The sequence below is a fragment of the Beta vulgaris genome, chromosome 8 (assembly GCF_026745355.1).
Source record: "Beta vulgaris subsp. vulgaris cultivar EL10 chromosome 8, EL10.2, whole genome shotgun sequence".
Classification (NCBI taxonomy): Eukaryota; Viridiplantae; Streptophyta; class Magnoliopsida; order Caryophyllales; family Amaranthaceae; genus Beta; species Beta vulgaris.
The window spans coordinates 6,283,104-6,348,308 of NC_079209.1; the positions used below are offsets into that span (position 1 = coordinate 6,283,104).

The following is a 65,205-nucleotide window of genomic DNA, read 5'->3' on the forward strand; positions in this document are numbered from 1 at the left end:
GTTTATTCAACCCAAGGGTTGCATTTAATGCTCTTTCACCAATTATTCTTCATTCTCTCTCCTAAGATCACCTTTTTCCACACAATATTTATTTTAATAATAAAAGTTTTTACTTTTCTCTTAGATTCTATTTACCTTAATTCCCGTGAAAAAATGGAATCAAGCACTATATTATGGGACGGAGGGAGTATTACACTAGAATATATATTTATGTATTCATAAAAATTTTCCAAACAAGTTAATAGTACATTTATCGTGCAATTAATATTGCAACTAAAAATTTGCTGAAAGATTTGTTACTAATGAATTAGTTTCGTAATAGTTTTATATGCACAAGCTAATACTCCTATATTGTTAGTAATGTTGGCTAATAAATTAATGGGTGGTTAGTAGTCCCATGCTTCTGAAGTGTTATTGGTTACTAATTAATCATAAATCATGAGTTGGTAAGTAAGCGTGTATGTTAGTAGCTCACTCACGAAGGGTAATTGGTTAGGACTTAGGAGTGTGTATGTTTCTAATTAATCACTAGTGCGTTAGTTTGCCTAATTTAGTAATCCCCTCTTTTTATTTGTTGTCCTTATTTTGACTGTTTTTCTCTTTTAAAAAAAAATTAAATAGGAAGAACAAATAGGAATGAATGTAGTAATAGACATGTTAGTTTTTTTATACTTAATTACTTGTGTATTTTTTTGGGCTCCCTTCCGAAATTCATGGTAAGAAAAAATTTCTCTGGACTGTCCTCGCATAAAGTCACTCACCCAGAGACCCAACAAGTCTCAACCCCCATCTTATTATTCATGTCTGTTATCTCTCTAGTTTATATTGCTTTTCTTTTAAAAAAAAGTTGGCGTTGTATTATTTTACCACATTTCAGGTTTTTAACTTTTGTGTTATATTATACACCATAATATTATATTATATACTTTCCTACTAAAAAATTAGATGAAACTTATAATTTGACTTTTATACTTGTCAACGCACAGCTTTAATTATTTATAATGGATAACTTATGTCCAAGGTTGTGAAAATAAAGATTATTAGCTAAGATATTTTGCAATTGATATAATTATATGAGCTAAATGGATATCAAGGAGTGTAGAATCCTAATATTGAGAAATTTACAGCAATAGTTATATATCTTGAAGAATTCCTTAACGAGGAGATAACAAATATCATGCATATGGACCCACTAGCTTCACATGAATAGACTTATTATTGACCAAGTACATTTTATGTGTGTTATCTTTAATTCGTTGTTACAATCAATATTTAATACTTCAAATTACCTTCTTAAAATGGTGATTTTCACACGTAAAAGGTTAACTTGTAATTCAAAAAAGATTTGGCTCGATATTTGTGAATTCCAAGGAACGGAATACATTACCTATATCTTTATATCTGGTTCACAAATCCATTACCATATCATTACTTGGTGGACGGGTGGTAATGAATTCCCTTAGTTTGTTACCTTCCCTTCCATTAAATAAAAAAATATATGTTTTGGTGGTAATAGTTGATTACATTTTCCTTTTCATTCTATGACTTAAACCAAATATCCAATAAAAATAATAATCATTGTTATCATTCCTCTCCTTTTTTTTATATTATTTCCCTTTGCATCTCATGGCTTAAACAAAAGAAGTTTATACCTAGTGGTATTGGTATACCCACCTTCCCCTCGGGTTTCTAAACCCCATACCTTATGGGTTTGAAATATGAGTTTTAAATCTATTATTTTATTAAACAAATATTAGGTATAGTTTTGCTCATTCTATACTCTTACCTCATACTAGATCATATGAACCAAACGCTACCTAAAAAGGTATGAGAGAATTGCCTTAAAGGTTTCCACAAATGTGGTAAGAGATCAAAATCTTGATATGTATATACACACGATGAATATGGGAGTATATCAGTACATGTCTTGAAATTAGTGAATACTACTCCTATATTAGTTGTTGTATAGCGTTGTGAATTGGTATCTAAATTTCAAGCTAATTAAGATAATATAGTCACCATGAATGCATGTGATAGGTTTTGCATGTTGTACTTGGTTTTGAGCATCTTCTCTCTACTTTCTACCACTGGTATTATACTATATATGATCTTTTCTCTATCCCTCTGTTTTTGCCATTTTAGATTCTAGGTTGTATATACCAATCTTGATCTTGCTGTTTCATGTCATGCAAAGTCCTCTAATCTCTATATACTTTGATTTCTTATTTTCTTTGCAGGGCATAGTACTAGTAGGAGGGTGGCAACCTTTCAAAGTGAAGTGTTATTCAAGGAAAGTAACATTACTAATGTCACTGCTAATTTCATGAATCCATATTCGACTGGTAAGTTCTTAAAAATTCTTATTTCCAAGATTAAGATCTTTAAAATGAGGTTATTCTAGCCATTTAAAATGGGTTTTTTTATTATAAAGTTTAATGTTCAACGAAATTGTAACAAAGGGATTTTAAAGGAGGGCCTTCTAAGTATTAAGAGTAATCCTAAATTTGTCCTAAAGTTATAAAGAAGGGTGAATTTCTTTAACATATATATATATATATATGAGTTTTGTAAGCTATTTAAGGTATTGTCAATTGTTTTTTTATCGAGTCGTGACCCATTTAACTTGTATGTAGTCAGACTTTTTTCAACTAAAACTTATTTATCGTATATGAGAGCAATCTCTTAATGTAGATGCAGATGCACTTCGAGCAAAAAGGATTTTTGTGCTTGAAGTCCGAAATATCTAAAGAATTTCGATTTTTGGAAAGTATCATGATCATTCATAAGAAGACTTTCCATTTTTTTCAAATGAACGATTTGAAGCAATTCAATAGTCCAAGGGCCTTCACCGCTATTTTCCAGCAGAATTTCGATGTACATTGTTCTGTTTTCTCCCTTTTTAAAAAAACTTTAATAAGCTCATTTCACTTTGGGAGAAGACCAAAGTACAAAAGTGATGGAGAGATACTTAAATTCTTAAAAGGTGGGGAGCGAGAGTATTAGAAATGATATTTCCCTTAACTGATTCAAGGATTACAAGGAAGTATAAATATGTGCAGCCTAACGTAATGCTAGAAACTAGGAAAGTATAAACAGAATATTCCTAAAGGATTACAAAAGATTACAAAATATTATCATATTCTATCACACCCCCGCAGTTGAAGCGGGATTAGGAAGGACGCTGAGACTGGATCGAAATTCCTCAAAGAGGGGCCGGGGGAGGCCCTTGGTGAAGATATCTGCAAATTGGTACCGGGAGGGAACATGAAGAACACGAACAAGGCCCTTGGCTACCTTTTCGCGAACAAAGTGTATATCCATCTCAATGTGTTTAGTGCGTTGGTGCTGAACAGGGTTACCTGAGAGGTAGACTGCACTAACATTATCACAATATACAAGAGTGGCCTGACGAACTGGGCAGTGGAGCTCGAGAAGGAGATTCCGAAGCCAGGATGTTTCGGAGACGACGTTGGCCACGCCACGATACTCAGATTCGGCACTGGAGCGGGAGAGAGTGGCTTGTCGTTTGGACGACTAGGAAATGAGATTATCACCCAAGAACACACAGTAGCCAGAGGTGGAGCGTCGAGTGTCAGGGCATCCCCCCCAATCAGCGTCGGTGTAGGAGACAAGACGAGCTGACCGAGAGGAATAGAGATGCATCCCGAGATGAAGTGTGCCCTGAACGTAGCGAAGGATACGTTTGAGAGCATGTAGATGAGGTTCTCGAGGATCATGCATGAATAAACAAATCTGCTGAACGGCATAGGTGAGATCCGGTCTGGTAAATGTGAGGTATTGAAGAGCACCTGCCAGACTACGATAAAGAGATGGGTCAGCAACGAGGGACCAGAGGAGCGGTGAGCTTGGCCTTAGTGTCGACGGGAGTGGCCGAGGGTTTACAGGAGGACATGTTGGCACGGGCAAGAATTTCCTCAGCATACTTCTTCTGTGAGAGATATAGACCACCTGCAGTTTTGGTGACAGAAATACCAAGAAAATAGCTCAATGGGCCCAAATCAGTCATAGCAAATTCTGCATTAAGGTGAGACATAATGGTGGTGCGAAGATGATCCGAAGATGCAGTGAGAATAATATCGTCCACATAGAGAAGCAAATAAGCAACATCAGAGCCATGATGATAAATAAACAAGGAGTGATCAGACTGGCTATGATGAAACCCGAAAGTAGAAAGATAAGTGGCAAACCGCTGATACCAAGCTCGGGGGGCCTGTTTGAGGCCATATAATGATTTCCGCAGGCGGCATACATAATCAGGGTGAGTGCGGTCACGGAAACCGGGGGGCTGGTGCATATAAACTGTTTCCTATAAGTGACCATGGAGAAAAGCATTCTTAACGTCCAGCTGATGAATGGACCAAGACTTACTGAGAGCCAGAGAGAGAACCGTGCGAATGGTGGCCGGTTTGACCACGGGACTGAAAGTTTCCTCACAGTCGATGCCAACCTGCTGAGACCTGCCATTAGCAACAAGACGGGCTTTATGCCGCTCAAGAGAACCGTCAGAACAATATTTATGTTTAAAGAGCCACATGCACCGAACAATATTAACCTGAGGGGAACGGGGAACAAGCTCCCACGTTTCATTTTTAATTAAAGCATTAAACTCATCGGTCATGGCGACTTTCCAGTTCGGGTCATGGAGCGCGAGAAGTGGAGAAGTAGGAATAGGGGAGGTGGAGGAGGCAGACAAGTTGAAAATGTGTTTTGGTTTGTGGACCCCAAGGCGAGCACAAGTGGTCATCGGGTGAGGGGGTGGAGGCCCGGACTGGGCTGGGGAGGAGATAGTGGGCTGGGCAGGGGGCAGGTTAGTGGATTCGGGCCGGGAACTGGGCGGGGAACTGGGCGGGGAACTGGGCGGTGGACTGGGCTGGGTATCGGGCTGGGTAAGGGAGGGGGAACTGGGCTGGGTACTGGGCTGAGAAGAGGGAGAGGCAGGAGAGGCAGAGTGGGGCGAAGAGAGAGTAGGCGGGGGAGTAGGTTGTGGGCCGGGCGCTGGAGAGTCCAGTGGATTAGTGGGATTAGTGGGCTGCATTATAGTGGTAGAGGGGCGAGAAGGAGAGCTGGAAGGGCGTGGGGGAGAAGGAGGGGGTTGGGCCGTTTCTGTGGGCTGAGAGATGGTAATGGGCAGGAGGGTGGGGGGTTCATCTAAGAAAGAATAGGTGTGAGACTGAGGTTGGTGAAGAGTGGCAAAAGGGTAGATGGCTTCATTGAATGTAACATGTCGTGAGATGTAAATTTTGTGAGTGCTGAGATCTAAACACTTGTAGCCACGATGATTAGAGGGGAAACCAAGAAAGACACAAGGGGTGGAGCGAGCTTGAAGTTTGTTTATGGAGGAGGAGGGAAGATGGGGATAGCATAGACACCCGAAAGTGCGAAGGTGGGAATAAGAAGGATGGCGATTGTAGAGAATTTGAGTGGGGGAAGCATATGAGAGGATTTTGCTAGGTAGGATATTGTGGAGATATGTGGCCATGGTAAGGGCGTGAGGCCAATATGAGGGGGGGATGGAGGCATGAAGAAGGAGAGTGCGAACAGTGTTATTAATAGTGCGGATTTTGCGTTCCGCTTTACCGTTTTGAGAAGAGGTGTAAGGACAAGAAAAACGGAAATACATACCATGTTGAGCACATTGTTTATGAAAAGGGGAATTATCAAACTCACGACCGTTATCACATTGGAAGCTTTTAATATCACGGTTAAATTGAGTTCTGACATATTGACGGAAAGTGAGAAAAGTGGCAAGAACATGGGATTTATTAGATAGGGGAAAAGTCCATAAAAAAATTGTGAAATCATCCAAAAACAATATATAATAACGGTGACCAGAGGAACTCAAAGTAGGGGAGGTCCAAAGATCACTATGGACTATATCAAAAGGCGCAACAGTAGTATTATTAGAAGCAGAAAAAGGCAATTTAATGTGTTTTCCAATTTGACAACCATGACAAAAAGAGAGTCCACAGGGGCAATTACATGAAATAAAATTATTTGACTTTAAAGAATTAAAGACAGGGGCGCCAGGGTGGCCTAGGCGGTTATGCCAAGTAGTGGTGGTGAGGCCTGCAAAAGCTTGAGAGGAATGTGGAGTGATGGATGATAGAGGATAGAGATCACCGGTGCTATCACATCTCATAATAATAGTCCCCGTCTGAAGGTCCTTCACATGAAAACCAAAGGGGTCAAACTCAACAGAAACATGATTGTCAGTAATGAATTTTCGCACAGAAATAAGATTCTTGATAATTTGAGGGGCATGTAACACTTGATTAAGAGCAAGATGGGTGGTGGAGTTAGTCGGACAGGGGATAAAAGTGCGACCAAGACCATGAACAGGAATAGTATGACCATTACCAACAAGTATAGATTTATTTATGCTTGAATTAAAATAAGACGAGAGAGTACCTGAATCACCCGTCATGTGAGAGGAGGCTCCTGTGTCCATGTACCAACTGTCATCTGGGGGGTTGAGAGTCAAAGTATTGAATGTAGTGTCAACATCAGTAGGAGTGAGCTCGGTCATAGGGGCAGTGGACTCAAGGGTGGCCGCATAGGCTTGGGCAGGGCGTGGCCCAAGTAGACCGGGTCTAGCAGGAGGGCGAGGAGTGGGCCGAACAGGTGTAGTGGGGTAGGGACAAGGAGCTGAGGCCCATAATATGGAGGAGGGGGATAATAATACCCATAATTAGAAGGAAAGGGCCCAGCATGAGGGTACCTGTATGGCGGGGAGGAAGTAGAGGCTGCAGGCCTGCCTCGCCCACGACCCCGAGAGCCGTGGTGGCGTCCGCCGCGACCATCGCAACTGCGACCGCGCGAGCTAGTGTGGCTGGGCGAGCGATGGAGGGTCTCTGCCGGAGAATCATCTGATCGGTCCGATAGAGGAGGCTCGGTAGAGGCTAGAAGAGCATTAGAGGAAGAAATTCCGAGTTGTTGAGATTTACGGGATTCTTCAAGAGTCAGCATGGACCGGGCCTTGTAGAATGGGTAGAGAGGGTCACTTTGCTGGATGAGAGAGGCCGCGTTGTCGTATGCATCAGTGAGACCGGCAACTAACTGTAACACAAGCCGTTGGTTGGAGACCGGTGACCCAACCCCTGCAAGCTGATCCGATAGCATTTTTAGATGTTGACAGTATGCCGAGACATTTTTAAAGTTTTCAAGATGAGTATTTGAGAACTGATTCTCGAGGTAGACGGCACGAGAGTGCTTATTATCCTGAAAAATGTCTCGAAGGCGTTCCCATGCTTTTTGAGCGGTGGAGTCCGGCTCGAGAATGGTTAGCATGAGATCTTCAGAGATAGTGTCGTATATCCACTGGAGGACAACCGCATCAAGTCGATCCCAAAGGTCCTTGTCCTTGATCTTGAGGTTCTTTCGGTGGGATTATGTGGTCTAGAACTTGGTTGGCGCGAGCGGTAATTTTGAAGAGCTCGGCCCAGGAGGAATAATGGACATTCTCCATATTGAGGACAAGGGGAATGTGGTGCTTGATGTTAAGGGCAATGGTCGTGTGTTTGTCAGCCATGGCAGACCACAAGTAGGAAGGGACAGCTAGGAGAAGAGGAAGAAAAGAGAAAAAGAAAACCTAGGCTCTGATTACCATATTAGAAATGATATTTCCCTTAACTGATTCAAGGATTACAAGGAAGTATAAATATGTGCAGCCTAACGTAATGCTAGAAACTAGGAAAGTATAAACAGAATATTCCTAAAGGATTACAAAAGATTACAAAATATTATCATATTCTATCAGAGAGCAATATTAAAGTTGGGTTATTAAATAAAAAAGTGGATCATAGGGGCGGAAAAATAGGAGAAAGTAGAATTAGATTTGTTATCAAAAATAGAAAAAGCAATAGTTGTAGATTAAAAATAAATAGAACCATAAAAAAGCGTGTAGATTGAAAGGTAACAGAGATAGTACTATGCAATGCATGTGTTTGTGGTTGTAGCAATGTAGCATCATCTATGTCCAACTCAAATGTCGGTGGTTCAGCTTTGGGATCCCACTTTACAATGGGCGATAATCGAACCCCTATCACAATTAGAGCTGGCAAAATAGACCCATATCCGACTCGAATACTCGACCCGGGACTCATTTCCACACGAAATTACAACCCGAAATAGACTTAAAAAGAAAAAGTTTTGGAGAAGTCAATAAATGAAATAAGTTGATTAGTTTTTTTCACTTTGAATTATAGAGATATGGAAACTTTTCTTGGATTTCCTAGTGCCAATTCTTGGGTGCTTTCAGAATTACCTAAAACTATGTGCATTCGAGCATATTTATTTGCATATATGTCACATATTTTGTTCAAATGAGTTCAAATACAAAACTTGCAAATAAATGTGAGAGGCAACATCTATGTCTAGGTGCTCTTGCAAACACTATGGAGACTTTGACCTACCAGGCATGGGCCTTCGACACACCTCTAATTCATGACCTTGTCTAAGTGTGTCTATCTTAGGATATTTTGCAGTAAATATATATATGCGTAGATATATGCTCTTTGTATTTAGGTATCTTGCTAACTATGAATATCTCCTTGTAGATTCTTTCCTTATTTTGTATTTGTTCCTTTATTTTGCTCTAGCTAAGGCTGTATATAACAAAGTCTTTGGTCATTGTCATAAATCATAATTCAAGGAAAGCTCTTCCAAAGCACAAAACTCTTCATACTGAGGTCTAAGGATTATATAGTCACCATGGATGCACGTAAATCTGTTCGCATGTTGTGCTTGGTTTGGAGCATCTTGTCTCTACTTTCAATTTATGCTAATGCTCTTGATTTTGGTTCGCCCTGATTTTCAGTCAGGCAATTATATATTTTAAATTTTTGATTGAATATCTTTATGATTTCATATAACTTGTTTACACAACTTTTATAAAGGCTAGCTTTTGTTCGTTTAATTAATTGATACATGGTCTGACTACCACAATAGCTGATATAAAAATTTGCCTTTGGGTTTATGTCATGCAATTTCCTCTTATTTCTATATATTTATCGCTGTAATTTATTTATTTTGTATTTGCAGGACATAGTACTAGTAGGAGGATGGCAACCTCAGGGTTTTTTAAGGACACTGAAATTCATAATGTCACCACTAAATCTGGTGTGTTTACAAACCATCTCTTTTGTCAAATCAAGCTTTAAAAATAAATTGGTTTTTAGGTATGGTTTATCCTCCGGATAATTATATAATTTTCCGATATTAATATTTTATTTTAAAATTATACATCAAAAACTTTACTTGGTTTAGTGGTTAAAACTTTCAGTATATAAAGCTTGAAGTCTATTTGCTCCCTCTAGGGAATTTTTCTTAGTTTTGCGGAACTTTATTGATTGGTGAATGGGTTAACTAATAACTTGATTATACTTATTATAAAATTTGTGAAAAAGTCCGACCTTGATTATTATGTTTAACACAATTTGAGATCTCTTGCACCATACTAAATGTTGGAATTTAGAGTATATGTTTTAGATTACTTCATGATGTATATTTGAATTGCTTGGTCAAGGTGTTGCAACTCAAATAATACATGTAACTAGCAGTGGTACTGTCAAGTGCAAGTGCCTCGCAGGCCTCGCAAGCCACTCCTCGCAACTCTCTCTTTCGCACAAGCATAGGAGAGGAAGAAGAGCACTGGTCGCGACCTACGTCGCACCTCGCGACAGTGCTGGAACAGACGAAGCGAGACAGAAGCATGCTCGCGACTCGCGAGACTGGTCGCACCTCGCGACGGAGCTCAGTCGCGACTCGCGACGGTTTGTCTCGACTCGCGATGGTCGTCTGTTTTCGCGATGCTTTGTGTACTTTCACGGTTATTTGACGGTTGCTATGTAGCGTTTCAGTTTTTCTAAAACAAGATATATATGAGACATTTCATATGATGAAGTAGGATGAGAAATATAATTCTCTCTATAGCATACAAACTTGAAAGGAAATTTAAGGAGTTCTTCATTTTCACAAATACTCACAAATTCATTTTCAATTTGATAGTGTTCATAGTAAGCGTGACCACTATTGTTTTTCTTCTTTGTATCTCGAAGGTGAATTCCGTGATACCCGTGCTTTACGAATAGGGTCGGAATATTACTTTTGGGAAAGTGATCCACGACTAGAAGAATTGTTCATCTTGTGACTCTTGTTCATTTCGTAATTTATTCTAACAATCCAAAAGTAATATCTTATTCAAGATGACTACAATTCGTGAAATGTCTGCAAATTTTCACAAACTTGACAAGTTCGAAGGTGTTGGATTTAGAAGATGGCAAAAGAAGATGCATTTTCTTCTTACTTCGTTAAATGTGGCGTATGTTTTGAGCACTCCCAAACCCGAGGAAGTAGATGATGAAACTGTTGAAGAAATTCGAAGGAGAAACAAATGGGAGAATGATGACTATATATGTCGTGGCCACATTCTTAACCGTATGTCCGATGCTTTGTTTGATATTTATCAATTTGTTGAATCCGCTAAAAGTCTTTGGAATGAACTAGAAAGTAAATACATGGCCGAAGATGCTTCTAGTAAGAAGTTTCTTGTTAGTAATTTCAATGCCTTTAAAATGGTAGACACTAGGCCGGTGATGGAGCAATTCCATGAAATTCAAGGAATTTTAGGAAGTTTTAAGCAACACAACATTGATATGGATGAGACATTTGTTGTTTCCTCAATAATTGACAAATTACCACCCGGTTGGAAAGATGTTAGAAATTCTCTAAAGCATAAGAAAGATGATATGAATGTTGAACAATTGGGTGCTCATCTTCGGATTGAAGAGGGCATTCGGGTCCAAGATGGACAAAAGGATGTCAATCCTAATCCTTCTACCGTTAACATGGTGGAGGATGGTAAGTCAAAGGAGTCTTCTAATCCTAAGAAGAGGGCTAACAATTTCACCAAAGGCAACAATTGGAAGAAGCCTAAGTTTGGTGGAGGTGCTCAACGAGGTTGTTGGGAATGTGGCAAGCCCGGTCATTTTAAGAAGGATTGCACCATTTGGAAAAAGAAGATGAACAAAAAGAATGGTGGGAATGGCGAGTCAAGCCAAACCCATGCCAAGCAAGGTATGAGTACACAAGTTTCACTTAATTCAAATCTGAATTTTGTGTGTATGATTTCTGAAATCTTTTGTGTACAGGATGATTGTTCATGGTGGATCGATTCGGGAGCATCAAGACATGTATGCAAGGAGCGATCTCTATTTAAGACTTTCAAAGAGGTTGAAAATGGAGAAGTTCTTTACATGGGAAATGATTCTACGGCTAAAGTTCTAGGTGTAGGACAAGTAGAATTAGTGTTTAGTTCCGGAAAGCCTCTTATTTTAAGAGATGTATTGTATGCTCCGGAACTTAGGAAAAATTTAGTCTCCGGTGCTACCTTGAATCGATTAGGATTTAAAATGGTGTTTGAAGCTGATAAATTCATATTATCTAAGGGTGGAACATTTGTAGGACTTGGTTATCTTTGTAATAGTATGTTTAAACTTAGTATTTCAAATGCTTTGAAAGATACTTTGTTTGTTGTTAATGACAATTCTTCTCTATGGCATAATCGACTTGGTCATGTTAATTACAAGAAGTTATGTTCAATGTCTAAACATGATTTGATTCCTTCTTTTGATCCAAGTATAGAGAAGTGTAGAACATGCATGTTAACAAAGATAACTAGAAAATCTTTTCCAAACAATGTGGAAAAGGATACTTCTTTAGTTGATTTGGTGCATAGTAATTTATGTGATTTCCATAGACTCCTTCCTTAGGGAACAAGAAATACATGATAACTTTTATAGATGATTACTCTCGATTTTGTTATGTATACTTGTTGTTTACTAAGGATGAAGCCCTTGATAAGTTTAAGATCTATAAAAATGAAGTTGAATTGCAACTAAGTGACAAACTTAAAAGATTTAGAACCGATAGGGGTGGTGAATTCTATGACCCAAGTTATTTTCAATCAACTGGCATTATACATGAAACCACAGCGGCTATACACCACAACAAAATGGTATAGCCGAAAGAAAGAATCGAACTTTGCAAGAAATGGTAAATTCGATGTTTCCTATTCAGGTTTAAGTGATGGTTTTTGGGGTGAAGCTATGTTAACAGCTTGTCATATTTTAAACCGAGTTCCAATGAAAAAGAACGAGGTTACCCCATATGAACTTTGGTATAAAAGAAACCAAACTTGAGTTATCTCAAAGTTTGGGGATGTCGGGCCATTGTAAAGGTGCCGGAACCCAAACGTAAAAAGTTGGGTGAAAGGGAGTTGAGTGCATCTTTATAGGGTATGCTCTTCATAGCAAAGCCTATAGGTTCTATGTTATAGAACAAAATGACTTTTGGTCAATTCACATATTGTGGAGTCAAGAGATGCAATATTTGATGAAAATAGATATTCATCAATTCCTAGACCAAAGGACATTACTCCTAATACCAATGTTCATGAAGTTGATCAATCAAACATGGATCAAGGAGTTGAACTTGATCAAACTAACATTGATCAAGAAGTTGATGAACAAGCTCTTGATGAGAATGTTGCATCAACATCATCACAACCTAGGAGAAGCAAAAGAGCAAGAAAAGAGAAATCTTTTGGCCCAGACTTTCATGTATACTTGGTTGAAGGATCAAGATGCTCCATAGTGACTAAGTTTCCATATATATTTAATGTGGAAGAGGATCCTTTAACGTTTAATGAGGCTATGAGGTCTCAAGATGCCGCTTTTTGGAAAGAGGCAATTGATGATGAGATGGATTCCATCATGGGAAATAACACTTGGGTTCTAGCTGATTTACCTCCTAAGTGTAAACCAATTGGGTGTAAATGGATTTTCAAAAAGAAAATGAAAGTAGATGGGACTATTGATAAGTTCAAAGCCCGTCTTGTAGCTCAAGGTTTTTCACAAAACCGGGCATTGATTATTTTGATACATATGCACCAGTTGCTAGAATCTCCACTATAAGGTTATTAATAGCTCTTGCGGCTATTCATAACTTGTGATCCATCAAATGGATGTTAAGACGGCTTTCTTAAATGGAGAACTAGAAGAAGAGGTTTACATGCGACAACCGGAAGGGTTTGTTGTGAAAGGTCAAGAGCACAAAGTGTGCAAGTTAATTAGATCTTTGTATGGGCTAAAACAAGCACCAAAGCAATGGCATCAAAAGTTTGATGAGGTTGTGTTGTCTAATGGATTCAAGTTGAATAATTCAGACAAGTGTGTGTATAGCAAATTTGATGACAACGGTAATGGTGTCATGATTTGCTTATATGTAGATGACATGTTGATTTTTGGAACGGATTTGTCACAAGTTGAATGGACAAAATCTTTTCTATCTTCACAATTCTCCATGAAAGATTTGGAGAGGCTGATGTCATCTTAGGTTAGAATTAAGAGAGACAATGGAAAATTGATCTTGTCACAATCTCATTACATTGAGAAAGTGCTCAAGAAATTTAATGTAGTGATTGCTCTCTTGTTTCAACTCCTATGGACCCAAGTGAAAAATTGTTGCCTAATGATGGTAATGTCGTGTCTCAACTTGAGTATGCGAGGGTTATAGGATGTTTGATGTATGCTATGACGAGTACTAGGCCGGATATCGCATTTGCGGTAGGGAAACTAATAAGTAGATATACAAGTAACCCTAGTATGGAACATTGGCAAGCTATTCGTCGAGTGTTAAAATATTTGAGGAAAACCATGGATTATGGTTTGTCCTACAGTGGATATCCTTCAGTTTTAGAAGGGTATTCGGATGCGAGTTGGATCTCTAATAGAGAAGATCATTCCTCCACAAGTGGATGGGTATTCCTCCTTGGGGAGGTGCAATATCTTGGGCATCCAAGAAACAAACTTGTATTGCAGATTCATCAATGACTTCTGAGTTTATAGCTCTGTCATCGGCAAGCAAAGAAGCCGAGTGGTTAAGGAATCTCATGTTTGAGATACCTTTGTTGCAAAAGCCAATATCACCTATTGCTATACATTGTGACAGTGATGCAGCGTTGGCAAGAGCTTATAGTCAAGTGTATAATGGCAAGTCAAGACACATTGGTGTGAGACATAGCTATGTCCAAGGACTTATCAAAGATAGTGCCATTACTGTTGACTATGTTAGAACTACGTATAATCTAGCAGATTGTTTCACAAAGGCGCTAGCTAGAGATACGGTAAAGAGGATGGCAATCGGTTTAGGATTGGTGCCTTTTGGAAATCACAAGTGAGGGAATCTTAACTTAACGCCCAATAAGACGTTGGGTCTTGAGTTCAATAAGATTAATTTCCTTATTTGATGATTGAAAGAACTTATATAATCATCCCAGGTAAAGTTCTTTGAATCTGTGATGTTTAAGAGGTTGTTTAATCTTAATAGGTCTCTTGACATTGTGCTTTATCACAGGAGCATGTTTTCTAAGAGATCTACCTATGTAAGTGCGAAGTTTGGCCGCTTCAAGGAGCTAGTGAGGCATAGCTTTGATGCACTTATGAATTGATATGGACACATGGCGAGTTAGTGTCAAGTATATATTGAAAATGAGTAGTTAATCTTGTGTGTATAATATCTTCAAGTTTTCATTATGTGTTGCTAATGGTTCAATCGTTTATCGACACCATTTGGATACGAATGCTTGGAATGTGTATTATACTAAGTGGAAGTTCAAGTCTTTGTACACTTTCATTTATGCATAAGATTGTTTTGTGATGATGATGTTTGTTGCATTTATTTTATATACTCTAAATGGGGGAGGATTGTTGGAATTTAGAGTATATGTTTTAGATTACTTCATGATGTATATTTGAATTGCTTGGTCAAGGTGTTGCAACTCAAATAATACATGTAACTAGCAGTGGTACTGTCAAGTGCAAGTGCCTCGCAGGCCTCGCAAGCCACTCCTCACAACTCTCTCTTTCGCACAAGCACAGGAGAGGAAGAAGAGCACTGGTCGCGACTCGCGACCTACGTCGCACCTCGCGACAGTGCTGGAACAGACGAAGCGAGACAGAAGCATGCTCGCGACTCGCGAGACTGGTCGCACCTCGCGACGGTTTGTCTCGACTCGCGATGGTCGTCTGTTTTCGCGATGCTTTGTGTACTTTCACGGTTATTTGACGGTTGCTATGTAGCGTTTCAGTTTTTCTAAAACAAGATATATATGAGACATTTCATATGATTAAGTAGGATGAGAAATATAATTCTCTCTATAGCATACAAACTTGAAAGGAAATTTAAGGAGTTCTTCATTTTCACAAATACTCACAAATTCATTTTCAATTTGATAGTGTTCATAGTAAGCGTGACCACTATTGTTTTTCTTCTTTGTATCTCGAAGGTGAATTCCGTGATACACGTGCTTTACGAATAGGGTCGGAATATTACTTTTGGGAAAGTGATCCACGCCTAGAAGAATTGTTCATCTTGTGACTCTTGTTCATTTCGTAATTTATTCTAACACTAAAGTTTGCTAATAAGGTAGAAATAGATTTACAATATTGATAATTATTTTTTGCTCTCCATCGTATGGAATAGTATTATAGGTTGATATTAGTTTAACGCACAATTAAGTATTTTTTTTTTCTTTGGTGCAAAAGAGTGAACAAAATTCACGGATCAAAATCCAAGTACAATAAAAAATACTGAAGATGGCACAGCCACACAACTAACACTGTCTAACATCATCGGAACCAAAACTGAGTATGGCTTACTTATTACCTAGCTAAATACTTTCTCCGTTTAGAAATAGTTGCACCATTTCTATTTTGTACACTATTCACATTTTACACTTAGATTGTCTTTGATGATTTATATTTTTTAAAAACATAGTTATATGGGATCTTGTTAGATTTGTTTCGATGTAAATTTTTTTAAAATAAACCTTTTATAATTTTAGTGGTTGAATTAGATTTGGTGCAACTATTTCTAAACGGAAGAAGTATATGTAAATCATGCAGGTACACGTCGAATAGGAGAAGGACATAGGTGCTCGGAGTCTGACATAATTTTAGACCAAGGACCTTCTGCACCATTGCCTAGCGGAATTCCAACCTACACAGTTGTACTATGCAATGCTTGTGTATCTGGCTGTAGCATCACCAACATCCATCTCAGATGCGGGTGGTTCAGCTCCGCTAGGCTTATCGATCCTTTCGTGTTTCGAAGACTTCGTTTTGATGACTGCCTTATCAATGATGGCAAGCCCCTTGATGCTGGCCAAAGCCTCACTTTCCAATATGCCAACACTCGTAGTTACCCTCTCTCTATTTCCTCTGTTGTTTGCGTATGAAATATTCCTATGCCATAAATGTGTGTAATCACGTAAGTGTAAAAATGATTACATATATAGTTATATTGATCATCAACTATTTAGCTGGTAAGTTAGTGTAGTTAAGGGGAAGTATAAATTATGTACTTCCTGTCAATCTATCATCATTCATTTATCAAGAGGTTGATAACTTGATAAGTATAGTAGAAGTTAAGGGGGAGGTTTTTCTACTTAATAAAGCTTTGACAATTTTATTACTTGATTTGATGCTTGTCCAAGCGAGTATTACAATTTATATTATACACTTGTGCGTACACTGACCAGTGAACATGTACAACCAAAGCTATTATTTCGCATATTATCTTAATTGTTCGTTTGGAGCTCTTCAAATGAGCAATGAGCGGCAAATATGCTCAGGTATACCATATATGGTCCACCTGGGTGTGCCATGTACAACATAGGTTTTAGTGGCTATTGCCATTTGCATCTTAAGTCTTTTCGACATTACACGGCACACCCATTTTTTAGTGGCTATTGCCATTTGCATATTAGGTCCTTTCGGCATTATGGTTAGTTTCAAGTTTTTGGCCTTATAATCTAGAGATCACATGCTATAAATTGTATACCAAACTCAAAATTAGTGGAATTGTACTCAATTAGTCATTTTGTTTACTTATGCTTCTTGTTTAGGGAATTGATCATAACCAATTTGGCCACATTTGACTTTCTAATAATCCTTTTGATCTGACATTTAAATATGTAAAAAAATCATTGACTAAATAGATATTAAGAGCAAAAACTTAAGCTAGTTAATTAATTGGATGAGTTACAAAGAATAAAGCTTGTTTATGAGCTCAATGTAATAAACGAGCTGAGGTTAGTAAAGTCAACACACTAATTTCTGAATGAACTTGAGATTGAATATTAAGCTTTGATTACTTGACTCAATTCATTTACAGTAGTTGACATGCTCACTAAACAGAACCTACCTAGCTGTGTAGTACTATTATAAATGCCATAAATGGGCATAGCAATATAGCATAACAAGAGCAAAAATGGTAAGAGTCGTAATTTATGAAGCACGAAAACCTCTAGACCTAATGTTTTCCCATCTTTAAATGGTTTCCGTTTTTGCTAATGGAGCCCGTGCCACCCAGGACCCCACATAGGTCCGGCCCTGGACCAAAGACTTCTCCAATTCGTAAACGTTTCCACTTTCGAAACCTCAGGTTGTGATAGAATGAGGAGTCATCTAGCTAGTAACTAGTAAGCATACTCATAAGAGAAGTCAGAGACGCCAACCATAGAGTAAAGAACTTGAGAAATGATGAAAATGGAGCCTCCAATAATAATCAATGTGAGAACAGCAGAAATGGGGTTCTTAAGGAGCTCATATATAGGCTGGAAAACAGCATATAAAACTCCTGTACTCACAGTAAGTGCATACAATGCATATCTTCTGACATTCTCCCAGAACTCCTCCATCAATGGGCCTTCTGGACCTAAAGCCCACGCCTTATCTTGGCCCATTATCAGCAGTAAAAGCCCAATTGAAACAGCTCCTGTAATCACCTGAAAACTCTTCCTCCTATGAAATTCATCATCATCATTTTCATCTACTGCTGCTGCTGATAAAGTTGTATCTTTTTCTTTGTTATGTGATTTTATCAACCAATATTTAAACTTTGTGGGAAATTTAGGAGGAACTGGGATTCCCTTTCCTAGAAATGCAGGGGAATAAGAAGGAAAGCCGAAAGACGAGAACTTAAGGTTTGGATTTAAGGTGGTTTTGGTGTGTAATGGAAGAGAATGGTACAACAATTGAGACTTCATCAAAGTAGTCTTTGTTTATTTTTGGGTTTGGTTTGAAGAAATGAAGGTAGTTTACTTTTGTTGATCTGAAATTATTTGATGTTTTCAAAGAAGTGGATGAAAAGGTTGTATAGATTGTGTTATCAACTACTCACTCTTTTGAGAAAGTGGTCTTATCTTCTTCTTCATGTGTTTGTGTTGTATGGTTAAATGTTAATTGGTTGGTCTTCCAACGATTTTCATGCCTTATCTAAATATCTTCTGGTAAGTGGCCCTCTCTTGTTCATTCATAAATTCATATTCGGTATGGGTAACTTTTGTGCAATACCCTCTAGTAAAACAGTTAATTCAGGACTTTTCGTTTTTTTTTTAGGTTCAGGCCTTAGGGTCTGTTTTGTCCAATTTATTTTTAGTTAAGTTGCAATCAGTTCAGTTCATTTGCAATTATTTCAGTTCATTTGCAATTAGTTCAGTTCAACTCCAATTAACATTTATGTTAGTATGATTTAATTCATTTCAATTCAATTGCAATCAGTTCAGTTCAGTTATTTTACGTCAAAGAAAACATGCACTAAAAAGACAAATAAGGAAATTAGCAAATGTAGTTTATGGAATTGTGTTGTTAGTTTTTAGAATAAGCTCTGGTAGTATTAGTATGACTGACTTTAAGTACATTTTATAACCTATATCATATTATTTAACAATTTCAAAATGAAAATTGGAAATTGATGACAGTGGTGTCAAACGCGTGCTAATTCAAGCTAGGGTGTGTTATATTCACCTTAAAAATAAGTTTTAGGTCCAATAAGTTCAAATCAAGCTTGATTAGGTTAAACACGACACTCAAAATTAAGTTCCAACAAGGTTCAATCAGGTCTAATAAGTTTAGTTCATATAAGTTCATATTTTTCAGGTGAAGAGAACACACCCTTGGGAGATGTTTGGTTCAGATCGAGGAATGGAAAGGGAATGGAATCAAATAAAGGGGAGAAATGTTAACAATATTTGTTACTTTTATTAGGTGTTTCCTTCAATAATGAAAAGGAATCACTTGTAAGGTAATGGAAATGAATTTGTTACTCTTCTAATTTGGAGGGAAACATTTTAGGGGTTTGCATTACCCTCAAGTAAGGATAATGGTTAACCGACTATCCAAACCAAACAAGGAGCAATGGATTCAGATTATTGAATCCGTTTCCATATCCTAAAAGAGCTCAACCAAACAAGGCCTTAGAAGGTATTGAACATGCTCTATCTTTTTGGTAATTTATGAAACTAATGACTATTAAAGAAGAATAAGCTTATAAAAGGAAATGTGTTGGATACAAAAATAAAATCACGATCTTTGTCATAATAATTAAAATAATGTCAATTTATTTCTCTTAGTGTAATAATTTTTTATTTAATTTTATGATAAATTGTTGCACTAAATGACACCTCTTGCAAGCTATTTGTCATACTTGCATATCAAACTCAATGAGAGAGGGGATAGTTAAGGAGATCTTGCCCCAAAAAGCCTTTAGTAGAGCTTGATCCTATGACCTTAAAGGAATGAGAATAAATCTTTACCATTAAGTCAAGTCTTATTTGATTTATTAGTAACTCATATGATTTGTGGGCTATGTAATTAGGTCTTATATAGACTAAATGATAGTTGTGATTATAAGAAGTCGGAATACAGGAGGTTGACAAAAGTGATCAATTAGTAGATGTTGGTATGAAATGTAGGATGAGCATCCTACACCAGTTTCAAAACGCAAGGCAAGAAGAATGAAACGCACCATTCAACATGCAAAAAGTAATTGATTTGACAGCCAATGTACATTCCCATTACATCCAATGTACATGTCGAAAATTCAAAAAGTAACTGATTTGACAGTTATTGTTCATCATTTAATAACTGATTTGATGTCAACCGACATCATTTCCCCCCCCCCATATACTGTTCACCACTTCTCTCTTTTCCACACTCAATCTCCTTGTACATTCTTGGCTTCGTGGTTGTTCATTAACAAAATCAAAATGTACAATGACAGCCCCCCAGCTGAAAGTAACCCAAATCCTGAAGTTGATGTCAAGTGAGTAATTTGCAATCTTTGTACACTGGTGTGTTGATGTTTGTTCACTAATGAAATTCAATATGCACAATTACAGTCCCATACCTCATAGTGCTCCAGGTGCCTAATCATAAAAAAAGGTACCGCAACCAACATAAATAAGGATAAATCACAATGTATATTGTTGGTCATTACTTTGATCACTGAAAATCCTCAAATGTACACTCGTATATTATTGTACACCAAACCATATACATTTGTACATTTAAAAAATTGTTTTAGCAAATAAATGAGAGAGAAAGAGAGTGAATGAGTGAGTGATGAGAGAGAAAGAGTTGACCAACTTTCAAAAATACTGCCAAAAGCCAGTCAAATTTTGACTCCCCTAAAACCATCAAACGACATCATTTTGGGCAAGGTGTAGGATGCTCATCCTACACCTCGGTGCAGGATCTAATTTGCGAAAAGTGATAGCTACCAATTATTTTATGCACTTGCCGATTTGATCTGTGCTTTTTTCTTTTGCAAATAGACTAAAAATCATAGTTTGAATTGTTTTTAAATTTAGTAAATTGTCATTTGATATCGTTAAGTTGTTGGTGAGAGGTCTCAAATTTTAAAAACTCACAAAAAACCACATCTTAGTAAATAAAAGAGATATTATTTCAAATAATCCTGGCATATAAGTCTTTTTCCCAAATAACTCCAACGTTTTCACCTCTGTCTCGAATAACCTTAAACTTCTAATTTATTATTTCAACGGAATGACTAGCGGCGTTAACATGATTTTATAACTATTTGACATTTACAATTAAAAACCTATTTTTTAAAGAAAACAAATCCAATTATTGTCCATCCTCTCTCCATAGCTTGTTCTTCACACTCTACCATATCTTCATCTCTTTCCACCACTCCCTGGTTTTGTCTCTCCTCCTCCACCACCCCCTGGTTGTGTCTCTCTTTCTCCACCTCCATTGTTAGTCCATCTGCTTCGCTACTCATTCCCTCCTACACCACCCCCTGATATGGTATTGCAGATATAGCAATTCCATATGAAAACATTTGAGCACTTTCCAGGTGACTAGTTACTGGATGACAATTCGACAAGGGTGAAACCCAGACCAGGCCACCACCACTTCACTGATGCATCGACTACCTTTCGCCAGCCCACAACCAGTGGCGGATCTTGAACAACAATTTAATAAGGGCCGAGTTGATAAATTAAAAGTTTTAGTGTAAAATTTTAAATGATGGATAAAAACACTGATACACACCAAAATATAAATATACTATTATTAATGGTTACAAAGAGCTTGTAGCTAACGTAATAAATCAAAATCTCAAAGGTGCAATTTTTAAGAAATTGTTTCCATTTAATTATTTGACCATTATGAAATCTTCAAGAAATTGAGTATTTTTTTAAGAAATTGAAGTTATAGTTCATTAGCAACTAAATAAACTACTCCAGTAAAAAAAATAAAAAAAAGAGATAAATTAATATTTTATGATTGTGAGGAATGAGTTTGAGAAAATAAAAAGTACTATTATAGTTAAATAAAAAATAAAGTTTTTTAGAGAAGAAGAATAGAAGATAATACAATCAATGAAAAAAAAATTTCTAAACTAGGCAAATTGATATAAGACAAAGATAAAGGTGAGGAAGAAAGAAAGAAGTAAAAAAGGAAAGAAGGAAAAGAAAAAAACAAGAAAAATCAGAAGCATTTAAAATGAAGAAAAGCAAATAAGTCCAAATGTATTGACGCAAGGTTCGAACTTGTAACCTTAAGCGCGCGCTTAAACTTCCTTTTACACCTTGCTTCAAGGCCACTGTGCCACAGTTTCTTTTGTGACATGCACTGCAGTTTGCTTAATTTATCTTATACATTTATGGGGGGGCCAAGCCCCACACGCCCCTTCTATGATCTGTCACTGCCCACAACCACTACCACGACCCAACCACCAATGCGTCAACTTCGCCAACTTATTTGCATACGACGTCGCGACTCCTTTCCTCCGTCCTTACGTCAGCGCCGGTGGAGCAGCCACAAGTGCCGGAATTTGAGTTTCCAATGAAGCTACAGACTCCGGTTTCGATGGTTAGGCAACCCTAACTTTAGACTTATCAATTACTCCCTCAGATTTAGCCAAGATTTCAATCGGAACACAAATAGGTATAGTCTCACCTTCAGGGACATCAACGTCAACGAGAATTCCATCGATCTTAGACCATCACCCTCGATTATTTGGACCATGAAACGATCTTTCCCTCGGTCATTATAGACTTGAGTGCAGGCATGAAGATCTCGCTGATTTGCAGATACTTAATAAATTAGCGGGATTTTGGTAGGGTTTGGTGGGAGTGTGGTGGAAGGACGTCATTGGAGGAGGAGGAGAGAGAAGATGAGAAAGGGATTGTGGGGGAATTGGAATTGGGTGGAACACAGGTTGAGAGGTTGGAAGAACATAGTGAAAAATGGAGGAGGGAGAATGAAGACATCATAGAGGGGATGAAGAACAAGAGAGGGGGATGAAACAAATGAATTAGTTTCTTTTTCTTTTTTAAAAAATAGATTTTTAATTGTAAATGTCAAATAGTTAACACTGTTAGGTATTCCGTCAAGTTTAATGACAAAAAACAAGTTTAGGGTTATCCGCAATAGGGGTAAAAATGTCAGAGTTATTTGGAAAAATGACATATATGTTAGGATCATCTGAGATAATATCCCTAAATAAAAACCCTCGTGTTATTTGCCGTCCGTATTTACTATATATCGTCCATATTTATACGATGTCTTTTTCTTTTTCTCCCTCCTTTACTTATCCTCCTTCGATAACCACCATCCTTCATCCACCGTTGCCGCCACCCCCACCCCCACACCCCGTCCCACCCCACCATACCCTTTATCTCCCTTCTCTCTGTCGTAGCCACACGACCCACCCCACCCTTCACCTCCCTCCTCTCTGTCGCAGCCACACAACAGTCACGCATCCCCCACCACACCCTTCGTCTCCCTCCTTTGCCTTCGTCCTAGTATCCATCCCCACCCTCGCATCCCCCAGCGCCCAGCACCTCCTCCCCTCGCAGACATCCCCCGGTGCGTTTCCTCCTCTCCGCCATCCCCCCACGACGTACCCCCCTTCTTCCACTTTCTCCTTTCCTCCTCCCATGTTTTCTGAGATTTCAAACTTTTTATATTTTTTCACTATTACTTGTGGAATCGAAACAAAATTCCGTTTCCATTGTGGTGGAAACAAAACAAAATTTTGTTTCCACCATGGTGTAAATGAAGTTTTGTTTTTGTTCCACCATGGTAGAATCCAAACAAATTTTCGACAACAAAAAAAATATTTACGTTTCCACTATGATATAATCGAAAAATTGATTTAATTCATACTCCCTTAGCACCTATTCCCGAAGTTTCACTCCCGAAGATAAAAGCAAGTGACAATAGAGCAAACACTCTTTGCCAAGAAGAGCAGTTGGTATCAAATATTCTCTAATAAATTAGCACTACACTAATGCTAAATTAATATAGCCCTTGTAGTTAATAACTCTGGGAAGAAGAAAGTTTTGTACAAACAAATCCCTGAAATCCCCTTCTCTTCAAATAGAATTTAATTTATTGAAAATTGATTACTGAATTAGCTTGATTAATAAAAATCCGTAACTTCATCATAAAAAAGTTCTTATACAATCAGTAACTTCATCATAAACAGACAAAAGTCAATAATTTTCAATGTGAATTAAATAAAATTTCAATACAAGAAAAAATATTATCAAAAACCACATTTTTATTTTATTCTTATAATTTCCTTCATTTTATTTACCAAAAAAATTCACATAAAATACTTCTCCTGTCTTAAAATAAGCATTTATAATTTATTATTAAAAAAAATTGTGTTGCTAAATCTCAAATATGGCCTCTTGAAAAGGTGAGCACACCCACACCACACCACACCACCAGTCCACCACTACACAACCAGCAACAGCAACAGCAACAGCAACAAGGTTCAACTTCAATCCCTGCAACTGGCGGCGCAATTCTCTTCTATCTCTCTCTCATCTCTCGCCGTAAAGTTTCTCTCTTTTTTATTAAATGGCACATCACTTCATTTTCTCTCTTTCAAATCTCCTCTTAATTCCTCCTTTTTTCTGATTTTCTCTCTCCTCCACTTTCTCTCTTTCACACTTCTGTCTTCTTCACCCGCTTCTCTTCTTCAGGTACTTACTTCTCCATCTTTCTTTTTTTCTGGGTTTTTCTTCAGTTATTAATTATAGATGAATATATTATATCTGGGTTTTACTCGCATTGCAGTTTACATTACTATTACTATCCTGGGTATAAATTTCATACTGTTTGTTGTTTATTTTAAAGAAAAATTTGAACGTTTCATAGTTTTCCCATGATAAATTCACCTGTATAGTAGCTGATGTCCTGCAAAATTTTCTAGGTATGAAATTTTATTCAATGTTTGAAAGTTTGTGGGTGTGATTTTAATCAGGATGTTGACTGAAGATGAGGGTTTTGTGTCATGGGAAGAACGGATTATTTCACAGGAACGAGGCAATCGTGTAGTTCACTATTTTATAACTGACTCTTTTGGGAACTCGGTGCTCGCTGTTGAAGGCACTGAGAGGAGTGTAAGACACATGACTTATGTTGTTTCTGAGGGTTTTGTAATGGACTATGGATCTTTTAGTAATGTTAATTTTGCCACCAAGTGGCGGTCTCGAAGAGAGGTCATAGACTGGCTTACTAAGCTAGTCGCCAAGCATCAGTCGCGGTTGGGTGAGTCTTCATGCTAATGTACTGCAACTGTATGGATTTTTTTTGTTTTCGGATTATTAGGGTTTATTTGCATCAAATTATAGACTTCCCCGCTCCCAAACGAATGGGTCGATCGATTTAATGGGAATGAAAGATATGGGCTTGTTTTGATCATGCTTTATCTATTGTGTTTGATGAGTTGGACGATTAGAGATGTACACTTATGTCATGTCTCCTTCCGGGGGGAGGGGGGGGGGGTTGAAGCTTTCAATGGTGTAGGTTCCCTTTTATATGTTTTACTTCTTACCCTACCTAGGCAGGCTTTATTGCTGGTTTGACACAAGACTCTGAAGAAATTGTTAATGATTTTGCATCTAATTTTCCACTAGCACATTCAATATTTTTTCTTTTAATACTATACTACCTTCTCAATTTTTTATCCTAGAAGTGTATGAGTGGTAAAGACGTTGATTTTTCTTGATGCTGGAAATGCATTATGGACATCTAAGGAATGTTCTATACAAGTGTATGCACAGACTGATCACTGCTCCTTTGATTTATGACTTCTTACCAAACAAGCTGTTGGCTTTTACTGGACTTTGACGTACCATTCCTTTTTTTTTTTTCCTGTTGGCATGATAGAGAAGAACTAATTATATGCATACAGTATCTGCATTTGAATTTCCATTTCCTTGACGGGCATATAACCTATGGGAACTGTAAGCTGTTAGAAGGACCAGAGAAGATAAGGTGAGTGGATGGAGAGGGAAATTGTGCACGCGTATCAACCTAAGATCAAATATTCACTAGAAAGTTGAAGGAAAAATATATAAGCTAAGAGTTTCCAAACAAATCAACCCTAAAAGTTAATTGTATAAGTTAGGATCTGGAATTTGTTTCCAATTATGCTGTTCAGTGATCAGTGTATGACTCAGAAAGCTCAGTATTCTCGTAAAATACACTGACGTTATCTAGTATATTACTGTAATGGTTGGCATTGCAAAGCTAAAGCTTGGCGAACTTTTTTAAAAATTTCCTCTTTTGTCTTTTATCTATAATTACCCTCTCACGCAAGCTATTTTATACTCCTTATGATAAGATGTAGCTTTGCCAGGTTTGGGATTCACTAAAGTTGATGGAAATTCTGTCAACTTGCGTGGATAATCAGAAATTCAAATTTTTATCAGAAACTCAGCTCTAAAAAAATGTGTGCACAATATGTCAAATGTGTAGGGGCATGGTGTCACAATTTTAGAATGAAATCGAAGTATAGAATTCCTCATGTAACTTAGAAACTGAAAACGTAATCTCACTGGGAACAGAAAATCACATTTTTTCCACTCTAAAACCTACTTAATGGGCTAGTAAACATTGTGGTTATTATGATAAATTAATAAGGAAACAAAATAAATGATATGAGACATCCTAACAGATTTAGAATATATCTTCTAACCTGGTTTTAGCAAACACTTTCATCTCACACGCCCAAAATGCACACTACATGTGACACATTTAAGCTCTGCACATGCCTATGGCTGTTGCTGTTGCTGCTGCTGCGTTGCTTTGTCAATGTTGCTTCTTGTCCATTGCATGCTGGTGCTGTTGGTGGGTGCATCCAGATCATGGTATAGTCAATAGTGTCACATGCTTAGTCTGTCTGTCTGATGTACTCTTATGCAGACAATGTGATAACCTCTAGTATTCAAAGCCTGTCAGCTTATTATGGTTTTTATTATTATTTTAATAATCACATTATCTTGTTTTGGTGATACATTATGTCATTATATGAAAATGAAGAAGGGAAAGGCAAAGATGCTTCCATCTAATGTCTCCTTCAACCACCCCTCCCGCAGACAATAAAGATATGAAAAAGAAATGAAGAAGGGAAGGCAAAGATTAATTTGGAGTATGCCATAGTAATCTTTGGCATATTCACATTCATAATTACATGTTTTTAGTTGCAAGTTTGCTCTCTCTAAAGCTGTATATTTAACTCTAAGATTCATTGTGTCCATTTTTTTTCTTTCTGAAATATTGTATGGGATGCACCAGTTCATCTTTATTAATGTTATTAATTGGACTTTGCACTTATCTCTTAAGGACAATTCATTACTCAAAGATAGGAATGTGTTACTACTTTGGTTATTAACCATGTTGAACAATATTCTTTTTGTGCTTCATGGGTACATTGTTTATAACTGCACATCATGCCCTCTGTGTTGTCTTCTTATCAAAGCACTTATGATTAACTTGGCAATGCAGTCCAATGCACTATGTATAATTGTTCCAATACTGTGATAGGTATCTAGTCTTCTGGAATTTCATGACTCATCGACTAAAATCAATTCCTCCCCTCTTTGTCAAGATGCATCAGTACCCCCTTTCTTATTGTAGCAATTGCTACTTTTGAATTATTTATTACTGCATATCATCTGCCCTCTATGTTCGCTTCTCATCTAAGCACTTATATTTGTTTCATGCTGTAATAGGCTTCTAAATCCTCTAGATTCTCACATCTCGATGACTTGTTACCACTTCCTCTGTGTCACGATGTTATCGGTACCCCTTTCTTATTGTGAACAATGTTTCTCTATTTATAGATCATTACGTTAACTTCCAGTGTTTCACTCACATGTACATTTTGAACTTGTTTTTCCTCTCTCTCTCTCTTTCTCTCTCTCTCTCTCTATCTCTCTCTCTCTCTCTCTCTATCTATCTATCTATCTATCTACATATATATATAAACTATTGGATGGCACTAATTAGGCAACTACCTTGATGTTTTCTGTCTTATTCAATGGATTGGGAGTTATTTTTGGTGTTTTCAGAGTGATTTGGCTGTATGACTTGTTCTGTTACGTCTTATGTTATACTATTTGCAAGAGATGCTCACTAAGAAATCTTGATATTTTTGTCAGAATCGTTAGCTTGTGGTCTTGTGAAGTCCGTTCATGATCGGATACGTAGACCCAGTGGTTCTCTTATCTCTCATTCCCCTGTGATGGTACTTGTCTTTCTCTTTTTTTAATGAGTTTAACTCATGATTATGATAGATTCCCCTTTCTCTGTTTTAATGAATTTGACTCATGATTATTGTGATATGTGTCCCTTCCTTTCTGACTGTTGCTAATTTTGCTGATCTCTTGCTTGTACAGCTTCCTAGAAAGTTGAAGGCACAAATTTCTAATATATTGTGGAGTGGGGTGGGTTGGACTTGCTCCAAACAACTTATGCATTATCCTTCCTTTATTCGAGCAGGGATTACTATTTCTGTAAGCATCTATCGTGGATTTTGTCTTCCTGCAGTAACATTTGCAATCTTTGGACTGACACCTTCAGTTTCTCATGCAGGTACATTCCTTTGTGTTTATCACGGCTGCAGAAGGAAATAATTACCTTGGTTACTTAGAAGACATATATGAGGATAAAAAGAGGCAAAAGAAGGTAAAAGTGCGTTGGTTTTATCGTGACGAGGAAGTCATTAATTTAGAGTCTCAAATGGATGCGCACCCTAGAGAAGTATTTATTACACCTCATGCCCAAGTGATCAATGCAGAGTGCATTTATGGACCTGCTGCTATTTTAACTCCCAAACATTATGAGCAATGTGTGACCATTCTTCCGCAGTCTATCTTGTGTAGGGTACATCTATGCTTCAGACAGTTCAAAAATGATCAGATCAGGCCTTTCACTATAAGCAAATTGCAGGGTTATCGTAATCAAGCTGTTTTGTCTTGTATAGATCATCTTCTTTACTCTGAAAGGAAATCCAAGGGGATTAAATTTAGTGAGGATCAACCGGGAAATCCCTCCATAAAGGATGGTATTAGACAAGGTTGTAAAAGAAAGAGACTTGATGAGGGGAGAATCAGAGATGTCAAAGTAAGGAATAGTGTAAGGCTGGGCAGTAAACAAAATCTATGTAGAGCTGAGACAAGTCCTTCGGCATTAGGGGGTCGAATAACAAAATCTGCATCATCGTATCCAAAGCTGAAAATAAAGTTAGCTGGGAGAATATTGAAGAATGGAAAAACCTTAGGAAGTAATTATGAGGCTCCGGCTTCATTTAAGATCAACGATGATATAGAACTGCTTTGTCAAGATAGTGGCATCCGGGGATGTTGGTTCAGATGCAAGGTCATTGAGATCTCTAGGAAGCAATTGAAAGTTCAGTATGATGATTTGGAGGATGCGGACGATTCTGGAAATTTGCAGGTAATAGCCCTGTTTTTATTTGGAAGCACTTATATATAACCTGTTGATGAAAATTGAATTTGCCATGAAGGACAGAGACAAAATATTATCCATTAATCTAATAACTGAAGTACTAACCTGTTAATTGCTTTAACCCCCCTACCCCAAAAAAACGGGGGTCCCTTGTGGTGGTAACATTACTCCAGACTTGCTAGATGCTTAGGCTTTATAGTCGATATATTTCTGAATTGAAATAAATGAAGAGCAACGAAGTCCGGTGATTTTATGCAAGTTTGTTGCATAATCATGCTTTTTGACCAGTGGCTTGCACGTGTTTTTAACATGCTCTTGTTTGGGCCCTGCACTGCAATTGTAATGGTGAAGTTAGCTAGTTGCTCATTTTTTGCCGTATGTTGACTATATGTAGCCTTTGGTTTCTATAGAGACATGAATCAGAAGATATCTTTTGTGTTTGTGCCAGGAGTGGGTTGCTTCATGTAGAGTGGCAGCTCCTGATAAATTGGGTCTGAGATGCTCTGGCCGTCTCACAACCCGTCCACGTCCACCAAAAGACCCTGGTGACTGCATTCTTGAGGTCGGAGCAGCAGTGGATGTTTGGTGGTATGATGGCTGGTGGGAAGGGGTCGTGATCAAAATTAATGTATCTGGAACTGATCACCTGCAAATTTACTTCCCTGGTATGCTCCAACCCCCCCCCCACCCCTTCCTCACCCGATATCTTCCCTCCCTCCTAAATAGTTTTTTCACTGGAACCATGGTGTGGAAATTGCTCTAATGCTTAAACTCTACAAGTGTATACGAGTTTTCAACATTAGATCCATATAAGTTGTAAAGAGTTGAATATCTGCAGATAGAACCTTGCCTATCTGCGGCTTCAGGTCGAGTTGACTACACTAAACCTGATTGGTCCCCTCCCCCCCAAAAAAAAAAAATTCCCTATATGCTTTGAATGTGGTGTTTTCCTGTGCAACTATCAGAGTTAAAAGGTGATGATTCTATGTAAGTCAAAAGAGAATAGGTAGTTAGGTACTTATTGTTTTTGGTATCCCTAGAAGACAATTCCTTATATAATTGTCAGAGTACTAGAGTCTGGAAAATCATGTACTAGCTTTAATAAAGCTGGAGATTGATGGGTGATGATCATGATGTTGATTTTTCAACTTTGCGATATTGCATTATGAGGTAAATAAGATTGAGGTGGTTCTGTGGCGACACGTGTGGCAGCAATTTAGTGCAGTCATCCATGTATGTTTTGATTGCCTATGTCTGTTCTCTGGATCTACTTCGTCTTTTGCATTTCCGCCTCCTGAAGGCAAAACTTTTGCAGCTGGGTCCTTGACTGTGGTATTAGACATTTATACTCTTCTGGCTCATCTACTTTTTCGTCATTCTTTCAGTGGTATAGCTACATAAATTTAGTTCTATAGTAGCAAGGTTTTTGTCAACGCATATAAGCATATCTGGTGCTTTTGGAGGTTTGGCTGCTGAGGTCTATACTGATATGTCATGAGTTCTGGAAGTAAAGAAATTAAACAATTGAAACGTCTTCTTAAGACCTGATATAGATTGGATAAATTAGCACTTTTGAAATCTGGAAAATCGCTAAAGCTAGTGCATGACACTATACTACATACTTGAATATTAACTATACTAAGAAACTAACAACTCGCGACATGTAAATTCCTTACTTTAGGAGTAAGGTAAAACCATGTGGATCCTAAGAAAGCTACGTAAATGATAGGTAAAACATTAGACATTGTGTCATGCGAAACCCATTCCATGCTTCTTGTAGAAGCCAAGTATGAACCTTGATTCATATCATGGACCAAGTGTGAGACATTAGGTAGTCAATATTCTGAAGAAGGCAAAGAAAACGAAGAATACTCACCTATAAGAGGCTACTAGCAAGGCTAGGATCTCGATAACAATTGTCTTCCTTGACATAGATACTAGTTCAATTTGCCTGGTTGCCGTGGCTGCTGTCTGCTAAAAGTAAGGGTACCTTGGTGGTTAGATGGCTAGGTGCCGCTCTTTTATTCGCTTTCTGTTTCTTGGTACTTGGAGGCTGAAGGGAAACTAGAGGGGTTAATTTTGGGGCGGTGGTGGGGGGGTGTAACTGGTGTTGGATTTTGGGAAATCTGATTTCTACACATTCAGTGTAACATGCTTCACAATGATAGCATATCTTGCAATCAAAAGCCTAAAGAAACATTTGACCTGTTGATCTATCTATATCCCAACTCCCTTGATCCATCAATTTTATACTCTCCTCCCTTTGTATCCCTGCATAAGCACAACCCTGAATACTCACTGTGAGGCGCTTGCGCTACTTGATGAAATTTCTGTCGTAGTAGGCCTGTCTAAGCCAATAGATTATGATTTGTTGGAAGTATAGCAAAGCAGAACGAAATAGTTGACTGGGGACCTATTTCTCTCTCTATACCATTTTTACCTCAGGAACTTTTTTCTTCACTGCCTTCCATTGTAATTTCCTGACTGTGTGCTATATGTTAGTTTGTTCAACTTGGGCACCATCCTAATATTTAGTATTTACCATTAGATCAACACAAGACTACCATCTTACTCTTCTCCATATATCTGCCTGTCTTTCTCCTTCTCTGTCTTGGTCGACAGGTTAGAATCTATCTGCTGAGTTTTACCTTTGTGACACGTATTACTTCCAGAGATATCATGAACAAAGATTATTGTATATGTTATTGACCATGAATGGTGCTATATAATAGTCAATAGAGCCTCCTTGTCTGTTTTTTTTTTTTGAAGGGAACCTCAAAAGAGGAACTATATTAATAAATCAGAAGCAGCAACACTGGAAACAATGTCCGGGAAAGAATCAACCCAACGTCTACAGCCAAACTCCATAGGTTGGAGATAAGCAAGAGTATGAGCTAGCCTATTGCCAGAACGCTTAACAAAAGACCACACTACAACATCAATATAATTAACATACTCCAAAATATCCTCAATGAGTAAATAAAAGTCACTAGCTCTTGACGACTTCAGCTGGAGAGCCTATATCACTTGTAAACAATCGCTCTCGATCACTAGCTTGCGAAAGCCCAATAGCTTGGCAAGGCGCACACCTTCCAACACTGCACGAGCTTCGGCCACACGAGTCATTCAACTCACTCGTCTCTGCACCACCACACACGCAAGCACCTCACCTTCAGCGTCCCTACACACGACCCCCACACCAACGCCCATCGTCCCAATAACACCAACGTCTACATTACGTTTCACCCAGCCCGGCTCCGGTTTGCTCCACTTCGTCGCATAAGGGACCTCCATCCTCGAATCAGCACGAGCCGTGCATGATTTGGCCTCCTTCACTTCCCTCCATATTCGCATAGCATAAGTGCAGGTTGAGGCAGGCGCCACATACTCCGCCTCCATCGTGGCCTTACACCGCACAGTCCAGATGGCCCAACAAACAGCAAGAAACTTCTCCACTTCTTCGGTACTCATATCTTTGAACACATAACTCCACCAATCTGCAATAGTAGAACACCCCCTAGGAACCGCTATCTCTCCCCCATACTCCGCCCAAATACTCTGCCCTAACCCACAAGAAAAGAGGGCGTGCATTCCCGACTCAGCTGTCGCCCCCACAAATACCACACTCCGACGGTAAATGCTGCAATCTACGACTCAGACCAAGCCGATTTGGAAGAGCTTCCAGACAAGCCCGCCATGCAAAGATCTTGACTCTAGGCAAAACATCCGCACTCCAAATCATATTCCACAGTTCATTCACCGAAGAAGTCGACTCCTCTCTCATCGACCACGCATCATTAACAATAGCATGATAAGCCGACTTAACCGAATATAATCCAGTCTTCTCTAGATCCAACATAACATATCTTCCGGGAGCCTGTGGCTTAAAGGAATACTCAAAATTCTATCAACTTGAAAAGGGAGAAAGAGTTGAGAGAGCAGGACCTCATTCCATGATCTCGTGATCGGGTCAATCAACACTTTTAAATCAATGCTCCCCCCCCCCCCCCCCCCCGCGCGCGCGGAGAGAGCACTTTCCGCGACTGAGAGCCCGGAATCCAAGCATCCTTCCACACCTATATTCTTTTCCCTCCTTGTCTGTTAATAAAAGGTCACTCTATGATTAAGATCACTGTTTTGCGTACTACCATACTCATTTGTATGATCATGGGATAAAGGAGTCAAGGAGATAGATACAGGGACAATAAGGATCCTCCTTATTTAAAGGAAATTTTTGTCATCACAAACTTGATGCCTCGATTTCGAATATTGGTCACCCTTAAGCTGCGCCCGGTCCGGGTATTCGTTTAGTATTGATTGTAAATGCAACAGGGGGAACCTAGTTACATCTTGGTACTTGAAACACCAAGAAAACTGGGTTTTGAATATTGTTACCATTCCCATTATCACCTATTTTCGTTCCCATCATTCCACATTCCCATTCACGTCATTACCTATTCCCATTCCCCATATCCATTCCAATTATTCCCTGTTCTCGTTCCCGATCCCCATTGATCAAGATGAACCAACATGCTACCATCAGTTTCGTCACAGATATGCATATGTACTTTAACCGTTTTTTGCTTTAAATTACTTTGGCTTCATGCCTTCTGATATTGAAGTGTGAGAAGGAATAATGCAGAAGTCGTCTTTGGTTCCTTAACTTTGAGTTTCTCAATGAAGAATCAGAGGCAAATTCTGTAGTCAGAATCCACATTTGCATATAAAAGAGGCTGCATGGCTCTTGAAATCAACACATTTTTTGAAGTTATTGCACTTGAGCTTGATTTGTTTTCAAAGTTCATTTTCATTGGGTCTTTTTAGCTTGTGTTTTAATCTAACCAAGATGCCTTGTAACTGAAGGATGCATTCTTTGTTATCAGGTGAAGACAGATATGTGACGGTTGATAGATCGCATGTAAGGACAGCCAAAGATTGGGTTCATGGTTCATGGGTTAATGCAAAGACAAGGCCTGATATACTCTCCTGCATCTCAGCGAAGTCAAATTCACGCTTATTGGATTTTGCTATGCCTCCTATATCAGAAGTTGTAGAATTTGAAGAAGACAAACGAGATGCACCTGTTGCAGCTACACATGAATCTGCTCTTACAAGTCTGGAGATTAGCACGGGATGCCAGAGCTGTTTCAACGAAAAGGACAATTTTGATATTGAGGTTGGCAAGCAACTAGTCAAGGATCTTGCAGGCTGTGATGTAAAAAACTTTGCTGAAGATGACAGGTTAAGCATTGAAGAGGATTTTGAATTTGGCAGATTACAATATGCACAAGTGCAGTCTGTGGAAGCCTCAGTCGGATGAAGCATTTATTATAATGTGATTGTGAGTAGCATAATTTTGTACATAACAGAAAGATGTAGGAGCTCGGAGGATACTGAGGATGGCTCGGAAAATTTTTTAGGTACAGATTATTGAGGTGGTGTATATAGAAGGTGTATTGACAGAAATGGGTCTGGGTCAAGTACTTTGCTGAAAGAAATTAAAACAGCCCATTATTTTGTTGCTCATTATACTTGTTTATAATGAAAAGGTTTTTATGTTGAAATTCATTGCTGTAGTAGCCTAATTTCATGAGCACTCAAAGTTATATATTAAATGTAGCAAGTATATGCCATTTTAGTGTTTTCAACTGTTTCTCTTATATTTTTATACTAGTACATGGCAACCATCACTGCATGCATTTGTTAAAGAGTTGCAAGTGTGGCCAACATGACATTTTCAGTGCTGTCAGGTGCATGAGATAATATACAGCAGGCATGAGATAATATACAAGAAACACATCATGAGATAATATTCAAGAGGCAGATTCATACTAGTACAAGCTACAAAATTGTGAGAAATTTCAGAAAAAGTACAATACATCCTAGTGTCCCCCATTCTATGTAAACACTAACTATGTAAACATACATTGAATATTGGGATAATTGCTCACACTGCGCCATTTATACACATTCTTTTTACATTATTTTCTACAGGGAATCTAAATCATGTCTCATCATCATCATCTCATCTTGTGTCCCCCAATATAACTTTCTGGAGCTTATTTGTCAAGTTGCCATCCCCTGTGATCTTGGAAAGCACAGTTTTGTATTCTAAAGTCTGATTTGCAACAGTTGCAAACAGCCTGTGGTGAATGTACTGCATTCTGAAGTTCCCAGCATGAAGAAATGATCTCATTCCCTCATGGGGGAGCAATACCCTTCCGTATGAGCATATCATATATACGGTCAATTTTTTCGGGTTCAATATCAAACAGGCTGTGAGCGTCCAAATTACTAGTCACATTGCCACTGAAGATTTTAACAGATATTGTCTCCTGCATCTTCAGATACAGATGCGGGGGGATCTTAGTTTCATGGCAGAGTTGTTTCTCCTAACAAGGTATTGACAAAATTATAGTAGTTAGATTTTGCAGAGTAAAAACAGAGATTTAAGACTATGATGTACCAGAAAACGGGTATAAATAGAGTAAAGTCTTTCTTTTCCGGTCATATTCCGGAGCATGAGGTAAAGGCAATAGAAAGACAGAAAAAAGACAACTTACAGCTTCAGAAAGCAATTCTTCACCCGGATATCTCCCTATATCTAGGTCATTAGCAGAGATGAAAGTAGCCTGTCCCTGACCATGTATTAGCGAAACTGGATCTTTCCCAGCTTCAGAAGCCATAGCAGTATTTTGACCCATTTGACTGGCTGGACCAAGTTGAGTAGCCTCGTTTGCTCTACGGGCAATTGCTTCAGCTTCCCTTTTCCTCTTTAGCTCAAAGTATTTATCTGCCTCAGCAGATGTACGGCAACCAGCGGCTCGAGCCTCCTGTAGTTCATCAGAGGCGACAATGTTTAATTGAACAAGATATCATAAAAAATTAATCGGAGAACAATAATCTGAGACTTAATAAATGATTCGAGTGTCCCCATAAGCACCCAAAATCAGCCATCCATTTCTTTCCAGAATATAAGTCCTAGAAGGCTTAGAGTATCATGCTAGTGACAAGAACAATGTCAAAGCCTGAATCCTAATAGGATGAGGTTGGATGCATGAACCAAGATTTATCATTGAAAATAAAGTAAAATCTTTCACATGCAGATCTGGAGCCTGCACATCACAGATTCTCTCTAACATCATACTTTCTCATTCTGCCAAAGCTGCCTGCGTATCGATGAAGTGGCTGCTGATAGAGATATGGCATAATGCATATGGCCATTCATAAACCAAGAAAATGGGTTTTGATCTTTGTTACCTTTCGCGTTCCTACAATTCCCAGTTCCCATTCACGTTTTCCTATTTTTGATTTTCATTCCCAGTTTGCGACTCCTATTCCCATCCTCACTCCCAATCCTATTTCTCATTCCCCATTCCCACAATTTCCATTCCTATCTCACATTCCCACTTCCCATTGAACAAACTAAACAAACATGCTACCATCTCTTTTATCATGGATAAGCATACAAATTTTATACATTTACTTCCCTTGGATTACAGTGGCTTCAAGTAGTACAATGGGGGAAGCAACCCAAATTTTCAATCAACAAGCGTGAAAAGAAAAAATGCAGCGGTCGTTGTTAGCTCCTTAGCTTATAGCCTTATAGGTTCTGAATGAATAAAAGCAGAGGTGATTTTTAGTATGAAGAATCCATATTTGCATATACAAAAGGCTAAGCTTGATTGACTTTCGAAGTTCTTCACAGTAGCTGCAGATACATAATATTTGATTTGTCATTTCGATACGGGACAAAATTCCAAAGCTTTGGATTATAATGGAGTAAATCAAAATAGTTCATTCCACTGTCTCCACTTCTTATTAACAGTCAAGTACCAGATAGCATTGCATTACATATCAAGGATGAACCAGAAAGTCTCTGGGGACGAGGTGGTGTAGTAATGTTGTTCATGTTGAGGAGCCAATTTATCACAGGCTTGTCCGAGAAGAATTAGAGAGGAAAATGGCAACATGGACCTTAAGTTTCCGGAATTTGTTCACCCTAGCCAAAACCAAGGCTTCAATCAAATATTATTTATTTATTCATTTTCTGTCATCTCTAATGGATAGAACTATAGGTTTTTGCCATTGTGTATCAAGTACCTTATCTTTTGCATAGAGTAATTGCAACTTTTTTTTGTTTTATAATAACATAATTTCCATCAAAGAAACAAAAGAATACAAATGGCAAGCTGAACCCATCAAGTCTTTTGTCTTTAAAGTCAAGCCGGAGCTTGAACTCCCAAGGCCCCATAGCTTTAAGTCAAACATAAAAAATCAAAACCAAGCATGACTTGACTTTAAGCTTAAAGGTATGACGTAATCTATATAGCTGAGGTCAACTCCTCTAGTTAATCATGCAGCTAGAAGGGATTTACTTCACCTCAAGTTCCAGAATTCGCTTGCGAGTTCGGTGTTCTGCAATGACAGACTGTAGCATATCTTCATGCTCTTCCTTAGAATGGAACCGCATAAATGGATCATAGCGACGACATATTGTCTTCTCTTCAGGGGACAAGTCCTTCTCAAAAGGACTAGGATAAAGCAAATTTCTTTCAAGGATGAAATCCTTTCTTCTATTTCTCTCATCAAGCCTGCACAGACAAAAATCAATAACTTCCTGCATTAAGAATATTTTATCTGCCCCACCCACCAAACCAAAGTAAAGTTCAATCAGGAACTAAATTGACATGTATAACAGAGTTTTGATAGGGTTTAAAGTAAGTTGTTAAAATTTATAAGTTCCTTTTGGTGCTAGTGCTACGGACCATCACATGATCTGAATCTGAGCAACTTTCAGGGGACACAAATGATTCATATAAATTTTTCTCCTGTCCAAAAAAAAATTGACACTTTGGGGTGTCCCAGAAAAAACTCGACACATCCGCTTCAACATTTACTTCTCCTTTTTCTTTCACCATCCCAATAATATGTTTCTCTCACTTCCCTGCACTTTCTCTTTCAATATTAATTCTTTTCCTCTCTAGTACCTGTTCCAATTCCAAGTCTGAAACTAATTATGGGATGGAGGGAATAGCATAGAATAGTTGTAACCAACAATACAGATGGCAAGTACTTAAAAAGCTACAATCCAGATAATGTTTTTGCTTTAAGATAAACTTCTCTAGTAGGTCTGGTACGTCCCCTAAACATACAAGCTCAGATGGAGAGTGGAGCATCAACAAAACTATATACTTGGTTATTTGTACACTCAGAATGTGAGGGACAAATTAAGATTGAGGGTAGATGACAGTAGACATGTTCGGTAAGAGATTTTGAGATGTCTGATAGAGTAATTGGTATGTGATTAAGCTTTAAGCATAATCAAGCAACAGAACCAGCTTGTATTAAGATAGCTTGGCATTTAGGTTTGCAGACTCCATTACTGCATCTAAGCATAAAGAGCTATATTTGCTGGTTCAGTAAAATTTTCTTACATCATAGATGCTATTATCAGAAAGTTATATTTATAGTGTCGTATTCATTGTTTATTTTTCACTCCACTCTTTCCAAAACCTTCCAGTAAGCATTGTGATATATATATAGATAGATAGAAGTGAGTTCATATGAGAATGCATACTTACATGAGAAATGAGAATGGATTTTATGTGATACAACTCTAATGAACAAGTGATATAACTCTAATGAAAACGTGATGTAACTCCAAAAAAACAATATTAAAAAGAAAAAGAATTCGAATAAAATTATTTTTTTCTTTTGGGCTCGAAGTTTTTTGGGGTATACTCTAATGAACAAGTGTTGTAACTCTAATCCAATTGTGTGGTTGAGATTCGTTTTCATTTCTCATGTAAAGAGCATTCTCATGTGATCCTGCCCATACATATATATATGCCCTCCCTATAAATTGCTTCCTCGTAGATATACTCTCAATTAGTATATCAACCTCATTACTCATTAGTATCACCATAACATGGCTCAACATGTACTGGAACTATCCATGGATGAAATTGACCGAGTGATATAAACAAGCAATTATTGACAACAGTGCCATCTGATGTTCTGAAATCAGACAGAGTATTACCTACAAAATAAAGTAGTGCACACATGAATTTTCCACCAGTTTGCTAACAAATCTGAGACCAATCCACTCATGGAAAATACCTGAAGATATAAGGAAGCAAATGACCTACCTTTTTGAGTAAATACGCAGCACTCTCAACTTCAATTCACGTTCATCTTCAGTATCAGCATCCTTGAATTCCATCTCTGCAAGCAGCTGCTCGGCGTCGATATCATACTCCGGGTCAAATTCACGGCGCTTGAGGCTGAACCCGCTCAAACTCACCAAGGAGGACTCTTCCTCCTTTGGAGGCTTCTTCCCAATAGGATTTACCTGAGAATCTGTACTTTGAAGGCAATATGAAACACATGATTAAGCAAATGAATTGATCACTTTACAACTAAAATTAACTTAAATTCTGGAATATGTGAGAGAGTAGAATCTAAACAATTGGGCTATTTGGTGGCCTTTGTAAGCAGTCGTAACATTACCTAGACCATGTTTCTTACAAAATTATATCTTTATTCACATTTTAAAGCTAAAGCCAGGCCATCTTCATGTAAGTGACATAAGTTGCTATTTTATTACTAGAGAGTAGAGACTCCAATTCCCACTTCCCAGATACTCGTATTACTCTAACCAAAGCAGGAAGATCCAACAGCTGGATGAGATATGATTTTAAACAGACAAAACTCTCAAAAATGAGAGCCAAGTTGAACACTTGAACCACATACCTACATTAGCCTTTTTACGCAAGTTTTAAACAACATAAGTTTGGCATGGTGAATTTCTTGGATGATATTAGCATCTTAATCTTTTTTTTATCTTTTTTAAGGAGTCTTAATCTTATTAAATAATGGTACTTATTTTCCGCCTTTCAGATGACTGTTGGAAGAAATAGATAACTCACCTGAATTTTGGACAGACAATAAGCGGCTGCCTGATAGACCTCCCTTTTGCAATTCTTCAACTCTGTCAAACATTGAAAAGCTATGAGCCGTGGTAACAGGCTAGCAATAAACAATATAAAGAACAATATGCATACTTGATTCTGGAAGGGGAAAATGTAGGCTCTGTTTTCACAATGTGATCACCAAATAAAGTTGATCCTGCAAGAGTCATAAGCACACAATTCAGTGGAGGTAAAAGCCATCTTACTTGTCTTTTCTCTGGTATCTATATTGAAAAAAGAAAAAGACCGATGAGCATATGAGACTTGAAACTCAGGTAACAAAAAAAGAAATCACTAGTCCAAGTCCTTTATGTCACATATATAAATATCTTACTACTGACAATAAATCCCAAATTACTGAGAAGCAATGATTTCCTTCTTAACTTAGCAGTTTAGTACAACTCTGTCAAAATATCTTTATCCATCATTGACCGAATCTTGATTAATTGATTCCTATAAGGGCAATAGATTATATAAATAACACACAGCATCACTTTCAAGACCTTACCACAGTAACATGGTTTCATGTAGTAATCAATGAAAATTAATCTTCTTGATTCTTGAATTTGAGAAAAGATTCATTGTGACACCATTCTTTAAACAAATAATGAAAGACATTGCTAGAAGCACAAACGTATAAATGAGCTATACTATATAACCAAGAAAGCAAGCATATGAAATTAGGAGGAGGATTCACAAGTTATAGCACAAACCTTTTCTATCTTCACTATTTTCCTTTGCCATTGCAAGAAGCTCATTCCGATTTTTCCCAACAACATGAGACATGTCCTACAAGTAAAATGAAACCACTGCAGCGTTACAACACAACACCAGAGAAGAGTCACGGTGAACAAGCTGAATTTGATCTGTATTCTATATCATAATCTCATACCGGGAGAGGAAAGAATGGTGAGTTCAAGTATACACTTCTGTAGTGATTAATGCACTGCTCTTTGTTTTTAGTACCCACATGCTCTGCAACCTCTGCCCAGTTTCCAAGACCGTACATTTCAAGCCCCTTTAAACACAAACGCACACAAATAAAAGATGAGAGAATGCGGTCACACACTTGTTAATTTCTCTATCCTTAACAATGGTAAATCAACATCTATATAACTCGGCTAAAAAGCTCAGAAAAATTCACCACCTCCAAGAGCAGTATCTCTTCATCTGCATTCCAATCAGGAGAAATCAGCGGAAAAGATAAACTATCCTGTCATTAATACACAACACAAGTGACCAGCAGCCCAACATCAGCTCTTATGCTCAAAGAAAGAATCGGCATGTGTCATTCATAATATATGCATAAATGAGGATTGAGGAAATGGAACTTGAGAGTGCCTGATAAATAAGACTTTACTGACCATAACCCTGTAAGTGTGATTGCTTTTGTGAGGAGTCACTTCAGCTCCAACTGAAAAACACTCTATGCACAAGTCAAAGTCGGGACACATGGCACACTTGATACGTATACGACCACTGATATCTTTGTTGCAATAGTTACAATGGTATAATGCCTTCTTTCCATCACCTGTCCCCTGACCTGACTCAACAGAAAACAAGCAACCAGCATAGATAAGTAGATTATTCTAAGATATGAGCCTTGTTTGGTAAATGGCTTGTCACCAGCTTTCCGGTTGCCTTATGCCTTTTAGGTTATTAATGCAGTCGAATAGCTAATACGCAATCATATGTTTGATAAACGGCTTATTGGCTCAAAAGCAAACAGATGAAAAAGTGAAGCAGCTTTTGTTCAATTAAATAGCTCTTCTGCGTAAATCTTGGCTAAGTTGCATATGAAGAACCAATGGCCAACAAATTATTATAAAAAGAACTATACTTCGCGTATTAAGAGCATATATGACCAAACATCTACAAAAAAAAAGGGCCAATGCTACCTGTGGACTAAAACATTTAATACAACGGACGCTATCAAAAAAGACAAGTGAGTTTACCAACAGCACATTGCTAAAGAAGGCCGTAGAGGTCGTATCTCAGAGGATTTTATTTTTCCAAGTACATGTACACATCATTTTCACTATTGCATCTGCCTACAAATGTCAAATCTTACCACAAGAAGATGACGCGGTCATATGGTTATGGATAATCACAATTTCAGATCACCGGTGACTATGCCTCGTGATTTTAAACAGCGTTAAACCGTTAATAATTCCCAGTTGTTAACAAATTAATGTGATGGCATACTAATAACATAGTACAAAATATTCCCGTTTCTGCTGCCCACACAGCTAACAGATCATAATTGACATGCTTACTAAGATATTTTGGGCAAAAGTAAATACCTCCTAGAGCAGATTCTATGTTTTCTCCACTAGAGGCATTCTTTTTCCTCCTTGATCTGCAAAAAAACTACATATATATAATCCAAATTTCCAGGACAACCATGAACAAAAAGGGGTAATTAACTTGCAAAGACAGAATTGTAAAAATAAACTATACTCCCCTTTTATATAGCCAATTGATCACAATATTTTCAAGTGAAGAAAATAAGGGAATCATCTTTTCAATCATTTTAACTTACTTATGAAAAATGAACCTTCAAATTACTATGATTTAGTACAAAGAACCAAAAAAAAAAAAGCAGCATTATAATTCATCAGCAAGAATTCATTTGATTCATAATTAAACAAAAAAAAAAGGCCAATCCAATATTACATAATTAAACAAAAAATAAACATTTTGGCCAGAGAATTAGAAAAATGGTAATTGTAATTCATTGGTTTTTTATCAATTACAAATTAAAGATAATATCAAGAAAAGATAATTCAACAGAAAGGGGCAACTACAAATTAGTAGATTACAAATAAAAAACATGGTGATAAAAATTATATAAAAAAAAGAAAGACAAAGTGATATGAAGAAGGGAAAAGAAGAGACCTTTGAGTTGGGTCTTCATCAAAATGAGCGCGAGAACGACCCATCTAATAATTGCTACTGCTTGATGGAGTTAAGCAGCAAGAGTGTATCAAGAAAAGCCCTAAAAATGGCAGGTGAGAAATGAGGAAGGTATATATATATTAATATATATATATAATGGATATTTTAGCACTGTCCTTAATTATTACAGACATCTGGGGGATTGATTTGTCCTTCTATTGATGCAAATGGGATTAAGTTTTACAAACTGAATCAGCGGTTAGTCTTACACTTCGGTTGACTTACATAACAGCAAACATCATGAAAGTCCACAATAAGGGTGAAAGTTATTCGGATAAAAATCGGAATATAATTCATTTGAAGTCAAATAAGTAATTTGGATCAAATTTATATTGTGTTTATATTGGATTTGAATTGAGTAATATACCTTGTATTATTTATTTTAGATTGGGTTTAAGTGTTTAACTGACTATTTAAAAAAAACCTCAATGCTCAAGTGCTTAAGTAGTGTTGTTGTATTCTTTTTTGTTGAACTAGACCTGTTATATTACGTGTTTTTGGACTAACCTCATGTATTTTGTTACGTTATATTGTAATGAATTATGGACTATGATTTTGTTATTAGTTTATTGGACTATGGGGTTTGTAATGAATTATAAATTTGTAAATTGTAAATTTATCGGGCTGCTATTGTTAGCTTGTCAGACTTAATTTATTTCATAAAAAAATAGAGTTTTAAAAACTCGATTTTTCAGATCAAATCCAATCTAGAGTTTCAAAATTCAGATTTGATTACATCAGATTCAAACTCTACTTGGTTTCTATTTGGATTAAAAAAAATAGAAAAATTTTGTTCAGATCGTATTGGATTAGGCCAAAGTCCAACTGTACACCGAACCTTTGCCCCTAGCATGATGACCCATCTTTGCTACTGAATTTATTTTTATAGAACGTGTTTTTGCTAAAACTTGGAGTAAATTTTTATTGAAATAAACTTATATTTATTGAGCATAACTTATTTTTTCTGAACTTGTTTTTTATGAACTTATATATTTTTGTTCAAATCATTTTTATTGAACTTATTTTTGTTTAATTAAGCTTATTTTTGCTTTATTAAACTTATTTTTATAAGCTAAGAACAAGAGAGTATATGTCTATATATACTCCATAAATGTATTTATGAACTCGAGATCATTGAGAAAGGTGCATCCAAAATTGATGTGTCAAGGTGATATTATTATATTTGATCATTATATTTGCATAGTTGTATTTATTATAACCACCTTAATTTAAAATCATCCATATTATGAGTACACGTGTGCATATTTGTTATAAACACCTTAATTTAAAATCATCCATATTAGGAGTACATGTGTACATATTGTACATAAGTACTTATATTTATATAGTCATTATCTTTTTTGGTTCAAACTGCAATTATATTGGCTTTATATGCACTTATATTGGCTAATGTCTATTTAATAAAGTAATTGAGATGCGTGCTTATTTTCAGGTAACATCATATGGTAAATTAGTAAATATATGTGGCTTGCAAATTATTTCATTTTACTCAAGAAAATGGATCTTGTTATTTACCGTCGTATTTTTATAAGTATGTTGTATATTTTTTTACCTTAAAAATATTAGGATTTTCGATTTTTTTTGCATGAATTTGAAACAAGAATCGACCATTTTTTCGATTGGTGGAAACGAAAAAAATTGATTCCACCATGGAGGAACCACATTTTTTCGATCAACCATGGTGAGACCGGAAAATAACAATGATTTTTTTATTTTGATGAGAAGAGAGGTGGTGTTGCGGGGTGAGGGAAAGGGTTGGGAGGGGTGGGGGTGCTGCTGTGCGGAGGTGCATGGGGAGGGGGAAGGGGCGGGGGAGGGGGCAGGGGCGAAGGGGGGGGGGGGGAGGGGAAGGGGCGTTAGAGACGAGGAGGGCAGGGGCGAAGGGAGAAGAGAAGGGAGTTGCAGGGTGGGGCGGGGGTTGTTACTTGTTAGAGGATACAAAGTGGGGGTTGAAGGGGGTGTTGGCAGTGGTGGCTGAGGGATGGTAGTTATGGAGGACAAAAAAGTAGAGGAGGGAGAGAGAAGGAAAAAATATCGTATAAATACGAACAATATACGATAAATATGGGGCGACAAACAACGTGGAGGGAGAAAACAAGGGAGATGCTCATACCCTATTTTGTATGCACGTGTCCTTCACACGTGGATTTTGGAGAATTTACTCGCCAATTCCATTTACACCACTTATAGCTCTAAATCCGTTTTATGAAGCAATCAATTTATTGTGCATTGTTAACATCACACTTATATAGGACAATAATAATGCCTTATCTTAGAAGCTTGATTTCATTGTTTACTATTATATTGGCTTTGAAGAAGTTTGTCTTGTAATAACTTCCTAAATCAAATCGATGAAGTCCCTAGGTGAGCATTTGTAGAGCTTATCCACAAATGTTCTTTTGTAACATTAATTAATTATATTTGTCAATTAATGTAATAATTACATATTATTTTGATAAATGATGACTATATATACTATATTCTCATAGAGATTTTTTTCAAGTATATATGACATGATTAAGCGACAATTACATCATTCTAACTAGATCTGGCCATCTTAATATGTAATTTTTTTCGCTTATAGCTTTGTAGATATCGATACATATAGTATTGATCAATATATGCCCCATATGCAATCAAATTGGCACAAATTAGCTAATATGTCATAATTTCAATCATTTTGTGCAATAATAGCAGTCAAATCAACGATAGTTGACACTTGACACGTGGTGCAACATTCGAGCACATATTAATAGTAAGCATTGTTGATCTTACTAGTAAGCATCATAGGGGTCATTTAGTCGAATATAAGATGTGACATTTTTTAGAAAATTGTTTCATTCATATAACTCCGTTTTCTAATAAGTGAAATATTAACGGAAAGTAAAACTTTATTTATCTAGGGAGACTAAATATACAATTTCCTCTATTTTGGAGGAAAGTAGATCATAGTAAGAGTATATTATTATTTTCACCCGATTTTTATAAATATTTATTATATAAGCCAAGAGAGAAGTTACGGACTACGGTGTCTCCTCATGAAAAGATTTTTTAACCCTTAATTGAATTAAAATTATTACTTATTAAGATTTTCCTCAATCAGAGCTCTTCCTAATTAAATTATGCATATCAAAGAAAGTTCAAAATTGCTAAAATTAAACTATCATAAAATATTTGTAGTGAAGGAGAAGTTTATGATTGAAAAATAAATTAACATAACCAAAGCAATTTTCAAATCAATTACAAAATCAAAGACATATAATTTTCAATTCTACCTAAACTTTTAAATGCAACAACAATACCAACATCCATTAACAAGCCATAAAAGTACCGAGAAAACAAAGAGGATAATCTTATCTTTTTTTAATTTTCGGGGGTCACTAATTGTCGTGTGTGTCAGTTAGTATAATTTTTCCTTTCATTTTTTTGCAAATCGTAGTTCTCATCTATGTCATTCAAAATAATATTATCATTTTACTTTTTAGGAGAAATATGTAATGATTATTTTTTAAAAAAACTCATATCTATTATATAAGCCAAAACAGGTATATGTAGTGTTCACTTAAAATTACAGTAATATAACCTCCGTGTATACTTGTAGGCGTGTTTTAACTATCAGGAATAATTAATTGGGCTTTAGAATAGGACTTTAACTCTTTTCGAAATGGGTTTTGAATGGCTTTTAAGACTTCTCTTCCTTGGATCGAACCATTAAGACCACAGTATGTTTCATCATCGGATTATTAAATGGCTAGACACGATTATATGTCTACAATACTCATTACCAATTAATGACAAGGTCAATAATTATGTTAATTCAATGTCAATGCATCCTAACATGTGTTATTTTTTAATCTAGCGTATAGTAATATGCAATCAAAACAGAAGTTACCAAAATTTTCTCACAAATTAAGCAATGATAAAACAATTTGACATAAAAACCTTCAAAAAAATTGACATAAAGAACAAAAATACTCAGACAAAAAGGAAAACCTTTCACAAATTTGATTTGACGATAGAATTTTACATTTAAATCCGCCTCACAATTTTTGAACGTCAAATACAATCTTTTTTCTTTGCTTTCATATTGAAAGAACTTATTCATCAAGTAATTTTTATATTTTGCATTTATACAACATGATAATTTATTAATGAGTACTAATGATGATTATAAACATCCTTTAAATTACATTTAGACAAAATTTAAAAATAGTCGTCAAAATAATCCACGTACGCATCGCATGTATATAGAAAGCTAGTCACATATAAATCGAACTTATTAAAACTTTTTTTTTTTTTACAATTTATCATAACTTATTTAGAGTTCTTATAACTCAATGGAACTAATGTCATAACATGAACTCATTCCAACTCAGTTTTCCTGAAACATATTTTTCTTGGAGGTAAAGTAAAACCAACATAATTTGCACTTCTTTTGTCTTTTGTCCAACTATTAGCTTCTTAGTTTATGTACAACACTCATGACACATGTTAATAAACCAAAAATTCACTTCTGAACCTGGGAACAAGAATCAAAGTCGGCTTAATTGGTCCAAAACTCTCCTGCCACCTTTGTAACAATCGCCCTATGCAAGAATATTCATCTCACCTTTAAAAAAAAAACTCACAAACCTGCCTCACTTTAAAGTTCCACTAGTTTTATGTGCGAAAATATGTAAATTTTATTTTTTTAATTATATCTAATAAATTAGGGATTTTTGAATTATTGACTGTTTTCTTTTTGTAATGCCTTTTTTTTAATCTTTTTTTTTTTTACTTTTTTAATTAATTAAGTAGGTTTATTTTTTATTTTTACTTTTTCTATTTTTTAATTAAAGTAAGTAATTACTTTTTATTTATTTTTTTATTTTTTTATTTTTTAGTATTCTACCACTCTTGACATATAAAATCGAGATAAGAAAAAAAATGTCCTAAGGGTTCGGCTACAGCGGCCCAAGGTTCCTATGGCAAAAAGTTGAAAGCATTTGAGACACATAGTTGATCTTGTAGAGCCCAATTTACAAAATCCCAAAAACTAATTTATATATATATATATATATAAAACAAGGTTCATTTTGCTTACGTATCAAGCCAGCATTATTCAATGTTCACTTCGCCTACGTGTCATGCTACTACTACATCTGCCACATGTCATCGCCAAATTCGACACTCTATTATTTAACGTATTCACATCCAAAAATTCTGATGTCACATGACATGATTATTTCCTTCCAAAAAAAAACTAACTTGAAATCAAACAATGATATTAGTGTGGGAAGTTTTAAACAACTGCCTAAATTATAGCTACCGGTCAAATATAATTAAATGTTTTTTATTTAAAATTCAAAATTCACCCACCAAGAATTGTTAATATAGTTGCGAAAAAATAAAGGTAAAAAATGTTATTATATAAGATGTTCATGTAATTACACCCTAATATAAACTGATTGTCCAGAAAATTAAAATGTGCATTCATCCTAATTTCAATCTCAATTATAAATTCCTAAATGATAGTTATACTACTAATATATTAAATTAATTTTCACTAACTGTTAAAACTTAGAATCTTGATTTTTTATATTTCTCACTCACTAACTGTAATAAATCTAATCCTTTCCCAAAACAACTCAAGTTATAATTTCGGAATTTTCTTTTCTCTCTAATTTTCTATTTTGGACGAAAAACTGATTTACAAAAAAATTCTGATTTCGAAAATTTTATTTTTTGAAAGATAAAAATCTGATTTAATAAATAAAACATGTTTCATAAAAAAAAAATCTGATTTATTATAATTTTACTTTATTTGTCAGAATTTTATATTTATAAAATCTTATTATAACAAAAAAAAATTTAATCTTAAGTAATGAGATGATTTATGTATTGTATTGTAGTGACCGTTAAAGAATTGATATCGGTATTATATAGGATCCATAATCGATTGTGTTTTTGTTAAAATAATATTAAAAAAACGATTTGCTTGCATTATATTATAATATTATATGTAAAATACCGATTTCCTTGAATAAAATAATGGGATTATGAGAAGGTATTACGTCAGACGCGTCCGACCATAATATTTGGTTGGACGACTTTCAGTCGGTTTCAATTTTTTTTCAGTTGGTTTCAATTTTTTTCAGTTGGTTTCAATTTTTGTTCAGAAGACCAAATGAAAGAAAAACAACACAAGCTGAAAGAATTTACACACCAACTGAAAGAACACAAAAGACCAAATGAAAGAAAAACATCACAAGCTGAAAGAATTTACACACCAACTGAAAGAACACAGAAGACCAAATGAAAATCATATCACAGGAAGGAAAGCATTATCTTCTTCTTCTGATTACTCATTCTCTCCCCCCCCCTTCCAAAAATTGCAAAAAAAACACACCAATTTCATTTGGACGGGCTGGAATCACTACTAAGTCGCGGAACCATGTTCTTTAATCTCTATGTTGTATCTCTTCTCTTCACTACAATAATCACAACAATCCAAAATCCATCATCATCATCATCAACATCATCAATCATCTCCAGATTCCAAGAATACCTTCGAATCAATACTGCCCAGCCAAATCCCAAGTACTATGAAGCTGTTGATTTCATCTTATCTCAAGCTAAATCCTTATCCCTTGAATCCCAAACTATTTAATGCGAGTTGTTGTTGTTGATGGTTAAGAATAAGTCCTTGCATCTTCTTCGTCTTCTTCCTTGCGCTTGCTCAGCCCGTCCGACGGAAAGTATTGGGTCAGACGGTTTGACCCAATACTTTCACTGGGATTATTGCCTCATCATGGTCTACATAGTGTATAATTGATTTGCTTGAAAAAACCAATTTGCTTGCATAGATTATTGCTTCATCATCATATTCTTTCCTAAAGTTAAGATTATAATTGAATAAAGTAACATTATTGCACCTACAAAACCAATTTGCTTGAACTGATGGCCGAAATGATATTTTTTCCTATAGTAATATCATCATATTCTTTCCTAAAGTAATATTATTGTCCTTGCATTTACATTACCACGTGGTAAAGCAAAGCAATAGGTTGAAATGAAGATGACACATGACATAAGCAAAGAGGTGGCCGGAAAAATTAGGATGAAGGAGAGCAGAGGAAGCTTCATGTCTTGCCACGTAGGCTGAAGTTTTCTCTCTAATTTTCTTTTCTCTCTAATTTAAAACTTAGAATATTTTTTATAAGGCCCGTTCTAATAAAATAAGAACAATCATAATACTAATTATAGATAATTCACAAGCCATAATCTTACAGCACAAGGGTCATAAGCCAGTTTTAAACTATTCTCATTACAAGATTTCTAAAATTTTTAATCACAAGGCCATAATAAATATTTCAACCTAAAATTACAAGATACACCTCATTCACGAATATGTTGGAATGTAAATATAGAAGTTTGAAATTGTTCTACAATACAATTCTAAAAATCGAAAAGAATATGAAAAAGAACAAAGGTCATATGGTGATTAAGAAATAAAAGGCAAATCAATACAAAAATATGCCATATTTGTATAATTTTCTTGAGTGATTGTCTATTTCAATTAATTTTTTCACTTAGAAATTTAGAGATAACCCCATTCATTTTGATGAAAATCATGCTATATAAAACTTTATTTGAGATTGTTTTTTAATACAATTTGGATAATCATATAATAAAAAGATAAAAATTTGTAATAAGATAGTTTAATAAGAGAGAGGAGTTGAGCGGGACTGCAGAAAGCAAGGAGTGAAAGTTGTTGCATGATCGAGTGACATTAGTGCTGCGCGTTTTGTATTTATATGAGCCGCTGTATAAAACGATAGGCAGAATAAAAGCTTCTTTATTGAACTTTTTTTGTTTTAAGAAAGTTTTTTTTTACTAAGCAAGTAATTATATTAATTAGAACAAACAGTTACAACCTAAAACCAACTAAGAAAAAGCAAACATTTGCTTAGCAAAAAAAAGAAGTTGGTTGGTCACATGTTTTATCATGACATTAGCTACATCAATCACTGAACATACGAGTCATAAGTCAGTTTTAAAATTTATTTTTAATACACAATATGATTATGAAAACTTGAAATCAATCAACTACTATTCAAATCATGATTTTAGGAGAAACATTCTAAAATCTTAAATTTATAAACAAAGTATTCCCCCGCATTTTAGTGTTTTTTTTGTTCATTTACGTAATTATAAATGTATATATCACGATTACAATATTTTTAAAGTTTAAAATGTTGTAACAAAGGATTTATATATATATTAAATATAATTTTATATTTTATATTCTTTTAATCTTAAATACATGGATTCTAATAAGCACGAATTCAATATATTTCGAATAAAAACAACTGCTTAATATACAAAATAATGTTGTCGTACATTATATATGTCTCCAAACCATTTCTACATAAAACCTCCCGTGCATTTTTACACGGGTGGAAAGCTAGTTTACTATAGTAATTGTCTACTTTGTTTCCTACACTGCACATACTGATATCCCGCGCTTACACTAAATTTGAACTTAAAACATCACCACCCCACCCGACAACATCCTGCTACATGTCAAAAAGTCTCTTTCTCACCCTTCAAAAATCCTTGTAAATTTCCCACAAATCACAATTTTCTTCAAATTACTACAACTACTTATTCGTTGGGTTTCCATAATTCAATTTCAAATTCAATCTCCAACAACCCTAAATTTCCGCCATTTTTGTTCACTCTCTCTCCACCTCCATAATCTCATCAATCAAATATTCAAATGTCATCCTTCGGATTTCGTAAACCATCTTCATCTCGCTACTCTTCATTCGATTCACAAACTTCACCATCTTCATCTACTGAACTCAAATCTATTTCTTCCCACCCCAAATCTCTCCTCAAAAACCAACCAAATCAAGCAATTACCAAACTTAATGCTACCAAAAATGTTGCAACAGAGCACAATTTCGCTTCTATGGTGAAGAAATTCATGGAGAAGAAATCGGTTTTGAGCTCGAAAGCGAAGAATAATGGTGATCGTCCATTGCCATTGATCATTCCAGCAGATTTTATAGCAGAGGATTTGAAGAAATCTGCAAGGAAAGGATCAAATTTGAGTGCTCTTCCGAAGAAATTGTTTGGTAAGGGTTCGAGTACTAGCTCGAGTTCAAGTGAGAAGAAGATGAAGGCTTTAACTGAGGTTAAAGCGAATACCAGAACTTTGGCAATGGTGTTGAGGAGTGAGAGAGAGCTTTTGAGCTTAAATAGAGATCAGGAAGCTGAGATTGCTCAGCTTAAATCTTTGCTCCTGGACCGCAATGATGAAGTGAGCGTCCGTTCTTTTCAACTTATTTTTGCTTATCTGAACTTATTTGAACTTATTAGACGTTATCTAAACTTATTTAGACCTCATTTTCATCTGCTTTTTAATTCTTATTTAATTTAATGGTTCTTTTCTTAGTTGAATTATAGATGATAGTTTGGAAATTGGACGATTTCGTGTTATTAATGAGTTTCCTTTTGGTAGATGATGTTTTCGAGGTTTGAACTTTGATGGTTAATTATTAGGCTTCATGTATTTGCATAGAAAAATAGGCTTCATGTATTTGTCAAAGGACCAACTCCACCAAAAGCTTTGATAAAATTACAAGAAAAATGTTTTTTTAAGATGAGTCTTAAGGTACTTCATATGTTTTTTTTATTAAATGCTACATTTCACCTATTTAGAAGTTTCATATTAATCGCTACATATTCATTTTTGGTAACATGTCATCATTATCTCTATCTTTCCCTCCTGATCATACGAGTCTCTCTTTTTATCTATTTCTATCTCTCCTATTCCGTAATAGTTAATATGTGGGTCTTCCTTACATTTAGCGAATAATAAAGGATGGGCGCATTATGGTTGTGTTTCATTATGACTTATGGGTTCTATATTATGATGATTTCGAACTGATTACTTTACAACCTTTTTGACTGTTAATTCAATGGTATGTGATAGAGTATAAATCTATTCTTGGGGCCTCAACCATCAGCTTAAGCTTTGTTGAGTTGGTCCTTTGACAGTATGTTCCGTAATATGTGGTGTTAACTGTTTAGTTGGTTCTGTCAATTTGTATAGGTAGAGAAGTTAAAGAATTTGTGCTTGAAGCAAAGGGAAGAGATAAAAGCTCTGAAAAGTGCCATTTTGTTTCCGGAAGAGATGAACTGTCAACTACATGAGCTTTTAGAGAAGCAAGGCTCAGAACTTAAGCAAGCAAAGCAGGTCATTCCAACTCTTCAGAGGCAGATTTCTTCTCTCACTGGTCAGCTACAATGCCTTTCAGAAGACCTTCAAGAGGTATCATTTTCGACGACCATTGCTTCAAAGAATATGTAGAGATGTATATTCCCAGCATTTTTTTTGTTTAGTTTGGAGGATTTCCAGGAATTGAAGCAATCCTTATACTGCCACCACTATCTGTAGTTAGTAGTAACTTTTGATAGATGTTACTGTGTCATTTAGAAGTTGGGTTCTAAAGGTGCATTCAGTTGAACTGATTTTGACATATAAACTTAACTTATTTGCATAATAGAACTTATGGGAACTTACATTTCCTAAACAAGTCAAAAATAAATTGAATAGAACACACACAGAAGTCTTTTAAATGAAAGGGGTTTCAACCAATGACACCTTCCTACCGAGTACTTGACTTTAATATCATATAAAAGCTTTCTAGTGCATTCTTCAGATTTCGATGGCGTAAGCAAACAGTTGTTTTCTTAAAAACCAGACAAATGATATGCATTTGAAGTTGAAAATTCTGCATGTGGCTTATGCTACATTGTAACTTGTAGAAAGCCTAACTTTCTGAGAAGCCCAAATTCTGTTTTGGTCTTTACATCTCATCTGTGCAAGAATGCGAATTAGCAGCAGTTGTACAGTTACAACTAACAAGTACATATTTTCAAGAAAGCGTTGCTTCTTGCTTATTTGGATGGAAGTTCGAACACGTTGACTAAAATCAGTGTGTATTGCTGCAAATACAGGTGAAGGCAGTGAAGTCTGCAAGCAAGCCGTGCATTGATGGCAATTTTGGCTCACCTAGGACACCCATATATAATCAAGAAGAGGCTGCTAATTCCCTGGTATGTGTTTTAAAATCAATGTACATATGTGCCTCTATGCATAGACAGTAGATGAGTAAGGTGACTGTCATTTGATATGTTTGTTGACCTTGGTCATGCATCTAAAGTTCACTGCAGTGAAATTTTTATTAGTCAGATTTCACTAAAGAATCAGACCTTGAGAAATTTTTTGCTTGCAACTTCATCTTGAATTGTCGGATACAATTTCACCTTAAACTATCAGATACTTCACCTTAAATCGCCATATACCATTTCACCTTTGGCTCCTCTTTGAGAATTTATATTTAAGTATTGTGATGAAAGTATGAAACTATTAATTCAGGATTTTAGTGACGATGATCTAACAACACCTGAGAGTCCAGATGACATGTTGCTGAAGGATGTGAACCCATGCTTGACACCTTGTTATTCAAAGATGAAATCTAAGGTATATATCAGTATTTGCACTATTCAATTTGAGATGGGTTGAACTTTGAAGTATTTTGTTCAGAAAGTAAATGGTTCTTCATTTCTTCTTTGATATCATAGGAATATGGGGTAATGGGATGTGATTATGCTGAAAAGGAAGAGGTTTATCAAGCGACTGGGGAATCGAGGAAGCTGTCAAGAAGTTCTGATCAATTCACAAGTTTGAGACCAGGGAGCAGCACAACTCGTGCAACTTTTCGCAGGTCGGATGAAAGTAAATACAGATACAGAAAGCGAATTGACCAGCAAGTTCTTTGAAACACTTCTTTAACAACCTATCATATCTGCTGTCCTTCATATTTTGTAAGTTACAATTATTCGTTTTCATGTCTATATGTCAAATAAATTTGTCACAACCTGATGACTTGGACAGTTATATGTGTTTGTTTAATTGAAGTCCACCATGCATTTTTAAGATGATTGTCTCTGGAGAAGATAATGTCGATGTCAAACACGTATTTGCGCTATGGGCATGGAGGGAAAAGCAATTTCACATACACTAAATCACTAACTTTCCACACAAGACTTCATGTCTGATCTCCTTGGTAGAAAGTTAGAACCATCCTGATAGACAAGTAAACTTTCTACTTGCATGTTTGTGTCATTGACTTCGGAACATTAGAAGGCTCTATGAAGTGTCAATAAAATGATCTACAAATATTGTTGACTCTTGAGGTAAAGTAGTGACTTGGAATAGCTAAAGAAAGAAAAAGAAACTTTTATGATTAGGGCTAGTTTTTGAAGGTGAAATATACTATTTCAAGAGCTAGTATACACTAACTGTTTCAAAAGCTATTTTGACAGCTTACATCTAATTATGCACTCACTTATAACTTATACTTTCTCCGTTTCATTATACTCGTTATACTTGTTACAATTCTGTAACAGATTTTTGATTTACCGTTCCGTGACAACGCGACCGTTCCCGCGAACGCAAGCGCGTTTTTTTCCCCTGGTTTTAAGTGCCCTAGTAATCTTAGTTTTAAGGGATAGTAAGTCCCGAAATTCAATTGAACATTGGTCGCATGCACACAACAACTGACAGAGACCCAACTTTGAAACGCCCAGGAGTAGGTTGAAACTTTGAGTTAAGAACAGTTCTTCCATCAAGGAGAATTGAAGATAATTAATTACATAAGAGAAGCCTAAACTTGAGCATAAAAATTCCTAAATTATTTTTCAACTACAACAGAAATTTAAAATTTCCCATACCAGAAAATGCTTTCGAGTGACAATTACATTGATAAGAACTACAGCAGGAAGAAGCTTATATAATATGTATACACATTCCTATTCTAGCCATCTACCATCTTGTGTTGCTCTTCCCTTTGTTCCCTCCATACAAGCGAAAGAGGCTATAAGCTGAGATGCAAGAGAGAACCAGTGTGCAAAGACTAACCACCACCGAACTTGCTATCCCTTCTCCTATTTGGTTACAGAACTTCCCATAAAAATCACATGTCTTCATCCATTGCAGTTCTGGCTGCCCGAACTTTCCAATTACAGATGACTCTGCCGCTGCTGCTACTGCTGCAAGGGTCAAATATGCCATCGCCTGCAGAAAATCAAAGTTATTGTTACTCAAGACTGTTCAAAACTATTAAGCTTGTTAGGAGCGTCCAACACAGATTTGATAAAGTAATGGGTTCCATAAATAGGAACGGTGGCTCTATGCTAATGATACTATTTGGGCACAAAAAATGGACAAATAACACAATATTGAAGTAAATATCTCTATTATATAAGGCAACACATGGTGGACACCAAAAAATAGAAAAAGAAAAAAAAGAAAAAAAATAGTGACATAACTAACTCTCTCATTTGAATGAAAAAAAGGGGGGAAAGTAGGACATTTAAAGTAAACATCAATATTTTGAAAAAACAAAATGTAAAGACGGTTTTTCTACCCCGTCAAAAAAAAAAAAAAAAAAAAAAAGACGGTTTTCTACCCAATTGATTTTATTTTCTACTTCACATGCTATCGCACGCATTGCGTGCATATATGACTAGTGTTTTTTAATGTAATTCATGCCAATTGAGACGAGAGACAAAGTAATGGGTTTTGCTCTTTTATTTGAACTTTAGATTATTAGAAAATTTGGGGTCCTCCGCTATTGAGTATTGAGGAAATCTAAGTTCTGGGTCACTTTAAACACCTTATCAGACGGCTCTATTTATCATATTTTAAGGATGATACTATCAATAACCAAGCACCCACATTTATTTGAGGTGTCCTATACATGTTGGAAATGGGTATGGCAAGGTAATCCCAAAGTTGGAGCAACAGAGTAATAAGGTGCACCAGTATACATCTACATTGATGCAACTGCTCATCTTTCATTAAAAGCACAATTTTACAGACCTCAAAGTTTTAGTAACTTGCATTACTGTCAGTTTTGGTGTAATAAGTCAGATAAACAGGAAGATCACTCCGAGTTTACGATAGTAAGTTTTTGTAGAGAAACCATTCGGTTGGATCCTATCCTCCCTTAGAGCTAGCTAGCATTGCATACTTGGCAAGTGACAATTCAAATACTACCTCCGTTTCTTTTTAATTTTTACACTTTGACATTTTACACTATTCACAAATTGCACTTTGACCCTCGTTTGTAATTTATACGTGAATAAAAACATAATCATGTGAGATCTTGTTAGATTCGTCTTAGCTTGAATTTTATAAATATGTGCTTTTTATAATTTTTACAAATACAAAATTAGAGACATATATCTCAAAGTTTTGCATTGGCATGCGTGAAAAGTATAAGTGTAACAATTAAAAAGAAATGGAGGGAGTAAGACAATTTCTCTGAACATTCTACTTAGAACTCTGTGTATTCATGAAAATAGCATAGTATAAATTCACCCCCCCCCCCCTTCTGAGGCTCGAATAAGTCCATTAGTCAAGGTTCAGATTTACTATTGCCAAATCAGCACTCAACGTATAGATTATGACTTAATCACCTCTCTGAAATGAAATTGATGCTAGAGTTGATTAATTAGGGAACGAACTTGCTTTCAAGAAATAAGTAAAAGTATAATAAAAGAGAAGCAAGATCCTTGATTTTGACATGATTTAAACCTAATCAATTCTTCATAGTGAGTTCATTCTGCTGGACAAACCTATCGAGAGTTTAATTAAATTGAACTTGAAGAAAATATGAGAACCAAAGAGTTAGTAGCAGATTAACAAACTACCCGAAGTGATGCTTGGTACAAACAGACTTCAATAAGAAATTTGTATGGGTCCAGAAGCTAGATTTTAAGTGTCCTATACTCTTTAACCCTATAGTTTATATGAAACAAGTGGAGATCCTTCCTCCATTTTAGGAACATGTTTCTCGTCGAACTCTTATGTAATGCAAACATGTACATAGAGGGCTAAGTATGAGTGACGGCCACAGACAGTTGATGTTAATATAAGCAACAATGTACCAAAGATCCTATAAGTGTTTGATACATGAGAAACCCTAAATAGAGTTCACTTCATTCTTGTTCTCATTTTTTTTACTGAAGACTCCATATTACACAATGAACAATGTCAAGGAGATAAAAGTGATGCTAAGGAAGGCCAATAATGATCTTTATAAAGACAAAGTATTCCTAGAAAAAGACAGAGAGTGACGATGATTGTGTCATTGTCTGTCTCAAATAGTTGAACTTCAAATTATTCATTTATTTAACTATTGAAGAAAAAAAGAGGCTAGGGGAGAACATGACACGTGTCCCTAGGGACTATGTTGTAAAGTACTACTAGATGGTTGGTGTCATCACTCATTATAAATTATGATCCTTCTTTAATAGTGGTGGAGTTTGCAATACTTGAGGACCACAGGGACCAGCAAGCTCTACAATGTACAAGGAGGTCATGAATAATGAATTAATGCTAAGGAACCTAACATATGAGATGACCCACAAAATCATACTTATGGATCAATAACACAAATAAATTGCATCATTTTTGTTCCTTGGTATGGAACATGCATGTTCACTTGACCCTAACGCCTCGTTTTAGTAGCGCGGTTATGAATGGTAGTAAATTTATCGGTAAATTTGCAAACAAAGTCTCGTCCTAAACAAGTTGTAAGGGTTATTAGCCTAAGAACATCCTCTTCATTTCATACTTACATTTCCACTTCACTCACGTTTCTTTTTCCACATTATTGTCTCTTTAAATTTCTACACACTCAACTTCTTAATATGTGACCTTAACCTTAGAGTCACATATTGAAAGGTATATTTTTATACAATTATTAGAGTCCTACTAATACTACCCTTTTTTTCCTCCCTTTGTTTTTATGTGTTATTCTTTGATCGTAACGTATTGATTATGGAGCCAATTTTGACAATAAATTTTCACGTGAAATTTTGTTACATTTTCTCCATGCGTTTTCTCAATGTATCAACTCTTCATATTTCTTACAAATGCGTAATTTTAAGATAATAACGTATTGCATTGGAAACTGTGAAAAACAACACGAAGAACAGAAAGCAATGGAGGAGTATTACTTTTAACACAAAAGGAAAGCTTCATAACCCGATACATTGTCAAGCATAATCCAGTATCATATACCTGATCACCAGAGAAGATAATCCAAGCTAGAGGTTTGCTAAAAAGAACACTTCCTCTGATCATTCCCATAATACATCTCACTACTTGCACCAAAGAATAAGCAGCAACTATCCCATCAACAATCACCAAGAACCTAATTTCAACAAAAAAAAAAAACACCATAAAAATGAATATTCATAAAACAAATACAGCAGAAAAAAACAAGATCAAACATATCAGTAACATTTCTTACACAAGAGCCTTCATGTCAGTAAACTTAGCCTTCTTTGTGATGGAGAAGATGACCTTAACCTCACTATCAAACCCAATAAGAGCAGCTGCAAGAACACCTAACCCTAATATCAAAACTCTTAACACCAATTCTGCAATTTTCACCTTTCTTTCAACAGCTTTAGCATTGTAGCTCCCATGATGAACAGCCACATTTCCAGGACTAATTCCAATTCCTCCAAAACTCATCTTCTCTACTGTTTTTTCACAGTTTTCACACCTTCAAAACTTCAAATTTTTAAGCAAGTATGAGAGAAAGAAAGAATGGAGGGACAAGCAAGGTTAAGTGAACAACAATAGAAGAGACAGTATAATAAGAGAAGAAAGATCAGACTTTCTCTTATAGCACAATCAGACACTTTATAATTAACCCAATATGGAAAACAAGCAGAAATAACAAAAGGTGAAGAAAAAAGGCACAAACTTGAATATGGTACTTGGATTAGAACTGAAATGAAAACAACAATGCAGAAGAAATTTCTTATAAAGAACCCATTTAACCACAAAATAACAAAACATTGGTGGACCCATAAACAAATTGCAAAATTAACTTGTACTACTACTCTTAAAACCAATATTCACCACAAAAAAATCAAATATTATAATTTTTATTTTACTTTTTTTGCATATATATAACAATATAGTACAAGGGTGTAAGGCTTACTGAATTCTTTAGCTTGAGAAGGAAAGTGTGAGGCTTAAAGAAGTGACAAGTGGTCAAAGAAGAGCAATCGTGGAAGCAAGAAAAGCTGTCTCATAAGCAGTAGTACAACATCAATGGTAGAGAAAAATTGAATCTTTTTATGTTTAATTTATACAGAAATTGATGGAGAAAAAAAAAGGGTCATTAAATTGAATGTGTAGAAGAGGGGTCAGGCAGAGCATTAAAGAGATGAAAGGAGTTGGAGCTTTCTTACCGGGAAGGACAGTTCCTCGTCCCAAGAAGGAAGTGGAGAGAGAAAGAAAGGGTTTGTTGAATTAAAGAAGAGATATCAGATATGATATGAGGTAGGAGCAAGTATTTATGGAGACCCATTACTTCATCAAATGCAGATTGGTAATGTGCTACATCTTGTAACTAATGAACTGGCTACTGCTGAATGCTGATACTGGACTAGTACTAGTGTTAAGGTGTGTGGCTCTGGTTTTGATTTCTTTTTTGGGAGGAAAGATCAGAAAAGAAATAGAGGTAAGGTGTGAACTCAGAGGAGAAAGTGATGGGACAACAATAGAAAATGTAATTATTAAAAGTATAATCCACAAGGTGATCATGGCCGGGCTAGGCCGCGCCTAAAAATTACCCATTAATCGGGCCGGTTTGGGTCAAAATGGATTTTTTTCACATTCTCTCTTTCTTCCTTAACTTACCTTGGGATGTTGTTACTAGCCTACAATAAGAGCATGTTCTCTTCGGCATAAAACAGCTGGATTGAACTGAACTGAATTGAATTGAACTGAACTGAATTGAACTGAAATGAATAGTGATATGTGAGAGTAAAAGTATTGTTAAGAGCTGAACTGAACTGAACTGAACTGATCTGAACTGAATTGATCTGAACCGAACTTATCTGAACTGAACTGAATTGAATTGAACTGAATTGAACTGAACTGAAAATAAGATGGGGAGAACATACCCTAAATAAGAGGATATTTAGGAAACGAGTTTAAGGTCTTAAAATTCTTAAGAACCTATACAATTTTATTAGAACTAATATGTACTTATTGGTCCAAAAAAAATTTTATTTAAGATGAAGATTTTTTTTTTTGCACAAAACATACTAATACTCCCTCCGTTTCAAAATATAAGGCACGCACGATTTTCGAGGTCGGACTTTGACCGTTAATTTCTCTCAATTTATGTGGATAAAAAATATAAAAAATTAATGTTATTATATTATTTTTCATGACGAATCCAACGGTGTAATTTTTATTTATCATACTATGAGAGATATTTGTGGTCAAAACAAATTTTTGTAAAGGGTAAATGTCTTATATTTTGAAACGGACAGAGTAGTTTGTTATTAGAGATTTTTCTAGCCATATATTAAGTCCATTTTGCTAAACTTATTTTTGTTTATTTGAACTAGTCTAAACTTATTAGATCTTATTAGTCCTTATCTAGAACTTATCTTAACTTATTAGACATTATTTTGTGACGTGTGTCGGACCCTATATTTGCGCAATTGAACTTACCTGAACTTAATAGAGCTTATTAATCCTTACTAGACTTTATCTAGAACTTTTTTTGCTTTTTATAAGGACTGAAAATAAGGTGAATAAAATAGACCTATTATATTACGCACAAAACAAAAACATCAATTATATGCAACACAAGACATAAATAAACTACCTTAGTAATAAGTTTTGAATTTATGGAAAAATTATGCACCAACTACTACAATAAATGATCAATATGTTTTTTTAACTTCTTATATGCAACCATTTTTTTTTGTTTTATTTCTTTTTTGTTTCAAATAATGTCGTAATGGTATTTCATTATGTCCTTAATAACTCCCCCTTTCTTTAATAACTCCCTTTGTGTGATGTTTTAGCTTTTGTATGAGGTGTACTTCTCATTATCAACTCGACATATCAATTAAACTAGTTATTAGGCCCGGGCTATGTCCTGAGCAAGAAAAAATTCATTTATTAATATTGTACTTTGATATGATATCACTAAATACAACTTGGCCGGTCTAGTGGTTAAAAGTTTAATACATGAACTTGAGGTCACGAGATCAAAACCTATACTATGCAATTTCTAATTTTTTTCATTGTACATGGATTACATGAACTAAAACTCCCTAGGGAGAGCGTCACGTGGCACCGTTCCTGGTTTACGCACGCCTTTGAATATATTAGTATAGATATATTTTGCTCATAACTTTAGTTCATGTTCTTATAAATATTTCTATTTAAAATATCAAAAAATTGTTACTAATAAAATTTCTAGACGTATATATGATTATAGTTAGCATTGACCTAGTTTATTAAGTTATTCATTTATGTATTTCCCGTGTTCTCGTGCACACAGATATACTTGCGCCGACGCGAACTTCGATCGATATCGTTATCGATATTGACTAGAAATTAATGGACTCAAACATATAATGGATCATTCGAACTCCACTTGAATCCGACTTGAGTCGCCCCAAGTCCACCCGAACACGATCTGAGTTGATCCTAGTCCATCCGAATCCAACTTAAGCGCACAACCCATTTAGAACCCGAGCATTGTGTATTCAAAATGATTTGAGCCGAGCCGAAATGGTATATGATGCATACCCAACTCGCACCTGAGTACACGTTGGTCACACTTGATCCGACCTAAGTAGTTCTGACACTCTCTATCTGGGAAAAGGTTTGATCCGGTATGATCTGACCCAAACAAATCCAACCGAACTCGTACCAACTCGGACCCACTCGATAACCCAAATTGACACCCTTAGGTATAAGGGTCATTTATTTAGAATAAATTCTCAATGAAATTCAGGGACACTCTTATGAAATCCATTATAATCCATTTGAAATATGCAACTCAAAAAACTTCGTCTATACAAAAAACTATTTACTTTAGCTTTTGAAAACACCATATTAAGGCTATGTGTGTTTCAGTTCACCTTATTTTTGCTTATTTCAGATCTAATTAGATCAGATCAGATCAGATCAGAAAGAATAAGTTCAGATCAGATCAGATCAGACCAGATTAGATCAGATCAGTTCAGATCATGCTTATATTTAATAACTCATTATTACTATTAATATCTTTCATTACATATTAGTAAAAATTATAATAATTGAATATTAATAAAGTACTCATTGAGACGAATCAAACAAGACCCCACATGACTATTTTTTCTTATACATTTAGAAAAATCTAAAAGATTATCTCTAATTGTTAATAGTGTCAAGATTCTAAGTGAGAAAGATAAAAAAAATACAAAGGGAGTATTATTATTTACTAGTACATTTGTTCAAAATTAAAGGATTATTATTGTTGTTGTTGTACTTATTAATTATTAATATTGGTAATTACTATTAATCTTGTTGTTATCATTATAAATATAATTGTTATTATTATTTTAAGTTATTTTGTTGTTATTAAATAATAGAAAAAAAGCCACGTGTTAAGAACATAAGATTGACGCAAAAATAAGAAATATATAAAATATGATAGCTCAAATTCATGACAACGAAACTACTAAGTTCGAATTACATTTCAAAATAAGCTAAGTACGAGATACAAATTATAAATTTAGATTCGGTATACCTCTTCCCACCGAATTCCAAATCTCTCAAGCTATCTGAAGTTGCACACTATTTATTTCTTTCTTGCGTAAGTAATAGTTGTTTATATATCTTATGTTATTTTATATGAAAAAAAAGAGTTGAGTCTGCCGATTTCTCAAGTGTGAAATATTTTTTTAAAGGAAAAGTGTGAAACATTGTATAAATGCTCTTATAAATTACTGTACAGACTTGGGTTATATAATTATTTTTAGTAATAATTTATAGTGTTATGATTATAATTATTGTTGTTATTATTATAATGATAATAGTTATTAATAATAATAATAATAAAAGTTGTGTATAAGTTGTAATAGAAATAACAGTTGGTCTTGTAAGAGACCGTCTACTTTTAGTTTAAAAGTAGGCGCGGCTCAAGCCCAATATTAAGAAGAGAATATATTATATTTCTTAATATAGTGACTACTTTAATCTATTTAGTGACCATTTTAATCTATTTAGTGACCAGTTTAAGCTATTCATTAATAACATTCTTTAATTCATTTAGTGACTGATTTAATCCATTTAGTGACTAGCTTAATCCATTTTGTAAGACTGACGGACTATTTTTAAAAATTGTTTGTTCTAATTCAAAATTTAGAAGGGAAATAAAAGAAGGAGAAGAAAATAGACGACTAGGATGGTGCAAGATACCTAAAAATAGTGTTAGGTTAGAGAAAAATTGAATGGGCTTCTTAGGAGAATGTAGGTTTGCATTGTCTAATTTTATATTAAAATTAGACCGTCTATTATAATAATTTGTGTAGAAATAAAATGATAATAATAGTAATACTATAAATAAGATCTTATAATGTATTGTATAATAATGAATTACAAAGTAATAATATAATAGTAATAATATATTTTATAAAAGATAAAATCTTGTAAATCAGATCAAATCATTTCAGATCAGATCAAATCAGATTAGACAAAAAAAAAGTTCAAATCAGAAAATTTCAGATGAACTAAACATAGCGTAAGTTTTTCGACCACTAGAATTATCTCAAACACAACTTCATCATGTACTTTAATTTTTGATTCAACTTGATCATACCTCTAGAATAGAACTGTTACTATCTTTTTTTTAGTGGAAAAGGGTTGTTCGGATGAGTGTGTTTGGTGGGCACGTGTTGAGACGATCTATCTGGAACCGTCGGATTTTTGACATTCACCAAACACCACAATCCGACATTAAATTAAATAAATGTGTAAAAGAGGCATAGATGTTCATTATGAATGTTATCCTAATCCTACCAAATACTCCTACTACTACACACTTCACACGGATCAAATTCAAAGGACAATGATGAAATGTTGAGTTCAGACTTCAGAGTGATAAATCATAATAATCTCTTCTAATTGAGAATCCACTTATCTAACGCAAATTCTC

The 65,205-nt window shown here is 35.8% G+C and overlaps 6 protein-coding genes across 13 annotated transcripts; 3 read left to right on the forward strand and 3 right to left on the reverse strand.

The window, feature by feature from the left end:
* Positions 1–8,863: 8,863 nt before the first annotated feature.
* Positions 8,864–16,458, forward strand: LOC130589794 (TPD1 protein homolog 1-like). Its single transcript, XM_057391379.1, has 2 exons — positions 8,864–9,138; positions 15,984–16,458. Exons 1-2 carry the CDS (start codon positions 9,081–9,083, stop codon positions 16,313–16,315), a joined length of 390 nt encoding a protein of 129 aa, XP_057247362.1. The 5' UTR covers positions 8,864–9,080; the 3' UTR covers positions 16,316–16,458.
* Positions 16,459–17,205: 747 nt separating this feature from the next.
* Positions 17,206–18,322, reverse strand: LOC104900815 (hypothetical protein). The gene has a single exon (XM_010688336.4). The coding sequence runs from the start codon at positions 18,125–18,127 to the stop codon at positions 17,558–17,560; it is 570 nt and encodes a 189-aa protein (XP_010686638.1). The 5' UTR covers positions 18,128–18,322; the 3' UTR covers positions 17,206–17,557.
* A 5,749-nt stretch (positions 18,323–24,071) lies between these two features.
* LOC104900816 (hypothetical protein) lies at positions 24,072–34,723 on the forward strand. 4 transcript variants are annotated; one of them, XM_057391268.1, is made up of 7 exons: positions 24,072–24,385; positions 24,667–24,953; positions 27,851–27,936; positions 28,088–28,204; positions 28,284–29,147; positions 29,608–29,824; positions 34,023–34,199. In XM_057391268.1, the coding sequence occupies exons 2-7, from the start codon at positions 24,668–24,670 to the stop codon at positions 34,058–34,060; spliced, it is 1,608 nt and encodes a 535-aa protein (XP_057247251.1). In that variant the 5' UTR covers positions 24,072–24,385; position 24,667; the 3' UTR covers positions 34,061–34,199. The 4 variants fall into 4 exon arrangements, with proteins under 4 accessions (XP_057247251.1, XP_010686639.1, XP_019106693.1 ...); XM_010688337.4 differs by having other exon boundaries at positions 24,077–24,385; positions 34,043–34,723; XM_019251148.3 differs by having other exon boundaries at positions 24,078–24,235; positions 34,043–34,723.
* A 222-nt stretch (positions 34,724–34,945) lies between these two features.
* Positions 34,946–43,209, reverse strand: LOC104900817 (transcriptional adapter ADA2b). The gene is made up of 12 exons (XM_010688338.4): positions 43,031–43,209; positions 42,436–42,491; positions 41,497–41,675; positions 41,280–41,345; positions 41,025–41,150; positions 40,846–40,921; positions 40,226–40,289; positions 40,091–40,152; positions 39,311–39,521; positions 37,543–37,753; positions 35,723–35,992; positions 34,946–35,551 (listed from the first exon to the last, which is right to left on the reverse strand). The coding sequence occupies exons 1-12, from the start codon at positions 43,072–43,074 to the stop codon at positions 35,360–35,362; spliced, it is 1,557 nt and encodes a 518-aa protein (XP_010686640.1). The 5' UTR covers positions 43,075–43,209; the 3' UTR covers positions 34,946–35,359.
* Positions 43,210–51,661: 8,452 nt separating this feature from the next.
* On the forward strand, positions 51,662–55,105 carry LOC104900818 (hypothetical protein). The gene is made up of 5 exons (XM_010688341.4): positions 51,662–52,418; positions 53,214–53,432; positions 54,122–54,220; positions 54,543–54,647; positions 54,749–55,105. The coding sequence occupies exons 1-5, from the start codon at positions 51,873–51,875 to the stop codon at positions 54,944–54,946; spliced, it is 1,167 nt and encodes a 388-aa protein (XP_010686643.1). The 5' UTR covers positions 51,662–51,872; the 3' UTR covers positions 54,947–55,105.
* A 671-nt stretch (positions 55,106–55,776) lies between these two features.
* LOC104900819 (CASP-like protein 2B1) lies at positions 55,777–60,741 on the reverse strand. 5 transcript variants are annotated; one of them, XM_010688343.4, is made up of 5 exons: positions 60,446–60,740; positions 60,193–60,277; positions 59,491–59,756; positions 59,259–59,391; positions 55,777–56,243 (listed from the first exon to the last, which is right to left on the reverse strand). In XM_010688343.4, the coding sequence occupies exons 3-5, from the start codon at positions 59,715–59,717 to the stop codon at positions 55,992–55,994; spliced, it is 612 nt and encodes a 203-aa protein (XP_010686645.1). In that variant the 5' UTR covers positions 59,718–59,756; positions 60,193–60,277; positions 60,446–60,740; the 3' UTR covers positions 55,777–55,991. The 5 variants fall into 5 exon arrangements, with proteins under 5 accessions (XP_010686645.1, XP_048490554.1, XP_010686646.1 ...); XM_048634597.2 differs by lacking the exon at positions 60,193–60,277 and having other exon boundaries at positions 59,491–59,748; positions 60,446–60,741; XM_010688344.4 differs by lacking the exon at positions 60,193–60,277 and having other exon boundaries at positions 60,446–60,741.
* Positions 60,742–65,205: the final 4,464 nt, after the last annotated feature.

Coding starts and splice junctions, on each gene's coding strand:
- LOC130589794 (XM_057391379.1), top strand. CDS start 9,081: ATGGCAACCTCAGGGTTTTTTAAGGACACTGAAATTCATAATGTCACC. Junction 9,139..15,983: donor TAATGTCACCACTAAATCTG/GTGTGTTTACAA, acceptor TAAATCATGCAG/GTACACGTCGAATAGGAGAA.
- LOC104900815 (XM_010688336.4), bottom strand. CDS start 18,127: ATGAAGTCTCAATTGTTGTACCATTCTCTTCCATTACACACCAAAACC.
- LOC104900816 (XM_010688337.4), top strand. CDS start 24,668: ATGTTGACTGAAGATGAGGGTTTTGTGTCATGGGAAGAACGGATTATT. Junction 27,937..28,087: donor TCTCTCATTCCCCTGTGATG/GTACTTGTCTTT, acceptor TTGCTTGTACAG/CTTCCTAGAAAGTTGAAGGC. Junction 28,205..28,283: donor GAGCAGGGATTACTATTTCT/GTAAGCATCTAT, acceptor TTTCTCATGCAG/GTACATTCCTTTGTGTTTAT.
- LOC104900817 (XM_010688338.4), bottom strand. CDS start 43,074: ATGGGTCGTTCTCGCGCTCATTTTGATGAAGACCCAACTCAAAG. Junction 41,676..42,435: donor CATAGAATCTGCTCTAGGAG/GTATTTACTTTT, acceptor CTGTTGAGTCAG/GTCAGGGGACAGGTGATGGA. Junction 41,151..41,279: donor AAGAGATACTGCTCTTGGAG/GTGGTGAATTTT, acceptor TTGTGTTTAAAG/GGGCTTGAAATGTACGGTCT.
- LOC104900818 (XM_010688341.4), top strand. CDS start 51,873: ATGTCATCCTTCGGATTTCGTAAACCATCTTCATCTCGCTACTCTTCA. Junction 52,419..53,213: donor TCCTGGACCGCAATGATGAA/GTGAGCGTCCGT, acceptor CAATTTGTATAG/GTAGAGAAGTTAAAGAATTT. Junction 54,648..54,748: donor ATTCAAAGATGAAATCTAAG/GTATATATCAGT, acceptor TTGATATCATAG/GAATATGGGGTAATGGGATG.
- LOC104900819 (XM_048634597.2), bottom strand. CDS start 60,564: ATGGGTCTCCATAAATACTTGCTCCTACCTCATATCATATCTGATATC. Junction 59,749..60,445: donor ACGAGGAACTGTCCTTCCCG/GTAAGAAAGCTC, acceptor GAAGTTTTGAAG/GTGTGAAAACTGTGAAAAAA. Junction 56,244..59,258: donor TTATCTTCTCTGGTGATCAG/GTATATGATACT, acceptor GATTTTCTGCAG/GCGATGGCATATTTGACCCT.